This window comes from Pinus tabuliformis, chromosome 2_1, assembly GCF_031772625.1.
Source record: "Pinus tabuliformis cultivar Carrire ecotype Pingquan chromosome 2_1, CPIR1, whole genome shotgun sequence".
Classification (NCBI taxonomy): domain Eukaryota; kingdom Viridiplantae; phylum Streptophyta; class Pinopsida; order Pinales; family Pinaceae; genus Pinus; species Pinus tabuliformis.
The window spans coordinates 273,746,929-273,819,017 of record NC_142299.1 but is presented as its reverse complement, the minus strand read 5'-3'; the positions used below and the strand labels follow the sequence as shown (position 1 = coordinate 273,819,017).

General features: G+C 38.5%; 2 protein-coding genes and 2 long non-coding RNA genes across 5 annotated transcripts; 2 read left to right on the top strand and 2 right to left on the bottom strand.

Annotated features, from left to right (window-relative positions):
• Positions 1–36,293: 36,293 nt before the first annotated feature.
• Positions 36,294–37,515, bottom strand: LOC149199829 (uncharacterized). The gene has a single exon (XM_089399462.1). It carries the CDS (start codon positions 37,467–37,469, stop codon positions 36,768–36,770), a length of 702 nt encoding a protein of 233 aa, XP_089255588.1. The 5' UTR covers positions 37,470–37,515; the 3' UTR covers positions 36,294–36,767.
• A 431-nt stretch (positions 37,516–37,946) lies between these two features.
• Positions 37,947–41,521, top strand: LOC149199828 (uncharacterized). The gene is made up of 2 exons (XR_016253318.1): positions 37,947–38,316; positions 40,721–41,521. It is a non-coding gene; the product is annotated as an uncharacterized LOC149199828 (long non-coding RNA).
• Positions 41,522–46,717: 5,196 nt separating this feature from the next.
• Positions 46,718–49,533, bottom strand: LOC149199826 (uncharacterized). Its single transcript, XR_016253317.1, has 2 exons — positions 49,345–49,533; positions 46,718–47,404 (listed from the first exon to the last, which is right to left on the bottom strand). It is a non-coding gene; the product is annotated as an uncharacterized LOC149199826 (long non-coding RNA).
• On the top strand, positions 47,905–49,204 carry LOC149199827 (auxin-induced protein 22B-like). Of its 2 annotated transcripts, none has more exons than XM_089399461.1 (3): positions 47,905–48,407; positions 48,549–48,814; positions 48,963–49,204. In XM_089399461.1, exons 1-3 carry the CDS (start codon positions 47,920–47,922, stop codon positions 49,187–49,189), a joined length of 981 nt encoding a protein of 326 aa, XP_089255587.1. In that variant the 5' UTR covers positions 47,905–47,919; the 3' UTR covers positions 49,190–49,204. The 2 variants fall into 2 exon arrangements, with proteins under 2 accessions (XP_089255587.1, XP_089255586.1); XM_089399460.1 differs by having other exon boundaries at positions 48,951–49,204.
• Positions 49,534–72,089: the final 22,556 nt, after the last annotated feature.

Sequence of the window (72,089 nt, the reverse complement as noted above, 5' to 3'; positions counted from 1 at the left end):
ATAAACAAAACCTCAAAGAAACTTTTTATTAAAACCCACTGATCCGGATTTAAATAGGAACACAACAAATTACTGAGATAGCCATAAAGACAGATATGTAGCAGACATAATACTTCATTTCATTAATGTAAAATATTGAAATATGCTTACAAACAGAAGTGGAAATAAACCAGCTAGGGCGATGGTAGCTTATCTCTGAGAAGAGATGTGGCGGCTACATGCCTCTAAATTGTAAAGGCTACATTGTGGCGGACAACCTGTCCTTTTACAAAATGTGACTTGTTACTTATAGTATTTCTCAGTTACAATACCATGGGTCAATTCCATGGGTGAATGAATACCAAGGGTGGATTTTACAATACCACTCGCGGATGCCATTTACAATACCATGGGTAAATTCCATGGGTGAATGAATACCATGGGTGGATGAGTACCATGGGTTGATTCCATTTTCCATTCAGATCATTCCTCCCTCCTTAAGAAGCAATGGTCCCCATTGCGTAAAGTTCCCTCCTGCAAAGCCTCTGTTGAATATGAAGAGCCACTGAAGATAAGGGTTTTATGTGGTTAACCCAAAACCCTGATAAACGAAGATCCGAGGATAGAGATACCCTGTAATGCTTGTGACCAACTGTGATTCTGACAATGTGCGGCCTAGCAAATGGACTTCGATGACAAGGATTTTATGCGGTTGACCCATAACCATGATGTTGGTTGCTGATGAAGTAGCAGGTGCCTACATAGCCTGGGGTGGGAGGGCACGTCTCCAAATAACCCAAGCCGAATGCTGTTATGTTGAAACTAATGAATGTGAAGCAGGTGCCTACTAAAGTGGGGTGGGAGGGCACGTCTCCAATGGAAACCCACTCCGAATGTTGCTCCAAAGTTAAAATGGACATAACTCGGCCAATATAACTCATAATATTTATTATAACCTGTTTTTAAAAGCAGAAGGATCATTTTGCACCTTCCCATGAGTTGGAAATCCCTATTTGGACACTCTGAGATCTCAGATTCGTGCTGCAACAGTTCCGTCGTCACAAAAATTCTGATAAAATAGCTAATTTTAAATCAGCGATATCTCCCACATCCGAACTTCGATTCGACCCATTTGTTTTTTGAAATTGGGTGATTTTTCGAGATGAATCCATATCTGGTATTTGTTTTTGTAAATTTTGTACCAAATGTTACAGATCTAATCTGAAAATTCGCCTCCCAAAAAAAAATTCCTGCAAAAAAATTGAGAATGAAATATGCATGAAACCCTCTTTCCCTTGGAATCGTAACCTGCTCCGATACCACTGATCTGGATCTTGGGAGGAGGCCCCCAAGATCTAAAAGATTGAAATGGATCTTGGGAGGAGAGACCCCCAAGATCTGAAAACTTGCATTACCAGAAGAAAAAGAGGAGAATGCCCAATAAACAAAACCTCAAAGAAACTTTTTATTAAAAGCCACTGATTCGGATTTAAATAGAACACAACAAATTACTGAGATAACCATAAAGACAGATATGTAGCAGACATAATACTTCATTTCATTAATGTAAAATATTGAAATATGCTTACAAACAGAAGTGGAAATAAACCAGCTAGAGCGATGGTAGTGGTGAGCTCCAGTATTGTAGCAATAATGCTACAACTCCTGGGGCTTCCAGTCTCTTAATTTTATCAACCCGGTAGTTCGTACAAACTTGGAAGCGGCGGTGCTGTATGCACAAGTACTAGCTCTTGTCGCAGCTGTCACTTGGTCAGCTGGCACAAGTCCGCTAGGGCTCAAGCCAACTTCTATAGGCTCACAGAAGAAGCTTTATCAATGATGGACGAAAGCTAGCTCAGAGGAGACTAATCTACTTGACAAAAATGAACTGAAAGCAAATCAAAGCATGTAAACCTAGGAAACCCTAATTTGACTAGTCTAACTTCTATAATGCAAAGAATGTGAATGAAACTTCTACCAATGCTGCTACTACCTCTAATAAGTGAAAATGCATGGATCTAAACTACTTGCATCATAAAAGACATGTTTTTGTACTTTTTCATTAAGTGGATGGAATGCTTGTGATTTTGTGCTTATTAGGATTTGGTTGTGCAGATGGGATGGAGAAGGAAGGAAAACGTGGGACAGGTTGGGGAGGCTAGGAGAGGTCCCTAGGGGTCCTTAGCATCCATCCACAGAGGTTCCTCACATTCAGAAGCTCAGCAACCGAGTGAGTGGCCTCCTACAGGATGTCTGCAGGGGTTTCTACAGGATAGTCCTGTAGGTCTTCTACAGGAAGGCTGTGCAATTCTACAGGATGATTGGCCGTGGAGGTTTTGGGAGATGATGGAGTGTTGGAATGGTATGGGAGGATAGGTGAGGTGGAGATGGGACTAGTGATGGCTCAGAGACAGCAAAGTTGGATGGAGAACGTGTGCATGGAGTGATTTGTTGAATGGAAGAGTGGTATCAACGAAAGGCTAGATAGATGGAGCTATATGAGTAATGGAGGAACCAGAAGTTGAATGAGCGCAACAGAGGTCAAGAAAGTGACTTGAGAGGTGGTTGACAAGCAGAGGAAGGTAATGGAGTGATATGGAGCGGTGTAGATGAAACAAATAGTTTATGAGTGTCACCAAAACGAGAATGCTTCAACCTGAGCTACCTGTGACATAAAATCAATGAACAGCAATATAAATTGTGAAGGAAACTCATGCATGGCAGTGGAATGAAGAAGTAATGCTAAATATAAAAGTGCATGAATGGATCTAAGTAATGCCTCAGCCTACTTCCAAACAACTACAACAATTCTAGCTAATAAAACCAATCTGTTTAACTTCTACAGGAAATCTAAATCAGTAGCTATACTCAAATGCATGTAAAGGAAAATGGAACGAAATGCTAAAGGAACAATATTGATACAAAGGAAGGAGGCCTGAGCTCTCAGGTTGGGCCCAACCCCGAGAGCTTTAGGCTCCTTTAAAAACTTAGAATCTGATCCAAAATTGCTTTCTTTTATTCATAACCAAAAATCTAATGTCATGCCAAAACTGGCTTACAAAGAGCAAAAACCAAATTGACTAACTAGCTGCTACGAAATGACTAACCACTAGCTACCAAAAATGATTATCAACTAGCTAACCAAAAATGACTAACCACTAGCTAACCAAAATGAGGCCCCAAGCCTTCTTATTTATACAATTTGAGGACCCAACAGTCCTCCTAAAAGTTAGGGACTTGGCTGCCCAAGACTTGGAGTTAACAGCAGTCCAACTTGACTTGCTTGGCTGCCCTTGTGCTCATTAATTTGGTGGCCTTTGAACTCCGAGCTGATGGTGGAGAATTCGAGGTAAGGGCCCATAAATGAGGGGGACACCTTCCTACAAATCCTCTAGCTTGTTTTCCCACGAATTTGGCTGCCAAGTGCTCATTAAGACCTTCAAATTTGTCTCCAAGTTGACCAACAAGGCTACACAAAGCACCCATTAGACTTGTTGGCATAATGACTAACCAAATTCACTCTATTAACATAAAAATAATCAAAAACATGCAATAAACAAATAAGAATGGTGGACTAAGCCAAATTAGGAGGTTGAATGAGCCCAAATAATTGTACATTTTTGGGGCTCATCATCACCCCCCTACTGAAGGTGTTGCTCATCCTCTGAGCAACCAATCTCTCTCCTTGTCTTTGCTGGCCCTGATGGCCTCCTTGTCATGCCAAGCTTCTGAAGTGATGTCCTCTTCTCTGTCATGAACCCATGCTTCTTTGCTTCTTCCCACTACTTGCTCCTTTTCCTAAAGAATTCTCAGCTTGGGTATGATTGTGCAAGTATATTCAATCTGATGGCGGAAATGGTGGTGAAGGGAGATGAAACCAGTGGAGGATAGAAGAAAAGAGTGGTTGCATGCCTCCTCAACAGACTTCAAGCTTCGAATCCCTCTCCAAAATTGATTCTGGCCTGCCAAAAGGCTTCTACAGGAAAGTCCTGTAGCTTCCTGTAGAAGGTTGAACCGTGACTAAATTGTGCTCGAACCTTGAAAGAAATGAGAGTTCATAGAGGGGATGGATGTGCTTGGGGTGGCCAACACAGGTGCTACCTCCTTAGCTAAAATCTCGGCCGATTTCTCCTTTTGCTGCCCTTTTTTCAAACTTTCCTGTAGAAACTGTTCGCTGGCTTCTACAGGAAAGTCCTGTAGTGGCTTTTTCTGTCTTCCTGTAGAAACAGTATTCACTGTTTTGGCCTGCTTGGCTGAGGGTGCCTTCTTCTGGTTTTCATCATCATTCATCACTGCTTCGTTGAGATCTTGATCTTGCCATGGATGTAGTTATGCCCATACTTCCAGCGCTGAGACTGAGGTTGTCCTTATTATTGCACCCTTATTACATCATCATAATATCAAAGATCCATCTGCTTGCTCTGCCATGCTTGGTTAAGTTGCATATTTAGACCTGCAACATCTTCCTGCACGACACAATCTTCTTTTTCCCTCTTGTTGGCTTATCCAACAGGCGCCCAACTTGAGAGGCACTAACTGATGATGAGAAGAAACACACAACTCTGCCTCTATTGTTTGACCTGGACCAAGACAGCGAATCTCTTGCATAAGATCACAGGCTGATCATGTATTCTGTTGTTGGTGCTTCAACTCGATCAGCTTTGACAACAATGTTAAAAATTGCATCTGCTTAACATTATAGAAAAAACGAACACAGACCATTATTGGTGAATAACATGACTGTTCATTAGAGAATGCATACATGACAGTCATACCGTCCCCATTTGTAATGAGCCTTCACTTAACCTGTGATTGATCAATTTCTTGGCCAGATCCACTTTCGGGGCCCTGCAAACTTCCTTCAGCTGTTAGAAGGACTGATATCTTTGGCCAAATTCTGATATTGCCATCCCGAGACAGGTTTTGGAAATAGCTGGAGGTCATTGTTGCTGTGTATATCTCCCTTGAAAATCAGCGTTCATCCAACTGTTTGTGCATATTCTTTATGGCTACCAAGTGCATGTGTATAACTAACGTAAATGGGAGACAAACTCCCACCCAAATCTTCAACTAACCTGTGATTTGACACGTCTGCAACCCACTGCCACTGCTGCCAATCAAATCTGTGTATAGCAGCCAGCGTAGAGGTTGATCTACTGTAAGTGTTTCTCTTGAAGATTAGCGTGCCATATTCTTACTGCCAGGTGTGCGTATGAGTGGAGATAAGGGGGAGTTTACTCCCATCAATCTGTTGTCGTAAACTGCCACCAAACCAAAGTTTTGATTGCTGGGATAGATCCTCATTTAAATGACCACTGCGTATTGTCTCTTGCTGGTCTGCGTGGACTGCTGTGGGAGTGAGGTGGCAAAGATGTGCTGGCCCATGCAATTGTGCATGAACTGCAGTTGTTCAATGTGTTCCATGCCTGTGATTTCATCCACCCGTTGCACCGGAGTTTAAACAACCAACACTGTCTGTTTTTTTCTTTCACGTGCATGGCTGACCCACGCATGCGTGACTTTTGCCTTGCTGAGTGCAATTGAACGTGGCATCAAGTGAACCTTCCTAAATTCATGGCTTAATCCCTCATTTCATTCATTCATGCAGTTTCCAAATTAATTTTATGCAATAGAAGAATGGGTTTGTCACATACCTCGAAGTTGAATGGCTGCCGTGAGCTGCTGTGGGCTGTCATTGCTGCATGCATTTGATTTTATGGTTGCATGATGGCTGGGCTGCTAATCCTTGATTTCTTTTTTCATGTGCAGGTGTCCTCTGGCCGGATCTGAGTGCATGCAATCAATTCCACGTTCAACTCTGCCCGTTCAAGCTGCTGCCATTGGATTTTCTCAAGACCAGAACTTCTTTTTGCCATTTCTCCCAAACGGTCGATCGGATTGAGCTGAAACTTGGTGGGCATGTTCCTACCATCATGATGCATCTCCCATAGCAAATTCGTGATCAATGGATGCACGGATTTCGAGAAAATTGGAAAATGGCTAAAGATTTCAGAGCTCGATTTCTCGGAAACCGTGCATCGGAATTGGCTAAAACTGCTTGGGTAGGCTACTATCACCCACATGCATCTCCCCATGAAACAGGTTTTGAAACGGATGCATGGTTATGGAGAAAATGCAAAAATGGCTGATGGTGATGGAGGCTGATTTCTTGGGAACCGTGCACCGGAATTGCATGAAACTGCTCAGGCATGTTGTCATCGACCTTGTACAATCCCCCATAAAATGGTTTGTCAAAAGGATGCATGGTTTTCAAGTTATGGCAAAAACAAATTTGGTTATATGGATTTTTGCCTCAAGGCTTTTTGCATGTGCTTGCATGGGATGACAAAATGAATTTTGGTTGTGATGCAGGTATGGAGATGATGGAGGAGGAGTTGGAAGATTGCAGGAGGACTTCTGAACCTTTGAGGAAGCTACCATGCTTGCAAAACCACTTTTTGAAATGCATGACTAGTTTCCCACAATTTCTACAGGAAGATCTTGTAGAAGCACAATGAGAGGCACAAGGAGGTGGAAGAAATGATGGATGAAGGCAAGGGATGGACACACAAGTGCTTGCAGGCCTAACCAATAGACTCCCACCATTAGATTCATTTTTTAGATTGAATTTGGCTCGTCCAAAGGTTCTACAGGATGTTTCCTGTAAAAATATAGAGCATCCTGTAGAAAACACAGTTTGGAGGAAAGAAGCATAATGACATGAAAAAAATGATGGAAAAGGGGTGAGGAGTGGAAACATAGATGAGTGTAGGCCTCATGGACATATTCCAAGCCTTCAGGTCCTCTTTGGAGATCAATTTGGCTTTTTTGTAAGCTTCCTGTAGAAGATACGAAACTTCCTGTAGAAGGCACAAAAACTCCTTTGTCTTTGATTTGAGTGCTCCTCCTATCATGAAACGTCCTCCTTTAACCTGCAATGTCATTGCTGCAACATGAAATGGAGATTAGATTTATTTTTCTTTTTCTTTTTCTCTTTTTTTTGAAAAACAACTAGGGCGCCTCATGGAGGTTTTCACCCTAATTGCCTGCCTTGGGCGCCTCCAAGGGAGGTTTTCACCCAAAGATCTTTTTCTCTTTTCCTTTTTTTTTTTTTCCAACCCATTGACCGCCTCATGGAGGTTTTCAATCAATGAGCCAACCTAAGGCGCCTCCAAGGAGGTTTTCACCTTAGATTTCTATTTTCCTTTTTTTCATTTTTTCTTTTTCTTTTTTTCTTTTTTTTTCTTTTTTCTACCCTACCCTACTTGAAAAACAAAATCATTTTCAAGTATAAGAATACTTCCAATGGAGCCATGTACACATCGAGATTAGAGACAAGATGATGTAAAGGCTCGGAATGCATGCTTTGACAACTATCCAACTTTCAGAGACAACATGATCTGACTTTGAAAGTACAAAACATAGCTGAGGAGGAGAGTACTGCTGCAACTTAGTGACCTTCTGAAACCATATCTCAATATGGCTTTGATATCCTTGGTCATCTTGCTGATTTGGATCATTCTTCATGTCACCTTCTATCATGACCTTCTGGTCTTCCTCTTTTTGTTGATCTTTCTCTTGAGTACATGGAAGATTTGATGGTAACCATGAGGAAGCTTTCTTGATCTCTGATTCTGATCTCTTCACTTCATTAAGTGCAGCCCATGGTTCTTTGATCTCCTCTTTTGAATCTTCTTTTGCTTTTGGTCCTTCAATGTTGTCAATAGAATCTCTCCTTTGCAACACTCTTCCTGAGCTTTGGTGAAGATCATTGGGCTCAAGAGGAGTCATTTGCACATGTTGTGCCTCAGATTTGCAATGGGGTTGAGCTGCTCCATTGCATGGTTTTGGAAATGGTGCCGCGGGTAGTTGAGTGGAGGTGTGAAATTGAGATGGAGGTGGATGGCATTGTGATTGGGTAGGCATTTTGGGTTGCCTTGGTGGAGGAGGAGGCGATGGTTGTGGATGAGCAGGTGGTGGAGGAAAATGAGCGGGATGAGAGTTATACTGGGGCCTCCACTCCTGATAAGGTGCATTCCACTTAGGCTGTGGCTGAGCATAAGAGTGAAACGAATGAGCAACTGGTTGGGCATAATATGGATCTGTGAAGGAACAAGGAGGATATGACCAAGGAGGAGGTGTAGACCAGGAAGGATGAGCAGGGGGATCCCAAGAAGGCATGAAAGTGGCTTGGTAAGGGTCATAATAGGTCTCGGGTATCCCTTGCAGTTCCTGCTGGTAGGGTATGGGTCCATGTGGCCTCCTTTGGTTCATATAACAGAGTGATTCAGTGGCTCCCTTGGCTCTTTGATATGCAGCTTTGATTCTGGGCAAGGAAGGGCACTGATCTGTAGGATGGTATTCTTCACATACAAAACACACTTCTAGGGAGTGCATTGGACATTCGTTCCTAGGATGCTTTTTAAGGCACCTAGGACAAAAAATGACCAAAGCCCTCTTGGCTTCTTCTTGCTTCTTTTGGATCCGCAAGGTATCCAGTTGCATGGCAAGAAACTGCCTCATGTCACTCTTGAAATCTTCGATCTGATTTGCAAATTCATCTTTGGATAAGGGACTGCTCCCAACATTTCTACTTGTAGCCATTTGCTTCAGAGGAATGTTTCTTCTTCTTCTCCCCTAGAGGTTCTTCAGATATGTCTTGATGTCCACCCAGGGGTTCTTTCATCACAACCATCGAAGAAGAACGTTGGCTGTGTGAAGCAGTGGGGGGGTTGTGCAATCATTTTTCTAACTTATCTCTACTCCTACAAAGCATGAAATGAAATGCTAATCTACGCTTGCAGAATTGAAATTGCGGAATTGAAAGGCTAATCTAGGAAAGCAGGAAATGCTAATCTATGAAAGCAGGAAAGGCTAATCTATGAAAGCAGGAAATACTAATCTATGAAAGCAAGAAATGCTAATCTACTTTTGCATAAATGAAATTGCATAAGGGAAATGAAATAAACTACTTAGCAGAAGGTTGTAAAGGAAAATAGAAGAATAGCAACAATCACCAATACTCTGCCGCTTCCCCGGCAACGGCGCCAAAAAGATGGTGAGCTCCAGTATTGTAGCAATAATGCTACAACTCCTGGGGCTTCCAGTCTCTTAATTTTATCAACCCGGTAGTTCGTACAAACTTGGAAGCGGCGGTGCTGTATGCACAAGTACTAGCTCTTGTCACAGCTGTCACTTGGTCAGCTGGCACAAGTCCGCTAGGGCTCAAGCCAACTTCTATAGGCTCACAGAAGAAGCTTTATCAATGATGGACGAAAGCTAGCTCAGAGGAGACTAATCTACTTGACAAAAATGAACTGAAAGCAAATCAAAGCATGTAAACCTAGGAAACCCTAATTTGACTAGTCTAACTTCTATAATGCAAAGAATGTGAATGAAACTTCTACCAATGCTGCTACTACCTCTAATAAGTGAAAATGCATGGATCTAAACTACTTGCATCATAAAAGACATGTTTTTGTACTTTTTCATTAAGTGGATGGAATGATTGTGATTTTGTGCTTATTAGGATTTGGTTGTGCAGATGGGATGGAGAAGGAAGGAAAACGTGGGACAGGTTGGGGAGGCTAGGAGAGGTCCCTAGGGGTCCTTAGCATCCATCCACAGATGTTCCTCACATTCAGAAGCTCAGCAACCGAGTGAGTGGCCTCCTACAGGATGTCTGCAGGGGTTTCTACAGGATAGTCCTATAGGTCTTCTACAGGAAGGCTGTGCAATTCTACAGGATGATTGGCCGTGGAGGTTTTGGGAGATGATGGAGTGTTGGAATGGTATGGGAGGATAGGTGAGGTGGAGATGGGACTAGTGATGGCTCAGAGACAGCAAAGTTGGATGGAGAACGTGTGCATGGAGTGATTTGTTGAATGGAAGAGTGGTATCAACGAAAGGCTAGATAGATGGAGCTATATGAGTAATGGAGGAACCAGAAGTTGAATGAGCGCAACAGAGGTCAAGAAAGTGACTTGAGAGGTGGTTGACAAGCAGAGGAAGGTAATGGAGTGATATGGAGCGGTGTAGATGAAACAAATAGTTTATGAGTGTCACCAAAACGAGAATGCTTCAACCTGAGCTACCTGTGACATAAAATCAATGAACAGCAATATAAATTGTGAAGGAAACTCATGCATGGCAGTGGAATGAAGAAGTAATGCTAAATATAAAAGTGCATGAATGGATCTAAGTAATGCCTCAGCCTACTTCCAAACAACTACAACAATTCTAGCTAATAAAACCAATCTGTTTAACTTCTACAGGAAATCTAAATCAGCAGCTATACTCAAATGCATGTAAAGGAAAATGGAACGAAATGCTAAAGGAACAATATTGATACAAAGGAAGGAGGCCTGAGCTCTCAGGTTGGGCCTAACCCCGAGAGCTTTAGGCTCCTTTAAAAACTTAGAATCTGATCCAAAACTGCTTGCTTTTATTCATAACCAAAAATCTAATGTCATGCCAAAACTGGCTTACAAAGAGCAAAAACCAAATTGACTAACTAGCTGCTACGAAATGACTAACTACTAGCTACCAAAAATGATTATCAACTAGCTAACCAAAAATGACTAACCACTAGCTAACCAAAATGAGGCCCCAAGCCTTCTTATTTATACAATTTGAGGACCCAACAGTCCTCCTAAAAGTTAGGGACTTGGCTGCCCAAGACTTGGAGTTAACAGCAGTCCAACTTGACTTGCTTGGCTGCCCTTGTGCTCATTAATTTGGTGGCCTTTGAACTCCGAGCTGATGGTGGAGAATTCGAGGTAAGGGCCCATAAATGAGGGGGACACCTTCCTACAAATCCTCTAGCTTGTTTTCCCACGAATTTGGCTGCCAAGTGCTCATTAAGACCTTCAAATTTGTCTCCAAGTTGACCAACAAGGCTACACAAAGCACCCATTAGACTTGTTGGCATAATGACTAACCAAATTCACTCTATTAACATAAAAATAATCAAAAACATGCAATAAACAAATGAGAATGGTGGACTAAGCCAAATTAGGAGGTTGAATGAGCCCAAATAATTGTACATTTTTGGGGCTCATCAGGTAGCTTATCTCTGAGAAGAGATGTGGCGAGAATGCCCAATAAACAAAATCTCAAAGAAACTTTTTATTAAAACCCACTGATCCGGATTTAAATAGGAACACAACAAATTACTGAGATAACCATAAAGACAGATATGTAGCGGACATAATACTTCATTTCATTAATGTAAAATATTGAAATATGCTTACAAACATAAGTGGAAATAAACCAGCTAGGGCGATGGTAGCTTATCTTTGAGAAGAGATGTGGCGAGAATGCCCAATAAACAAAACCTCAAAGAAACTTTTTATTAAAACCCACTGATCCGAATTTAAATAGGAACACAACAAATTATTGAGATAACCATAAAGACAGATATGTAGCGGACATAATACTTCATTTCATTAATGTAAAATATTGAAATATGCTTACAAACAGAAGTGAAAATAAACCAACTAGGGCGATGGTAGCTTATCTCTGAGAAGAGATGTGGCGGCTACATGCCTCGAATTGTAAAGGCTACATTGTGGCGGACAACCTGTCCTTTACAAAATGTGACTTGTTACTTATAGTATTTCTCAGTTACAATACCATGGGTCAATTCCATGGGTGAATGAATACCAAGGGTGGATTTTACAATACCACGGGCGGATGCCATTTACAATACCATGGGTAAATTCCATGGGTGAATGAATACCATGGGTGGATGAGTACCATGGGTTGATGCCATTTTCCATTTAGATCAGGCCAGCAAGGAGAGGGATGGTGATGATAAAGGAGGGCCTCGGGCTCTCCTGCCTTAATGAGGAGGGTCATCCCGAGGTAAGTCCGCTTAGGCAGTATTAATGCAGGTACAATAATGAAGATGGCATGGAGTCTAGCGAGGAATATTTGTTTTCGATATCAACATTAAGAGACCTGTGATCTATATGGTTAGTGTAAACTCCAGAAAATCCTTAAATGTATTTGGAATTTGACCTGGTGTCGAATCATTTAACCTTTACATTATTTCATTAACCAAATAACTTTCTTTATTAGTTTAAAAAAAATAAAATTGGGATACGATGTTACAATTAATTATATATATAGTTTTTTAAAACTCAGAGTAGGAATATTTTTTTGGCTACTGCAACAAATTAGCAAGCAATTTTCCCCGCAAGAACGTTCTCAATATCTTTATAATTGATGTTAAATAGTCATTTTAAAATATAAATATTTTGTTATATAAAAAAGAGAAATAGTTAAAATGATTAAAATATTTTTATATTATTTTTCAAAAACTAAACTAGTTGTTTTTAGTGTGATTTTCTAAAAGTTTTTTCAGTGGGTTTTTCTAGTCTAATTTCTCTAAAATCCAACACAATTTATTGAAATCACAAGTTTGATGGGTAACCCTTGAACAGTCCAAGTTCCCTAAGAGTTTTTAAAGGTGCTGAATCCATATATAGAGTCAAAAAACCAGTGTAAACAACAGAAATCAAGATCTCACCTCAAATTTTTCTGTCTACACCAGAAGTCCAAAAAGTTTTTAAGGGTGCTGAATCCATATATACAGTAAAAAAACTAATTTAAATAACGCAAATCAATATTTCACCTCAAAAAATTTTCTCTGATTCCAATACCGGAAATCTAAGAATTCACACTAAAAACAACTCCATTTAATATTAATTGAAAACAAACAAAAGAAACCATAAAAATATAGCGATTGTAAAATTCAACCAAACCAAATTTTAATTTGCTTTATATTAATAATTATATAGCATAAATTAATCGTAAAATTTAGATTATATATATTAAAAAATAATTTAAATTTTAATATAAAAATTATGTAATTATCAAAAATTTTAACATCATTTATCAAATTTCTTTCTATGGCAGCTCAGAAGATTTAATCTCTCTTTCTTTATAATTAAGAAGTTACAAAAATCTAAAATATATATATAATGGTCTATCAAAACTAGTGAGTGTGAAATGAATAACATATACCAGTATTAAACTATGCAGATGCTCTATTTGATTGGAGATGGTCACAAGCCACTTGCACATGAAATCCATTTCTTGCAACCTGATTACGTGAAATTGGGAAGAGTCAATAATAATGTCAATCAAAACAACGATAATTTTTTGATGCATGCATGATATGAGTTTTTTTTAACCCTCCTTTCCATAAACCAAGGCTCAAACATGATGATTTGAAGTTTGGATTTTGTACAACATATATGTTCTTATGAATTTTTTTTTTGTTTCTTTCCTTAAACCAGGTTGCAAATATGGAGATTTAAAAATTAAGTATATAAATTTTCATATTAATTACCGATTATACTATATTTTTCTTAATATTACATTTTAAATTAAATAAAAATTGAAATTCATCATCAATACAAATTTTCATATTAATTATCTATTATACCATATTTGTCTTAATATCATATTTTAAATTAAATTAAATAAAAATTAAAATTCATCATCAATAAAAAAAATATTTTTTTCAAATGTTATTTTTATTTTTTAAAATTCATTTGAAATTTTTTAAAATTTTTGAGTTTTAATAGACGTTCAAATGATTTCCAATAAATTTCTTACCATATATTCCACTCTGAAAATATAACAAGAAAGGCCACTAATTTCTTGTAGGTTTATTATCATCATTTCGGCCACGCACCGGTATAACCAAATTTGTCTTTTGATTATTATCAGTTTAAATTGTAAAAATAAATATTATATTTTTAAATATAATTGTAATATTATTTTTTAATATTTGTATGAGAATTTTAGTGTTTTATGGTAATTTTTTCAAAATATAATTATAGGTGTATATTTATATAATAATAATTTTATTCATTCGTATTTATATAATAATTTTTGTATCTAAAGTGATTTGATTTTTTTAATAGGAGTTAAATTTATTTAATTATTAATTATAATAAATTATAAAAATAATTTTATGTTGACTATATTATTATATTGTATTAGAGATTCTTAAATTTTATTGATTGTATTTTTAATTTAATTTAATTTTATTGTTTTTAAGTCAAAATATTTAACATGACATTACAATATCTCTATAATAAATGTTTAACAAGGCATTACAATATCTCTAAACATTCGACTAGAGAACCCCTCTCCACTCAACAATCTCATATATATATGATTGGTAAATAAATTAAAAGTCTTGTCACAGTATTTAAGATTTAATCCTCCTGTATTAAAATTACTTATTGTTTTCTCATTTCAATATTTACTTATTGTTTTTTCATTTCAATATTTGATGTGTGATTTTTGGATATTTTGTTTTTAATATATAGCTACATCTTTCATATAAATTAAATGGTTAGTAAATACCAATAACTATTAATCTATGATAAGCATCAAAACACTTACTCTATAACACATGTCGCATTGTTTGATTAAAAAAATCATAAAATTTGATTAAACTATAAATTTAAATTAAATTATTATTAATTATTAATTATAAAAAGATTTAATATATGACTTAAACCATACACATTTTAAAAAGCATATAACAATATTTTAACTATAAACTTTATCATAAAAATTCTTATTATAGCTTATAATACCATACCACATCTAATATAACACATGTTGATATGACAATTTTTTTAATTAATTTATTTAAGATAAATTAATTAAAAAATAACAAACTTCTTTTAAAAAAATACATTTTATCTAATTTAATAGATTTATACATAAAAACAAATTTTAAATAAAAAATAAATAATTAGGCCAAAAGTTATTGAACATAATTGCAAAATCCATAATGTACTTCAACCATGACATTCTAATTTACAACCCAGCATGAAACGCAAACAACGAAAAGTCAACCATTGACTTTGTCGCTGGTGTCCAATAACTGAGATTTACAATATTGTTAACTTGGAAATAATATGATTGACCATTATTGCTTTGCGGTCGATGCAAAAGTCTTAATAGTAGCCATTTGAAATTCAATTCAACGAGCTTCTTCGCCATTTTTTATATGATTAGCCATTACGGCTTTGCAGTGGAAGCCGAAGTCTTAGAAGTGCCGTTGGAAATTCAATTCAACGAATTCACTGTGTTACATGCATATTTCTTTATCTTCCAGACATGAGAGCCCGCTAGATTGACTGGAGTTCAGCACTGTTGACAGATCAAATCTAATTGAATTCCATTACTTCAGCAGAAATGACTATCATGACTGATGGCAAAAACGAAAACTGTGCAAGGAAGCACTAGATAATATTGCACCAGAATTCTTGGCCAAGCTATGGCAGAATAAATGAAAGGTGTGCCAGAAAAAAGGAGCACAACACATTGAACTGATCAAGAGCACGAATTGTTCATCTGTTCCAATCTCTTAATTTTCATGAATTTTCTATGGCCGACCATCTTGTCATTTTCCCTGATGCTCTCAAGTCTAGGTCTCCAACACTGGGCTTTGTAATTGACCAACTGTGCATAGACTTCCGCAATTCGGGAGTACTCAAGAGTCAAGAGTCTATTATCCTCATCTCCGGAATCCCCGCTCTCAGAACACTCACGTTCATCAGTGTCATGCCATCCGTCTTCCAAAAGCTTTGAAATAAACTCCGGGCAGACTCTTATCCGTAGTTCTCTGCCAACGTCGCTTTTCTGTATCTCAAACGGTTGACACAAAGCAGAAGCGCGTTCGATACTGCGAAGCGGAGCTGATAGGCGAACTGTGGAAGTAAGTGGAGATTTTGTGGGCGGGGGCAGGGATATTAAGGAAGCGAGCGATAGGAGAGACAAGGGAGAGTGAAAGAAGTGTTGGGGTAGAAGGAAGTACTTGTTGCCCAACTTCAGTTGGTCACTTGGAGATAGAGTGGACGTCTTATGGCCGATGTAGAATGAATCGGAGTGACAGACTAAATGTTGAGGGAATTCTTGAATGATCTCGGCGGCGCAGAGTGGTTTGTGAAGGATCTGAATGGTTCCGGCAAGGAGAACCAACTGAATGGTTTCTTTGTGATTGCCCACTATGAGACAGCAGACATGGTTGCCCATATTTTATTTGGTTTCTTATGAGCAAGCGAAACATGAATATGCAGCAAGGGCAGAACGCAGAAGTTTGTTACATAAATTGTAAAACCAGTATTCATTAACTAGAAAAGAGAGACGTGGAGGACTATCGAAGATCAAGTCAACAAGCCGCCCATTCTCGCTATTCTTTTCATCAGATCCATGATTACTTCCACACGTTTGACAGCTGGGAATTAATGGAGGAACGAGTATTTATAGAAAAGAAAAGAGAGACGCGGAGTAGTGAAGATCGAGTCAACCAGCCGCCCATTCTTGGTATTCTCTTCCGTCGACACTTTTGACAGTTGGGAATCAATGGAGGCATGAAAAAGCCAGTTGGGCATCAATTCAGTTGTCAGTTTACACAAAATATTGCAAATTTCATCGTCGGTCTTACGTCCGTACACATGGAGGATGAGGAAAACATCAAGGTGCACCGGCGGTGGCCCCAGTTGAGTTTATAATTCCCCAGCTCTCTGTGAACATCATGGGTGCACGGTCGGGGTCCCTGCTTGAGTTTATAATTTTCAGCTCTCTTGGGGGGGGCTTTTACCAATTGCTTGCTTTGAAACTTATTGACTATGACAGCCTCAAGGCGAGTCCAGGAGACACCGGAAGTTCAACGAAGCGTGGTGCCCGACTGGCCGTCCAAAACGTCGAATCTAATTCGTATAGACTATTCAAACTTAATGTCTGGACTCTGAAATACGTTGAAACATCTACTCAAGTGAGTCCCTATCAAATTGAAACTTTTACCGTGGACTTCTTAATTTTTAACTCAAAACAAATAAATTAACAAATATAAACAAATCTCTGACTTAAATTGGTTTTCTCTAAACAATAAACTCAATTTAAACTCAAAATGGTTTCACTGAAATTTAATGCACTGCGGATGGGAAAGCTACATTTTGTGCACAGGCTACTAAAAAACACATTTGATTGATCAAAATTCAGAGCGTTAATTACTATTTGCACATTTGTCTCGTCAAAATTCATAGAATTAATTATATATGTAGTTTTTTTAGAGTAGGAATATTTATTTGGCTACTGTAACAAATTAGCAAGCAATTTTCCCTGCAAGAACGTTCTCAATATCTTTATAATTTATCTTAAATACTCATTTTAAAATATAAATATTTTGTTATATATAATAAAATGATTAAAATATTTTTATATTATTTTTCAAAAATTAAACTAGTTGCTTTTAGTGTGATTTTTTGGAAATTTTTTTGATGGGTTTTCTAGTCCAATTTCTCTAAAATCTGACAAGACTTCATTGAAATTAAGTTTGATGGGTAACAGTGCACAATCCAAGTGCCTTGAGAGTTTTTAAGGGTGTTGAATCCAATGTTGTTAAAAGCGCGATCGGGATTAAATCGGCGCCGGGAATAAAGCGGGAAAAAAGCGTTTGGCACAAAAATATTCTTTTTTTTTTCATTTTTTTTCAATTTTTTTAATATCTAAACCATCTACAACATAAAATAAATACATTGACACATAAATATGATAAAAAAACTAATATATAAGATGTTTAATATCATTTCTAGCGCTAAAATCACACATAACATTGAATCATGTCCTGAATAGTAAGTCCTGAGTCCCAACTCAGCCTCAAAATATCAACAAAAAATATGATAATGTATCTCATCATGTCATAATGTCATATACAATAAAATGAAAGTCTAATCCTATTGATTTCCTCTGCCCCTCTTGCGAGAAAATGGCACAGCTTTCTCTTTCCCTCTAGATGTAGAAGCTGGTGCCTGTGCTGGTGGAAATGGCAGTGGAGTCTGACGTGCTCTAGAAGCTGAAGAACTAGTAGTAGCAGCTACAGGACGCTGAGGTGGACGGAGACCACGTCCTCTACTGGTGGTAGTGGTAGCCCGGGTAGGCGGTGCCACCTCCTCCTCCTGCTCCTCCTCCTCCACCTGCTCCTCCTCCTGCTCCTGCTCCCCCTCCTCCTCCCCCTCATCTTGCACTAACCAATCATCAGTGGGATCCATGAGAGGCCTCTCGGTCTCAACCCTCCATTCAGCAGTGGTGTCAATCCCATCCAATGAGATGGCTTCCGTATCAGGTGTCCTCTCTAGTTGCCTCACCCACAATCGAAGATTGTAGTAGACATAGACCATGTCATTAAGTCTATGGGACTCCAACCTGTACAAAATTCATGAAATAATAATTAATAATTAATATTATAAAAAAAATATTGTTTAAAACTTTAATGAATTCAAAAATTTATTTGGAAATTTGCAATATTTTAAATGTTTAAGTGTTAACCTATTGCGCTTCTTGTTGTGTATTTTTTCAAATACACTCCAATTGCGCTCACATCCCGAGGAGCTGCATGTTTGGCTGAGGATGCGTACGGCAAGCTTTTGCAAAAGGGGTACTCTGCCACCATACATCTTCCACCATGCGTCTACAACAAAATTACAAATAAAATTTTAAATAAACATAAGAAAAAAATGGAATTTGAAGAGACAATGAAATTTGAAACAAAGTTACAAAGTACAAACTAAAAAGTACCTGGCATTTTAATCGTCCTATTAGTGACAGCCATCTCAAAGCCAAATGTGCCACCTGACATCTTATATGTCTCAGTTTGTCTAGAGATCTCTATACGTTGTTCTGGAGATCTCACCATCTTCTGGACACAGGTTAATAATCCTTCCACGACCTCAGCATCAAAACCAAACCCACATGCATAAGAAAATGCAGGGTTCAGGAAAAGCCCAGCAACATGAATGGGACGATGGAGTGTGTTGTTCCATCGCTCATCAATCACTTCCCATAGGAGTTGTCTCTGAAACCCATCATCTCCCTTATCATCATAGTAGGACCGAATGGCTTCTTTGGCCCTGTCCATGGCTTCATACAAATAGCCCATTGCGGGCTTCTCACCATCAACCAACCGAAGAACCTTTACCAAAGGTTCAGTAACGGCGCACACCTCCTGCACTCCCGCCCAGAAGTCTTCCTGGTATGAAACTAGTCTGCACACGGCCTCTCCTTCTGGTTTGCGGCTCATTGACGAAGCACGCCACTCCTCTGAAAAAAACATTCTCTTCAAATCCCACATAGTATTCAAGAGGGATTGAAGAGATATGAAATTCGTCGCAAACCGTGTAATGGCGGGGCGCACCAACTCTTTGTTGTTGGTGCATCTTCTCATCAAGCTAAGCACAGATGTGTGATTGTAAATAAATTTTGCGATGCTTTTTGATGAGTCAACAATCTCTTTGACAAAGGGAATTTTCCCTATGTCCTCTAACATCAAATCAATACAATGGGCAGCACAAGGTGTCCAAAATAAAGTAGGATGCCTGTCCATAAGCATTCTACCAGCAGCAACATAATTTGCAGCATTGTCCATTATGACTTGGACAACATTTTCTGCACCCACCTCCAAAATAAACACATCCAGCAAATCACATAAAGTTCTTGCATCTTTGATTTGATGAGTTGCATCAATAGATTTGATAAACATAGTCCCCTTGGGACAACTAACCAAGAAGTTTATAAGGGTTCTCCCCTTTTGGTCAGTCCAACCATCTAACATAACAGTGCATCCTGTTTGTGCCCATGATGCCCTAAAATCCTCCAATCTTTGGGTGCAGTCACGCTTTTCCTCTTGAAGAATCCGGCCTCTGAAATCATGAAGAGAAGGGATTTTGTACCCCGGGCCAACACTGGCAATAGCATCAACAGCAGGTTGGAAAAATGGATTATTCCTTACAATGCTGAAAGGAATATCACTCCAGAGGAGAAATTTTGCCATCAACCTATCAGCTTGTTCTTTTTCAGTTCTTTTTAGCATTGAACCAATAGTTGGTTGTGAACCAGGTGTGGTTCGAGGAACAAAAAATGATGATGCAGCTACCGGATTGACTGACGCTGCAGTAGAACCAGTGCCACTTGGCCCACTTCCTTCAGCTGACCTTTTTAGTTGCCTTTTGAATTCTTCTTTGGCCTCTCTAGTGTGCTCTAATTCTCCCAATGCTCTTATGGCTCTTTGGATAATTTCAGGATTTGTATTTGTACAGGGCCCCACATCACGTCCAGGGATTTGTGCAAGGTGAAACTTCAACCTGTACACCCCCCCCGAATATCTCCTTTCCACACAACTTGCAATTCAAGTTTTGTCTATCATTCGGAGCTTTAGGTTCACCATATTCCCAGAAAGGATCCAATTTCCTTGGCATGTTTGTTTTTGAATTTTGAATTTGCAAACCTATGGAAAAACAAGGATTAGAAAATAGGAATTTAGGATTACAAATTACAATTTAGCATTTACAAAATTACAAGTTACAAATTTACAAAATCCCAATTTCCAAACCCAAGTTACCAAACCAAATGCCAATGGAAAATGCCAAAAAACAATGAAAATTCAAAAAACATAAACAATGTTTAAAAAAAATGAGAAAATAAAAATAAAAAATTGGTTCTCATAGTCATAACAAATTACCCATCCCAAATCAATGAAAAATTACAAAAAATTCTTTAAAAACAATGAAAAACAAAGTTTTTAAAGAAGCAAAACAAAAAAAAATTAATTTACATACCGTTTTTATGGACAAATTGGTGATCTTGTCTTGGATTTCTCCTAAAAACACTTGGATTCGCTCCCAAACTCGACGGAAACCCTTCAGCTCCTCTCCCTCAGCTCTTCTCCTCCTCCTCCGCGTGGCGACAGCATAATGACATAAAAAAAATTCGTTTTTGCCTATTAAAAGTCCGTTGCCCACGCATCTGACGATTTTTTCGAAAAAAATCGCTATAAAAAAAATACCGCGATTTTTTGGGATAAAAATCGCAATTTAAGCGGATTGGTGATAAAATCGCGATTTTAACAACACTGGTTGAATCCATATATACATTCAAAAAACCAGTGTAAATAACACAAATGAAGATTTCACCTCAGTCAAAAAACCAGTGTAAATAACACAAATGAAGATTTCACCTCAAATTTTTCTGTCTGATTCCTCTATGGGAAGTGCAAATTTTTTTAAGGGTGTTGAATCCATATATACAATCAAAAAACCAGTTTAAATAACATAAATCAAGATTTCACCTATTTTTTTGTGTGAATCCAAAAAATCACACTAAAAACAACTCCATTTAATATTATTTGAAAATGAACCTAAAAAAAACCATAAAAAAAGTGCAATTGTAAAATTCAACCAAACCATTTTTTTTATTTTGTTTTATATTAATAATTATATAGCATAAATTAATTATAAAATATAAATTATATATTAAAAAATAATTTAAATTTTTATATGAGAAATATGTTTTAATCATAAATTTTAAGATCATTTATCAAATTTCTTTCCATTTTAAAGTCTCTCCTTTATACGTGAAGAGTTACAATAATCTAGGATATATAATATATTGACAAAATCATAGTTTACCAAAACGTGGTGAGTGTGAAATGAATACCATATATATATATAAATGATGCATCATGTTTTATTTGATTGGAAATGGTCACAAGCCACTGGCACATTAAATGCTATAGATCCATTTCTTGCAACCTGATGACGGGAAATTGGGCAGAGTCAATAATAATGTCAATATGATATTACGAGTTTTTTGTTTTACCCTCTCCATAAACCAAGGCTCAAACATGATGATTTGAACCTTGGATTTTGTGAAACATGTATGTTCTTATGAGAATTTTTTTTTATCTTCCTTTTCTCAAACCAAGTGGAAAATATAAAGATTTAAAAATTAAGTATATAAATTTTTATAAATTTCACATGGATTATATATATATGTATATATATATTATATATTATATTTTAAAGTAGATAAAAATTAAAATTCATCATCAATAAAAAAAATCTTTTTAAAATGTAATTTTTATTTTTTAAAATTTATTTTAATATAAATTTATTTGAAAATTTTATAATTTATCGAGTTTTAATAGACTTCAAAATGATTTCCGATAAATTTCTTACCATATATTCTACTCTGGAAGATATAACAAGAAAAGGCCACTAATTTCCTGTAGGTGTATTATCATTATCTCTCACACATGGGTATAACCAAATTTGTCTTTTGATTATTATTAGTTTAAATTGTAAAAATAAATATTATATTTTTAAATATAATTGTAATATTATTTTTGAATATTTGTATGAGAATTTTACTGTTTTATTGTAATCTTTTCAAAATATAATTATAGGTGTATATTTATATAATAATAATTTTATTTATTCATATTCATATTTATATTTATATAATAATCATTGTAATATAATTATAGGTGTATATTTATATAATAATAATTTTATTTATTCATATTCATATTTATATTTATATAATAATCATTGTATGTAAAGTGATTTGATTTTTTTATGTGGAGTTAAATTCATTTATTTATTAATTATAATAAATTATAAATATAATTTTATTTTTACTATATTGTATTAGAGAATTTTATATTTTATTTTATTTTATTTTTAATTTAATTTAATTTTTATTTAATTTTATTATTTTTAAGTTAAAATATTTAACATGATATTACAACATCTCTACAATAAATGTTTAATAGGGCATTACACTAGAAATTGTCCCAAAAGTACAAATAGAGGCCTATAGGATTATTAAATTGGAATTGTTGAATTTTTTTAGAAGAGTTAATTGGTTTGTGGAAAACCTTGTCTTCTTGGACTGGATCATTGTGCAATTACTTTTATTTAGATGCTTTGTTTGTATCTATATTACAAGGAACACATTGAATGTCTTATTTCATTTTAAAGTTAAATACCCAAAATCAAGAGGTTAAGTTAATTACCCAAAATCAAGAAACCTCTATAGATGGCCAAGCATATACGAAGAATACATCTCATTCATATGCAATACCAAATCCATCTTTTCTTTTCTCTGAGTAAAATTTCAAAAGCATGAACACATGCCATTTCATATGCACAATAAACCCAACTTCTGAAATTTCAATGCTTGGATGCATCCCATTCATATGCTACAGTAAACCCATATTTTCCTTAAATTTCAATCCATAAACACATCCATTCATGAGCCATAACAAAACCACAAAAAACAAAACCCCCTGACCCGTTAATACATTATCTACTCAGAGAGAGGTAAGACGAAAGGACATCACTGTCTATGGATCCTCCATGTCTCTGAAGGAGATGAGGAGTGTTCTGTGACCCATTAATGCATTGTCTTCTGAGGTAAGACTAAAGAAAATCACTAGCTACGGATGTTTAATGTCTCCATAAGGCCTTGATAAATCTTCGTTTATTTTCTAAATACAATAATTTGATTGCATTTTAACACTATAAATACTAAAAGTGAGCCCATAAAGAGAAGATAATCAAGAAGGAAAGGCTTCAATCACAGATTGGAAATCAGGAATGGTGATTTCGAAAAGCCGATAGGATTATTAAATTAGAATAAACAAAAACGAGAAATTAGCATGATGATTTGATGTTTGAAATGTCAAACAAGGCCGCACAGCCTTGTGATTTAAATATGACTTTTTTTTTTCAAGTTTGGTTGAAGATTGACTACCAATGTAACCCCAAGATCCCTGGCATATTTGATTTTCACCATCCTTTTAAATTGCAAATTAATAATTCGTATTAATAATTTGTTGCCTTGCTAGTATTCTTCTCTCTTCCATATCCCATGCCCATCTGATTACAACACCAATTAATAATATGTTTTAAAAGAATAATGTGTTTGCTATTTTGAATTAATTATTTGTGGTTCTACAGCATAGACATTGCCAATCTGCAAGTTTTTTGCAGATTAAAGAGGAAATTGTCACAGATTTGTGAAGTTCAATTTCTGATTTCGAGTATCTTCTTTCAAATCTGAAATTTAGGCTTGTTTGTGCAGGGATATAAGTTTTAATGCAGATTGCAGCAAGTTTCTATTGTACATTTGAAGTGTCTTATTGATGATTTTAATGGATTTTTGCTTTAAATAGGGTTGCCCCCTTGGAACTATCACGCACTAGTTCCAAAGAGAGAAGAGTGGTGTTGGTGGCAGTGACAACATTGCTTGTTGTCCACTTGGGGCCCTTCAAAAGAAGGGACCACTTTGGGTGCTGACAAATCCCACATATATTTCACTGTTATGGCAACCTGTGATCATAGTCTACTTCCAGGATGTATAACATTACACATTCTGCTGCTTAAATCAATAAACTGTATAAGATTAGTGGAACTAGTCTGAAGAAAGAAACCTTCCACTCACTTTAATCAATAAAATCAATATGAAAATGAATGAAACAGGTTGCCTTTTATGCCAAAAGTAAATACATGATATAAATACTTCAATATTTTTCAAGCGTTTCCTAGATTCTATTCAGAGCTAGCAAACACAAGCACAATGATGTTGCTACGTTCATTGCTTGGATACAACCTAACAGGCCAAAATATTCAGCACAATGATAACACCCTCAACAATCAGAAGCAAACCTCAATCATCATGTAATTAACATTCAAAAGATAAGAAGGTTATGGTAAAACTAACAACAACAACAGGTTATTTACATAAATACTAGTAACAAACATTTTACAAAGTTCCAAACACAGGCAATAAACCAATCAACAAGAACGTTACTCCATAATTAAATTTTATAGTGCAATGTGTGATGGCCAACCCACATGAAACTGAGTTCAAAATTTCATTCTACATATACAGTCAAATTACTTAATCCTTTATTGCTTGCTGAAAATATTTTGTTGCAAGGAACTTTCACATGTTAGCTCAATCTTAACATTACTTTATATTCTTTTGGGTCATGGAACAATATTATTTCCCATCAAGCCTAAAACAACATGATATCCTTGTCAAATTGCATTCTACATTTTTCAAACAACAACAAAAAATATGATTGCCACTATGGCAATAAAAATGCTTAAAACATAAAATGAAGTTTGTAAAGTAAACACAAGATTTGAGATCTTAAGTCATTGCTAGAATTAAGACGACATATAATTCACAATATTAAAACAATCAAAATGCATCCACCTCAAATACAAATAAAACATCACCTTTGCAAAAGAATACCACCAGTAAACAATCCAGGCAGGATTGCTTAAATGTTTAAAAATGTATTAATTTGTGTATTAAAGGATTAAAAGCAAATCACAATTACCAATATGATTATAACAATTAGAGGAAAAATTATTAAATCCCAGCAATGAATAACTATTATCTCTTACCACATTTAGGCTTTTCAGTTGTATTAAATACTATGGAAACATATTAATTAATTTAACAGTTTCCACTGTGTGATGGTATATGAACAACAAGATAATTCCATCATAGAATATAAGACATAGAATCTTCCAAACAAATTTAAAAAGGTAGGTAATACCATTTATGAACCAATTGATAACTTGTGTTTTTAACAATTACCTTAACCAGTGGTCTATCAATGGTCACAATTACAAAATATTCAAGTCAGTATCATCCCCTTTGTTAAGATCACTTTCTTTCTCAGATAGTACTCCCTTTGTGAGGATACATTCTCCATCTTCATTCTAAACCATTACTAATTTTCTGTAAGTAAGATAGGTATCAGATTCAGTTGCAAATCAAAAACTTTCTGGGTAGATTACATGATGCTCACAATTTTAGGAGTATGGGAATAAAATATATATAGAGCTGATGGATGAAAGATAGATTTTCGAATGATAGGGCTTGGAATAAGTGAGAAGGAATCCTTCCAAGGGCTTCATCGTGATGATGGGAAGATGGTTTATAAACATAAATTTCCCTTTTCTTGACATAACATCTGTAAAGGATGTGTCAGGAAACTTCTCCCTCATTCCCCTATATCAATATAGTTGCAAGCAGCGAGATATTCAACAGACAGTTACACTTCATGTTCCGCCTTTGCTGCTTAACAACAGAATAACTCTTGGTGAGACCATTTCATTAATTTATCTTAATACCATGGGGATATTTGAATAATAAATTAGGGAATTTGGAGATATTGTTTAACAAGTTTTGGAATCCAATTTAATACAAAATTTAAATAGCAAACTCGAACTAGTTTTGTAATTGGAAGCAAGAATTTTCAGAAGATGTAGCAGAAATTCATTGCAATTGTTGATAGTAACTTAATAGCAATATTTACATTTAAGCAAATAACGAGAATATATTGTGTGGACTAAAAAGCAGGAAGGAAATCTGGTTACACATATATTATCATGGAAATCTCAAGTTGTTTAAGTGTTCATGTATGAGTTTACCATGCCCTGTTCTTAATAAATTGAATTGGATATTCACACTTTCTGTGTCATGAGGCATTAAAAGAACCCATAAAATCGACCTGAGTAAATGCGAGATATATGAAACTGCAATTACCACAAGGTTCTCTTGCGCAGGACTAATGGAAGAAACAAAAATATGGAGCAGCTTTCATAGACAACTGCAGAGTCCAAACCTAAACAATTATGCAAACAATATAATCTATAATTACTATTATCACTTACTTTATCAAGCTTCTCGAAGGTGTCTGCACGACGTGGAATCCACCCTTTGATAGCTTCTCCAGCAACAGCGGAAAGCCAGGCGGGCCATCCCGCAGCAACTTTCTCTCCATGTACGTGCTTGGGAGGATTTCTCAGCCTGGGATTAGGCTTCTCCCTCTGCCTCTCCCGTGCCGGCTCTACCAGATCTGCAGCATATTAGCATTGTGTTTACTCCTCACCTTGGCTACCTCTTTCCCCTCTCCAACTCCATTAGAGACTTGAATATTCTCGAGCTTCTGGACAGAATCATTCGACCTTCTTCCAGATGTAATCTGAACAGGCCTTTCCTTAGGGCTTGCAGGATCTTATGCTGGGGCTGGAGCCGGCTGCTTGGCAAAATATACACCCCATCCCTAATTCACCGCAGCTCACAAGACCTGTTCACAGCTATCCATAGCTCAATTCGAACAACATAGTATAGAATACGGAATCCAATCCACTATTTCAAACCCTAATCGACAAAACCTCGAAGTCTAGAGCCCGATTCCCTATTATTTACACTAAGGCAACTCACATGAATTTTTCACTGGTATCCCCGACTCAATTTGCAGAAATTAATAAAGAAACGAAATCTGATCCATTGCTTCAAACCCTAATACACCAAGCTTCAAATTCTAGAGCTCGATGCACTGTTCTTTACACAACGACAGCTCATGAGACCTGTTCACCGCTATCCACAGCTCAATACGCAGAACATCATAAATAATAGACAATCTGATCCACTGCCGTGAACCCTAATCCACAATACCTCAAACTCTAGAGCCCGAGTCAATGCTCATTTTCAAAATAGAACCACGCGAAACTTATCCACAGCTATCCACAGCTCAATTTGCAGAAATTCATATAAAAAACATAATTCGATCCACTGTTGTAAATGTCGAGTGACAAAACCTCGAAATTTAAAGCTCGGTTTGATTTTCTTTGCATTTAAACGCGATCTATCATTCTACACTTATGTATTGGGAAAATCATTGCCACTTCTTCCGCACTGAACACAAGTTACAAATATTATAAGGCCTCGCAGTTTCCCTATAAATCTCGATTTCTTGGCACTGTAAGCACACAATTTTGGTCCCGACAACTTTCATTCTATTATAGAGACGACGAATAATCAGAAGACAAAAAAAAACAAAATTTACCTGGATTCGTAGTGCGGGATTCGAACCTGCGACCTCAACTCAACTCGGGACGGATGAGCTTGCGATTTTCTCGGGCATAAAACTGTTGAAAAAATTGGGTTCCATGCAAAGCCATTATCTACCACGCTGCTTTTGCCTGTACAAATTTATTAGTAAAACCCAAAGATATTGAAAACCAAAAGCATACTTTTTTTTTTTTTCTCAGCAACACTAACTAATTTATATTAATATATACAGGTGAACTTTACATCCAAAAAGACTGTCTGCCCAGGGCCAACTGTGGCTCCTTGGGTGACTCTATCATTCTCAAACTTCCGCCTCGCAGGGCGATATATCTAGACTAGATCAGTGTTCATGACTCGGTGATATTTCAATGTTGCAACAAAACGGCCCACGCAGGGGCTTCCCACAAAAGTCACATAGCCCAGAAAGACTGTATACGCCAAGAACATAACACAGAACAGACAAGAAACAAGCATAGACATAAGACGTATACTAGACTTATGACGCCAAACCCAGCAAGACTGTAGTAGCCGTTACCATGACTCAGAACAGGAAGGAAACAAACCAAAACATAAGACGAAAACCTGAGATCAACCAAGACCCCGTACCCGGCCTGAGCGAAGGAAGCCAATGCGAGGGAGAGCCACTGTGCGTTAGTCCTTTGGTTTTTCTTCCAGAATTCTACTCCATCATTGTCCCTCTGGGATGCCATCCCACATCGCCATGGGATCCTGCGTGGGGGCTGGCCTCTCTTGTTCTCGAGCTCGGAAGGGGGCTTGCTGAGGTTCCATGTCTGCATTATCCTCTGTATTCGATGGCTCCCCCATTGGGCGCTTCCCCTTGATGCTCTCGGAATGATCCTCAGCAGGTACCCGTGGCGGTCCGTCCTCATTCTCCTCAGGAATTTTGGTGAAAAGCACTGAGATGTGTGCATTGATTCCTGCATTGTCCCTGGAGCTACCCAGTGTGAAAATGACTGAGCCAAACGCTGGGAGCATGGGTGCTCCATCATTAGAGCTACCAGCTTCCAGAAACTGACTAGAAGGAATTGGGGTGGCTCCTGCCCGTCTATAACAGTAGCAGCAGCAGCGGTGATGGTGGACATCCGCTGTAGGGGGACGAGAGGATTCTCCACGCCCCGAGCCTCTTCTGCAAGGCATCCTTTCTCGCAGCCGCACCATGGAATCCTCAAATTCCTTATCCTGTTCCAAAGCAGAGGAGGGCGTGCTGTTGTTACGTTCCCTTCCTGAAGCTTGCTGTCCCCAAATTGAGTCGAAGCTGAGCTCAATTGAGCATAGACAAAGACCAGTAAAAACAAATATGGAGCGGACCGCGTCCAAGCTCTCATCAACCAAATCACAGCATCTACGCTCAGAGTTCTGAGTATCCTTCTCGTGATACTGAACTCCGCTCTCCAACATTCCATCATACTTAACCCCATTATCATTCCCTCGGAACTTGCCCGCATTGAATGCGCTCTGCAGGTTTGTCATTGCCACCAGCTCCCTCATTAAGACTGCCCTTATGCCTCACCCGACCTGCAGTCTCGGCGGCGAGAGGCATTGAAGGTCCCTGACCCTCACGTGGCAGTCCGTGCTGGGCATGTGGCTCACCACTAACTAACTTAATGACACCCGCATCCGGGGCGACAACTTCTTCTTGGATCAGGCTTTGACATTCCTGGAACTGTTTCCTGTTAGGAATGATATCTGTGCCTCCAAATAGAAGGGGATGTTCAGTCTCTGCTCCAATGTTGGCTAGAAGGTCCGCAATTTTGTTGCCTTCCCTTTTAGTGTGTATGAAGGAGATGGCTCTGAAATTGCTGAGCTTTTGTGCTATGTCACTTAACCTTGCTTCTAGCCTCCAATTGGGAGCCACTTTCCTAGCAAGCGATCCATTCTGAATGCGGGTGGCCATGTTGATGAGAATCTGGGAGTCACCTTCTACTATCAGGGGTTGAAGGTTGAGATTCCAAGCTTGCAAAAGGCCCTGCCACAGCCCTTCCAACTCTGCTGAGTTGTTGGTATCCCACCCTATGTTCCCAAAATAAATCCGTATAGGAATGCCTTCATAGTCCCTCAGAATGCCTCCGTATCCGGCAGCTCCTGGATTGCCTTTGGAAGCCCCATCGAAATTCAGCTTGTATGAATTTTTGGGAGGGGCTTTCCAATAGCAGATGTTCTTGCAATTGTTATTAGAAGTACTGATCTTGAGAGAATCTTGAGGTAACTGCAGCTGCCAATTAACTAGAATGTTATGCTCATTATCAGTAGATGGGAGATCTTCCTTGGTCCATACCTGAAGCGCCATCGTCTCTTGAATATTCCTATGAATCCTGCTCCAGGTTTCTTCTAAAGGAGATCGCTTGTTTTTGAAAATGCGCTGATTTCGTTCCTTCCAGACATTCCAGAGGACGATCCCCGGAATGATACTCCATAAATGGTTGAGGACCTTGCTTTTGTAGGGATGCTTTGGCCATTGTCTTAAGGAATTGATGATATCGCCCTCCCCTCTACATCTTTTTTGGCATCTGAAACTGACCTTATCCCAGAGTTGATTGGCCAGAGGACAGGTATCCAGGAGATGATGTAGAGTTTCTTCATTTTGAGAGCAATTAAGACAGATCGAGGGACCATGAAAGTTCCGCTTTCTAAGCTTATCCCAAGTTAGTATTTTTTTGTGTCCGACCAACCAGAGGAAATAGGAGATTTTTGGCCAGGGTCCAAGCTCCCATATCTTGCTCCAAACAGGGTTTGGAGGAGAAGGGAAGTTGCATATTAACTTGTAAGCTTCTGAGGTAGTGTAGGATCCCTTGGGTAGGTATCCCCATCTGAGAATGTCCCCACCATTGTCCTGCCTAATACTTCTTTTCCTTAGCTCGATCCCTAGCTCTTCTTCCTTCCAAGCATCTGTACTATTGAGTATTTGGTTGCTCTGTTTCCATTTCCTGAAGCCATACTCCGTCTCCGGCATCCAGAATTGGTGAACTTTTTCCTGCTGCTGGTCCTGCCTATCTGGAATTAAGGAAGGGTGAAGAATATTTTTGAGTTTAGGCATTTGATTCCAGGCATCAGTCCAAAATCTTGCAGTGCATCCATTCCTTATTTCCCAGAAGCTATGCTTTTGAATTATCTGATAGTGTTGCTTGGCTGCGTTCCATATTGTGGATCCTTTTTCAGTAGGAATGAATCTAATGAGTTCTTCTTGAGGTCGATTTCCCGCATACTTGGCTGTCCAGATTTTTCCCCATGGCTTATCCGGGTTGGTGATCCATTGCCACCAGATCTTGGCATTCATGATGGAGTTGCTGTGTTCAGGATCCCTTAGCCCAATGCCTCCCTTGTCTTTGGGCATGCATACATTGGTCCACTTCACCAGGGCCCATTTGCGATTGGTGGCAGAGCTGCTCCACAGAAAATTGCGCTGAAGGTTTCTTATACTCTTTAAAACCCACTTTGGCGCAGCTAGAATAGAAAATAAGTACAAAGGCATTGCCTGCAAAACCGATTTGATGAGGACGATTCGACTGGCTAAGTTAAGAGATCTGTAGGTCCAGAGATTGAGACGGTTTTCAAGTTTCTCAAGAAGGGAGCGCCACGCGGGTTGCTTGATGCCTGAGGCTGTGAGGGGAGCGCCCAGGTATTTGGAAGGAAGGGAAGCCCAAAATACGAGAGACAGTGGATTTAACTGAGGGCGGAGTATGGAAAAAGAAGACCTGAGATTTAGAACAATTGATGTGCATGCCTGAGGCTTCCGAAAAGTCCTGGAGGAGGGATTTCAGACAGCGGGCTTCTTGAGCTGAGGGATAACCAAAAAGCATAGTATCATCTACGAACTGCTGGTGGGAGGTGGCAGGGGAGTTGTGAACGGAGATGCCTTTGATCTGATGCGAATGGAGGGCTTGCTTGATGAGCCGCCCCAACCCTTCAGCCATAAGGACGAAGAGAAAGGGGGAGAGGGGGTCCCCTTGCCGGATACCCCTGGAGGGATTGAAGGGACGGGAGGGAATGCCATTAACAAGAATTGAGAAATGAGTGGAAGTAATCAGGCTCATGATCCAACGGATCCAAGAAGAACAGAAACCAAAAGCTGTTAGCATATGATGAATGTAATTCCAGCTTAGTTTGTCAAAAGCCTTGGAGAGTTCTAATTTGAGAAGCATACCTGCCTGCTTTGAGTGCTTGAGGGAGTGAATGATTTCGTGAGAGAGTAGGATGCCATCCATTATATGTCGACCTTCCACGTACCCTGACTGTTCCGGAGAGATGAGCCCAGGCAGGAGAGGTTTGAGACGATTAGCTATGACTTTTGATATAACTTTATAGATGACATTGCATAATGCAATAGGCCTGAACTTGTCAGGGGTGATGGAGTCCTCCTCTTTGGGGATGAGAGTAATAAAGGTGGCGTTGAGAGAGGGAAGAAGCCAGTGCATTGCCCTGGATTCTTCAACTATCTGCCAGACTTCCTCCTTTAGCATGTCCCAGAAAGAGTGAAAGAAAGTGGTGGTAAATCCATCTGGCCCCGGGGCTTTACCTTCTTTGAGCTGCGTCATTGCTTCATCCACTTCCTGGGGACGAATAGGGCGCATTAAGAGATCATTTTGTTCCTCCGTTATGATTTTTGGAATATTGCTGGTGATTTTGCGGATGGCCTGTCGTCGATCTTCTCTCTGCTCTTGATGAATCTGTTGGAAATGGTTGAGGAGTTCCTCTTCAATTTCCTCATGAGTCTCCACCTTTGCCCCTGTTTGGTTTTGGATGAAGGGTATATTGTTGTGCATTCTTCGTTGAACTGTAGTTCTGTGGAAGAATTTTGTATTACGCTCACCCTCCTTCAGCCATCTGACCCTAGACTTTTGCCTCCAGTAGATTTCCTCCTGCTTCCTCCTATTCTCCAGCTGACTATGGATGAGGCGCTCCTGCTCCAGGGTGGCTTCCGTGTGCCCCTCCGAGATGATCTTTTGATGAAGAATCTCCAGGTCCTGAGTTAGCTTTTGCTACTCCTTGAAGATATTTCCAAAAGTTTCCCTGTTCCATCTTTTTAGGTGACATTTGAGAAATCTTAGCTTTTGCTGGAATTTATACATTTTTGCTCCTTCTGGGGGAATGAACGAGGCCCAGGTAGTCTTGACAAACTCCTTGAAAGTGGGATGCGTGAGCCAAAATCCTTCAAATCTGAAGGGTCTTTTGATTAAGTTACCTGGTCTTTGCCATTGTAGAGCTATTGGCCAGTGATCCGAGCCAGTGTGAGCAAGAATGGCTGCTGAGATGTCTCCTCCTAAGTGGATCGCGTTGTCAGAGATGAGGAAGCGATCCAATTTGGAGGCGATTTGGTGTTTACCAGCTCTGCGATTACTCCATGTAAAGGTGCCATTACAGAACGGCATGTCTATAAGAGATGTTGCTTGGATGAAATCCTTGAAGCGATTGACTTCAGGCTCCATTCTACTTCTTCCTCCTAGCTTCTCTTCAGTCTTAGTTATCATGTTGAAATCCCCCGCAACGATCCAGAGAGGGTACCTTCTGCTGTTGCTAAGAGCTTCAATCGTGTCAAGGAGCGCTACCTTACTTCCAGTGTCTTGTGGAAAGTAAACATTTGAAAGGTTGCCGTAAATATTGGTGCCCAAGATGTGAAAGGTCGCCTGTATAAGGTGGTGCGCTGCATGAAAATCTGAAAGGGATACCGCTTGGGTATTCCATGCTATTGCCAACCCTCCTGAAGCTCCGGAAGCGTCTACTGCAACCGAACTACATCCGGGCCAGGCTTTTGAGAGAATGCTGCCTAGCGTAGTGCTATTACACTTAGTTTCTTGGAGAAAGCACATTTGTGGCTTTTCCTTTTTTATCATGTTTTTTAACATCCTGAGTTTTCCGGGGCTGTTTAGCCCTCTTATATTCCAAGATACCAGCTTCATGATTAACCGTTGACAGAGGGCTTGTAGTACTTTGTCAACTTAGCATATCTGCCTGAATCTACCAGGATTTTCCCAATCTCTATTGTTCTTTGCAGATCTGTCTTTCTTCCTCTTTTTTTTGTGTCTTTTGGGCGCAGACTTCCATCCCATTGGCTACTTGGTTGTATCCCAAGTTGGTTCTGATGATAAGCTCGCGAAATGATCTCTTCGAGCTTATCGAGTTGGAGCTCTGGAATAGTATCATATGCTTTCTTTTTACATGCCAGCTCCAATTCCAAGATGTCTAAACCAGTCAGATTAATACTCTCTGGCTCTTCTTCCATGATTTGCACTTGATCGCTGTCTTCAGTGTCGGTCTCTGGATTCTGGGGGAGGTCTGATTTTCCCTCAACTTCCATGTCTTTGAGGGTCTCTGCAGCATCTTTCTGATCCCTTTTAAGAATGGTGGGGATGATGATGGGGGACGGAGATTTGGGAGGAGGGTTAGATGCAGGGGGAGGAGAAGAGGAAGATGGGTGATCAGGGTTGGCTTCAGCATGGGGTGGGAGATCCTCAGAGGCTTGGCCAAGAATATCAAAGCTGTTCTTGGTTACTGGGCCATGAGACTTGTTGGGCTGGGGTTTAAACCCATTTTGGGGTTTTTTGTGAGAACGCTTCCTGCTAGGAACTTTAGTGAAGCCGTCCTGAGCAGGGGTATCAGAAGGGTCAGGTAAGCTGGTTTGGACATTTTGAGGACAGTCCCTAAAGAGATGACCTAGGGCATGGCACTTTCTGCAACGAAAAGGGACATGTTCATAGTCAAGAGGCTGGATCCATTCCTCATCTCGGTGGGCAAGAGTTACTGACTCTGGAAGAGCTTCATTGAGGCGAATGAATACACATATTCGGGCATAGGAAATATACTTACGGGATTTGGTTTCTTCAGCCGTTCTGATGTATTCTCCCACCCCATTTCCGATCCGTTTAAGAATGTCCTCCTCCCAGTATTCATCCGGGAGAGAGTATAGCCTGATCCAGACTGGCGCCCATGTTAAATCTTCCTTGTCTGGATTAAATCTGGGGATCCAATCTCGCAGATATAATCCAGCCGAATTAAAAAAGTAAGGCCCTCCTACTAGTATTCTGTATTTATCCTCCAAGCAATAAAAGATTGCTGTGAAGAAACCTTTCGGCCCTAGCTGCAGCGTGACATCCCCTTTTGGTTTCCATTTCGCCGCTATCCAACCATTTAGGGCTTTTTCAGTAGGCCAGAACCCTATGAACTTCCCAATAAGGGCATGATCTCGCATGAACTCTATCCTTCTGTCAATCTTGTCTCCTGGCAGCTCGATTCGTGGCCTTTCCTTGGCTACTGGTCTGCAGGTGGTTGAAGTTATCTTCGGACCTTCTTCAGGCCTTTCTGTACCCTCTTGGGGACTGCTGTCTCCTTCCTTACGTCCGCCATTTCCTTTGCTGTCGTTCTGGGGTTTTTTCCCCTGTTTAAGATCTCTCTGTCCACTGAACCAAAAATGACGTTTTGCGCAGGATCTTGCTGCGTCGGGGAGGGCTCTGACGCCCCCCCAGAGGTTGCGCCATATTGAGGCCCTGATGCGCTGCGGTTCTGGTACTCTGCAGCAGCCTTCTCACTGCTGAAAAGTTCTTGCCTGGTATGCTGTCGGCGTCGTTGATGGGTCGCTCAGAACCCTAGCAGAGCGATCGCAGAGCCCAACAGAAATATTTTTAAAACCAAAAGCATACTTGCTTCTATCCATAATTTTTTTTGAGAATTTCATTCCAATGGATCAAGAATTTCATTTCTATTGATTCTTCTGCTCAACATAACAACAACAAAATAAAATCGCCAGGATAAACCATGCAAACACTCTTTTAGAAAAAACATAAATTAAATTCAAAACAGAGAAAAACACAACGAAAATAAAACACTGTAAAATCCAAAATGCATGGCCATGCAACAAAGAAAATAAACTTGAACAAGAAACGGGGCAAGCCAATGCAATGCAGAGTATTGGAGAAAATGATGAGATGAAAGTGAGAACGCGCTTTGTGAGATGCTTAATACTAATTAGTGCTTGCCAAAAGCCAGGGAATAAGAAGAAGAAGAACAACCAGCAGGGGAAAAGCAGTAAAATTATCCTCAATGACATAAAAGAATGGGAAAAAGCAGTAAGGCAACTCAATCGATATTTAGAAAAAGCAGTCACACTTCAGATCAACAGTTGAAAGTGTCTGATCCAATGGAGCAGGGTAAAAGCGTTGACGATTGTTGATGCATAGGAAGGCCTATCGGCCTAAATATCTCTAAACACTCGCCCATATATTAAAATTACTCACTGCTTTCTCACTTCAATATTTACCATATGATTTTTGGATATTTTGTTTTTAATATATAAATAGCTCTTTCATATAAATTAAATAGTTGATAGATACTAATAACTATCAATCTATAATAAACATCAAAACACTTACTCCATAACACGTCATATTATTGGATTAAAAAATCATAAAAATTAATTAAACTATAAATTTAAATTAAATTATTATTAGTTATAAAAAGTTTAATATATAACTTTAACACACATTTTAAAAAATATATAACAATATTTTCACCATAGAAATTTAATGAACTTTATCATAAAAATTCTTGTAATGATTTAAATACCATACCAATTACAATATAACACATGTTGATATTGCTTTGCGGTCGATGAAAAAGTCTTAATAGTAGCCGTTTGAAATTCAATTGAACGAGCTTCTTCGCCATTTTTTTATATGATTAGCCATAATGGCTTTGCAATGGAAGCCGAAGTCTTAGAAGTGCCGTTGGAAATTCAATTCAACGAGCCCTTAGCCATTTTTTATATGCGCATGAATTCATGTGTTACATGCATATTTCTTTATCTTCCAGACATGAGAGCCCGCTAGATTGACTGGAGTTCAGCACCGTTGACAGATCAAATCTACTTGAATTCCATTACTTCAGCAGAAATAACTGTCATGGCTGGTGGCAAAAACAAAAACTGTGCAAGGAAGCACTAGATAATATTGCACCAGAATTCTTGGCCAAGCTATGGCAGAATTAATGAAAGGTGTGCCAGAAAAAAAGAGCACAACACATTGAACTGATCAAGAGCACGAATTGTTCATCTGTTCCAATCTTTTAATTTTCATGAATCTCCTATGGCCGACCATCTTGTCAATTTCCCTGATGCTCTCAAGCCTAGGTCTCCAACACTGGGCTTTGCAATTGACCAACTGTGCATAGACTTTCCGCAAATCGGGAGTATTCAAGAGTCTATTCTCATCATCTGCGGAATCCCCGCCTACTGAACACCCACGTTCATCAGCGTCATGCCATCCGTCTTCCAAAAGCTTTGAAATAAACTCCGGGCACACTCTGATCCGAAGTCCTCTGCCAGCGTCGCTTTTCTGTATCTCAAACGGTTGACACAAAGCAGAAGCGCGTTCGATACTGCGAAGCGGAGCTGATAGGCGAACTGTGGAAGTAAGTGGAGATTTTGCGGGCGTGGGCGGAGGCGGCGATATTAAGGAAGCCAAAGATACAAGAGACAAGGGAGAGTGAAAGAAGTGTTCGGGTAGAAGGAAGTACTTGTTGCCCAACTTCAGTTTGTCACTCGGAGATAAAGTGGGCGTCTTATGCCCGATGTAGAATGAATCGGAGTGACAGACTAAATGTTGAGGGGATTCTTGAATGATCTGGGCGGCGCAGAGTGGTTTATGAAGGATCTGAACGGGGCCGGCAAGGGGAACCAACTGAATTGTTTCCTTGTGATTGCCCACCGTGAGACAGCAGACATGGTTGCCCATATTTTATTTGGTTTCTTATGAGCAAGCGGAACATGAATATGCCGCAAGGGCAGAACGCAGAAGTGGTGTGTTACATAAATTGTAAAACCAGTATTTATAGACTAGAAAAGAGAGACGCGGAGGACTATATAAGATCGAGTCAACCAGCCGCCCATTATCGGTATTCTCCTCATCAGATCCATGATTACATCCACACGTTTTACAGTTGGGAATTAATGGAGGCATGAAAAAGCCAGTTGGGCATCAACCGCCTTTTGAGTTTACTAAAAATAAAGCAAATTTCATCGTAGGTCTTACGTCAGTGCAAATGGAGGATGAGGAAAACATCGGGTGCACTGGCGTTGGCGGGCCTAGTTGAGTTTATAATTCGCAGCTCTTTGGGGAAATCACGGGCCCCTGGTTGACTATGTAATTTGCAACTCTCTGGGAGAACTTTTATCGATTCCTCACTTTGATGCATATTGACCATGATGGCAAGGGCTAACCAGCCATATATTGTGCCATTAATGCCTTTGCCAGCTATGTATGGGCAGCACGTCAGGCAGGATGGCATAGGATGCATACATGACTCCGGCCGGCGACCTCGCGTTTCCGGTGACATACCCGGGACCCACCAACGAGGGCCCGCCCGCCCCGTCCCTCCGTTCCCGCTATCCACGTCAGCGCACGGGATCTATGTTCAAATGAAACTCTTCCCTCGCGCCCATTTCATTAAAATTGATTTTCGAACGCCGATGGCTCTGCAACCTGCTCTGCGCATCCGTTGCTAACAACCGCTGCTAACAACCGCTGCATCCTGCTTCGCATGTCCTCTGCTACGTGCTCTACGACTGCTCTGCGATCACAGGTATTTCTCTGACTACATTTGACAAGTCTGCTATTTGTCTGCTGCGAAATCTGGCACATGAACTCTCTCAGAGAAAAGGAACATTGGGTTCATCTTCTTTCTTAGGGTTACTGTGAGATAAACTTGCTAGGGTTCCCCTCTTGATTCTAGCAGCATTAGGCAGTTGGATCACTGGGTCCTGTTTGCTTAGACGAAAAATTCTCACCTAGACGACGAGCATCTGAACTCTTCATTACTCGCAATCTCTTCACAGACTTCACAAACATGCTGAAAAAAATAAAAGCATTTTTCCATTCAGAAATCTGCCTGTAACGAAATTCTGGATTGTCAACTTGAAAGTGAGGATAAGCATCTACTTAATAGATAAAATTTTGGTTTCACATAAACTTATGTGAATGATCAGTAGCCCCTTGTGCAGATTCTGGAACCGGCATACCAGATAAGAATGTTACCCTTGAAACTGCCATAAGGGATTTCTCAGGCAAATTGGAAGGATCTATTTGTGAGGAAAACGAGGCAGAGATTTTCCAAAGCTTCACTTCCCATACCTGCCATTGTAAATTTAGAATTCAGTTCTTTGACAGTAATAGCTCAGTTCTTTGACAATACTACTATTAGCCCTTAATGATACTTGCATCCGCAATGGAGGAGGAAAAAGATATTGGTTATTGAATTAACCATAAACAACAAATCATGACAGATAAAAAGAGATCATCTAAACTATAGATGATTTAAAATGGTTAGTTTAGTTGAGGATACTGGACTTTCCAACAGAAAATAAGCTTTACAAATATTTATATAGGACAAGGATGTGACTTTTCATCTCTACTATTCATCTTGCAGGCAGTCTTGCTGATGATATCAAAGGATTTGCAGAATTTTGCAATGGCACTAATCCTTTGACATGAGGAACTGTACCCTTGATTTGACAGGAAATATTTGAAGCTTTGCTGATTGAGAGCTTCAAAGTCTATTCATGGTTCCTCCAATACGAAGAACCACCCGTAGGCGTAAAAAATGGAGTGCAGCGTGAAATCAACATGATCAAAATCCCTGGAAACAAGCTACAATCTCAGTAAACAGTTTAATACAGGAACTCCAGAAATATCATAAAACAAACAACTATATTGAAGGGAAAATCATATGCAATTACAGATGTAAAGAAGTTTTTCTTGATAACCTTTTTTACTTCTACTATGAAATATGTTTTGTCAACTTCATCTAGTGCCCTAAGCTCATTTGGAGTTTTATCATTTAAATATTTTATCATTTATTTTGTTGTTAGGACTTTGTTTTCCAACTCATTATTAATTATTTTGATGACTGTATATGACTTTCCTAGTAGATATTTTTGTTCTTCCACAATGCAAATATATTTCAAAACTGAGTGCATCACCTGTATGATTTCTTCCAAAACTTTCCACTTTGCTTCCAACAGGGAGAAGTTTCTTTCAATTTGGCCTTCAATTTATTGATTTCTTCTTGAGAGACTTATTTTTCATGTATCAGTTTTTTGTTTCTTTCATTTTATGAATTGAGATGCCTTTCTTTGATATTAAATTGTACTTTTGCCTCTACTAGAGTGCCCATGTTTCCTCAATTCTATTTCAAATAATCTAAGATCTGATAATGCTTTGGACATTTGTTCTACAAGATCCTAAGTATATATGGCATTTGAAGTGGAAGCAACACAGACATGAGCCTTCTGAGATAGTTCTAAATGCTAAATCTTCTCTTGCAGATATTCAATTTCATTGTTTCTTCGTATAAACTCTTCTAGCAGTTGCGCCTTTTCTTTTTCTACTTGTAAAAGTTTTGTTGTTTGTACATGTTCAATTCCTAGGATTTTCAACTTTTTCCTCAAGGACTGCATTTTTGTTTATGTGTTTTGAAGGAGAATATTGATAGCCTTTATGTTAATTGGATTCACTCCCATATTCATTGTTAACTTCTTATATTCTTGTAATTGCATATGATAAAACAAACTTCAAGTTAAACTGATATATGGATAACCACAATTACATACACAGTAAAAGCTGAACAGTAAAAGTGCATCAGTATGCTTATAAATTTCTATATACAAACTGTATGCTCTTTTCTATTACACTGCAATAAATTAGAGGTTTCCATTAACATTTTTTAATAATAATAAGTTCTGGCTACTTAATGCGGATCATTCACAAGGCTGTGTAAGCATTCTTGAATTATGAGACTAGTAACAGAAAAAGGAAAAATGGTTACTTCAACTTAAACTGATATATGGATAACCACAATTACATACACAATATGGTTATAAATTTTGAGCTGACAAAGAGTATATATATATAATTGGCTCGTTTTGTTATATAAGGCCATGGTGGGTATGCGATTGCATAACAACGTGTTTTTTTCTTTTTTGTTACAGCTGAAGCTCCTCCTGGTGCTTTGTTATTGCGTGAGGAGATCAAGGATCAACAGACCTTGGCTCAATCTACAGTTGCAACAGTTGCTCAATCTACAGGACTAGTATCTCTGTCTCAATCTACTGGGTTACATGTTCCTCTATCTATGAGTTCACAGTCAGCCAACAATATAAATTTTCAAACGCCTTTGCAAGGAGTCAAACAGAGTGAGTTGAAATCAGCTTCATCAATTGCTAAATCCAGTGAAGTCAATCTGGCAGGTGCAAAATTTACCTCAAATGTATCCCAGTCAAAATTGCTTGAGATTGTCTCCAGAAGTAACCGACTTATGCAATGGGCATCTGCCAAACCAGCTGAACATGTGCAACCTGTTTCAAGTGTCTAGACGACAACTTCTGGCAGCACTGGTTTTGATAGAAGGTTGGATGGTAATTCCAATTGTGTGGCCAGGGAACCATATGGTGATACAAAACTATCAGGCATTTCTAGTAGTGTTCCTCAATTTATTCAACAACAGGCACCCATGGACATGCCTCTGTATATGCGTTCACAGCTGAGCTGGATGCATCCTCAGAATCTGTCATCTCATGCCACTTCTCAGGGAGGTGTAAACTCGATGTTAGAATTGCCGAATTCAACCACACAGAGTCCTTTTAATTGCAGGCAGATACCAATGGGAGCTGATACATCCCAATCTCAAAAACAACTATGGAAGTCTTTACCTTCAAAACAGCCTTCTCAACAGACATCTGAATTTTCAAATTCGATTCCACCAGATTTGAATGTAGAAAAACAGTCTCCAAGGTCTCCAGTTAGGCAGTCTTCTGGAATGCTGGTTGATTCACAGCCTGATTTGGCCCTCCAGCTTTGATTTATTGAGCATTTAAAAGGTTGACAGGGAACATAATTATGTGTGAATCTCTTGGGACAGTTTTGAATAACTTGAACTTCTTAGTGGTTGGTGAAATTTGTTGGCTAGTTAGGGCATTGAAACTGGTTTCCTTCTATTTGTATGTTTAACTATGCTTGTGGTTCCTTTGCAGGCACAAACCAACTTGGTCTTTGTAATATCAAAAGCTCTGCATTTTTGCGACCATTGAAATAGTTCTGTTAATATTATTAAGGGAAAAATTCGTGAACTCTTAATTATTTCAAATTCTGAGTTTTTCTTGTTTTCATTAATTATACACAATTCCCACTTGTTCCTGAACTTTGGCTGCTGATGACCTGTGATTCTCCAAGCAAGTTTCTAGGAGTACTGCACTGTTTCTAGTCTATTCTGTCAGCATTGTCGTCAAATCTATATCAAACCTCTTTTTCCATCCATATTTTCAGGCCTTAAAAGAAGTGTGGATTGATAGCACACCATAATTCAGGTGGAGATTGAGAGGCACAGAAATGTCTAAAATATAGCATTTGAAGCTGTCAAGGCAGACAATATATTACAAAACCTAATAAACTCTGGAATTGTTGATAAGGAAGTAATTTTGTAATTATTGAGGAAGATAATGCTTCCTTGACAGTACCCTCATGCTATGAAACTCTCGGTAGGCACAACCATCAGCAATATAAACTACAATCCAGCACTGTAAAATGATTGGCATCATTAATCTCTTGGTTGACTAGAAAGTCTATGCATCTCTGCATATGATGTTGCAGGAAACAACTTAACGATACCAGTGTCATATTGGTGTGATAAGAACTAGTGTATTATGGCAACTCTGACATTCTATTGGAAGTCTGAATCACTGTAACAGAATTTTTGCAAGGTTCCAGAATGACCAAAGAAATTGTGCTTCCCAATGCTATATGAAATGAGGACAGTGGGATCTTTGAAACATTCAGAGGCATACAAAGTGAACGGGCTTCCCATTGTTGTGCATCAATGGACATGATTATCACAGCTCGTTTAACCATTTATGTCATATTGGTTCTTCCAGAGACCCTGAAAACCCTTGGGACATGGTCGAATATAAAATTGTCATAGATCCAAAAAGAACCATGATTAAAGTTCTGAATTTCAGTTGAACTGACACACAGTAAATGGCTGATTTACGTTGATGAAAAACTCACCTGTTCTTGAATCATTTCAATTTTCACTATATGTGACATTTGGTTATTCCCTGGGTACTAATATTTCTCGTTGTATGGAGGGAATATAAATCCCATCTAATTAAAATAACTGAATGGAACGCAAAAGGAAGAAGCATCAGTCAGTTTCTCAAAACAAATTGTTGGAAGCACATTGGAGGAGATTTCAAGAGGGTGTGCTCCATTAAAGAAAACTGTTGAATGGAACATCAGTTTGAGATGACGGTATACACATTAAATCAGAGATCAGTTTCAATGGTAGACATGAACAGCACCAATCTGTTGTCAATTTTCGGTAACACTGGTTTTCCTCTCAATTGAGTGGCCAGTTTCTGCAAATTAATAATCACTTAATTTACAGATTTAATTGAAATGATGATTTTTCAAAAGTGAGTACAATTTCTAGGTGAGGCCTAAGATCAAATCTAGGGATTGCCATTATAATGCCAAGGGTATATTCAATAGCCAAATATACCAGGAATTTTTGATTTAGCAAGATTTGAGACTCCACGACAGTGGGGGAGCCTACTCTTTGAGCCTTATCACAAGGAGCTAAAGATGCCCCTGTGTGATTTGAAACCGGGTGGAGAGGATAACATCCCATTGTGCCAACCACTGAAAAGAGGATTTGAAATTTTGAAACTGGATAAAGGGGATAATATATCCCATTGTGTCAACCACTAGATCGTCCCATCAAGAAAAAACAAGCTCGTCCCATGAAGAGAAAACAAATCCAAATTTTTAAGCATGTTTTGAAGACATAAATTTTTAAGCATGTTTTGAAGACATAAAAGGTTCATGGTAACTGATTTGGTTTGGCAGGATATGATAAAAGAGGCATGCAATTGAAGAGATTAAAAACTCAACAGCAGGCATTAAGTTTTATTTTGTGAAACAATACTTTATCTTTTAGTTAACGAGAGAGCAAAAGAATAAGAAAGGTCATTTGGGTTGTTATCCTGCCCCTGAAGATAAGTGAGAGATCAGAATGTGAGGGCAGGTGACTGAGACTCCTGGTTAAGATATTCTAGCCAAAAGCAAAAGGAAAAATTCTCGAGAGAATTCACACTAACAGTAATGTAAGTTATTATCACCAATCAGAATCATAATGTTCATATTGTTGCAGGATAAACTTAATTGGAATTAATTTTGAATAAAAACCACCAAAAGCACAGACAACCCAGATAATGTATAATTGCCCCTTTACTATACTTGTATGGTAAAATTGTGCAGTGCATATATTACTACAACAGGGGCAGTAAACTGTCCCTTCCCGAGTGGTAGAGGTCCACTTATCATCAAAGATATGAAATGTAAATGTTTCTCCAAGTACTGATCTGTTATAGATGCCAGGATCACCACCAGCAATGCTCTGATTATATTGCTGTGTATGCTCGGATTAGTTTTCAAAATTTACTTTGGAAAGTGGCATTGATTATTGTTCTTTTGTTGAGCCTGAGATTAAATAACCAAGGGCATGGTTTTTGATTTTTTACTGCTAAGAATTGTTATATGTAACCCTTCATTTTCATATTATGGATTACTTTATCTTGTTTTATGTAGATTTATTTTTTTGATATCAGTCTACTTTGCAATTAAAATACAGCTATTAGCCTATTGCTGGGCAAATGACTTTACATGTTAGCCAGTTCAGACTTTCATTTCATGGGTGTATCTCTGTTTCTGATTTTGCTTAGTGTTTGCATTCTAATCTGGCATATACAACTTTGTACAAATCAAGTTTGCATTATTAATCATCATGTTATTATGAGTACTGAATACAGAGAGTTCAAGAAATATCTCCCTCTGCAATATTGATGTCTCTGTTATTTATTTGTTCATGCTTATTATAGCAATTTGCTTTTGTATTCATGGTGATAGGAATGCGTATACTTCAACTAAATTACCGATTGTGATATGTGTAGAAGATCGTTTATATAGAGATAATTACATATATTAGCTAAAATTGTTCAGTGCACATAACATATGCCTTTATTGTCGTTATTGGATTTACACATGTTCCACTACAACAGGCCGTGTACATTTGTATGTTTTTAAACAAAAGTTTGCTTTAGCTTGAAATACAGAGGAAAAATAGTTTTGTTCGTATCACTTACCTATCAAAGCATGTAACTAAACAAGATTAATACCAACAGAATTAAGGAGAAAACTTCTAGCTACTTGGGCAATGCCATCCAGCACATCAATAATATTATTGCAAGAGCTTCTGATTGATGATGCAAAAGAAGTGAGGAAGCTAAAAATTAAAGCCCAGCTAAAGCAGCTCAGCCTCAAAAAGAACCCAAACCCCATTATGTCATTCTTTGTCATTCTCAGCCTTTGGTGGCATGAATGGCTAATAATCCAATCTACATAGCAAGGACTGAACAATCTTAGTTTTTTCAAACAGTTGAAAGATAACAAACCCCCCAGATATTTTACCCAAGATAGATTGTTGTGCAACTAATTGATAAATCAATGGTTTAGGAATTTTTTTTGATGATGCTGCTCAGGGACAACCTCAATTCAGTGGAGCTGGTGGAATAATTTTCTTTAAGAGGTGCTTATTTTTTCAGTCTAAAGCCGGTCTAGAGAAAGAACTAACCATTAACAAATTTCAGAGTTTAATTAACAAATTTTCAAAGCTCGTGACCTTAAAGTTGACTCTCATTCTTGCTGATGGAAAAATGTGTAAACAACATCCAAATTTATGTGATTCATAAATGGTAATAAACTAGATGAAGAGTGCATGCACTATGGAAAGACAAATGTTAAGATCGATTTTGAGGAAGTCTAGTTCATCACAAAACAATTTTACCATCTTTTTTCAACATGTGTAACAGGAAAAGGATTGAGATGACAGAGGGTCTTTCCAAAACTATTAAAGATCCATTTTAAGTCGAGTTCATCACAACCAATCTCTTTTCAACATGAGTACAGGGAAAGGATTGAGATGGCAGATGGTTTTTCCATAACTACTTTCTGGTTGATTCCTGGTCGTTGGCACATTATTCAAGAGGAACGTGGTCTCTCAGTTGACTATTTTCATCCTTTTTTTCCTTTAAGTCGTCTGCTCTGCTCTATGTATGAAATGTATTCTTGCAGAAATTTATTCTAACGAAGTTGTGGATCATTAATGCTATTCCATGATAATGTGAGCATCCATGCACTGAGAGTGTAGCGTAATTATGCATGGAGGTTGATTAACCTACAAGAAATAAGAGGTCTAACATGAATGTTACTAAAGTTCAGTTGTGACGGTTGTCTCACCCAAATGTCGAAGAATGGTTATCATCAGACGACCAGAGGTTTGCAAACATGCTTGAACCTGGCTATAAAACAGTTGTCCTTAAAGAAACAAAAAGAGAATTAATACTTACATGTTCCAAGTGATCAGCATTCTAAGTTTATATGTAGGTGTTAAGGATTCCAACTTCGTGTCAAGCAACAAGTTGAAGGAAATAAATATGTGGTGAGTGCATATAGTATGGAAAGCAAGGAAAAGAAAGGATTTATTACCTAGAATTGCTTGTGTGTTGCAAACCCTACTCAACAAAAATGCTTCAAATGAAGGAAATCAGATTGCTTGTGCAGATAGTTGTGTTGTTTTATGGAGCAGCTGCAAGTATGTGGATGGAATTAACAGGTGTAGATAACAAGGTAACTATGAGCCTTTGGTACCCTCCAAGTATTAATAGGCAATCATGAATGATGCTTGAAGAAGATTGTGCATACATATTATTAAGCTGAGGAGTTATAATTCCATGTCCAATAGTAGTCTAGTCAAGTTTGAAAAATATTAAATGGACATAATTAAAACCAATCAAACATTCACATATTCATATGCACTGAAAGCAATGATCCACACATTTGCCAACTTGTGGATGGCCTTTAGAATCACCAGTAGGTTAAGAATAATTAGTTCACCTCAAATATAATGTACATAATTGGACACATGAATTCAGTTATAACATGATTGGACATCCAAGGTGAATGATATTACAAAACCAAAAAAAAGTACATCCACGAGTACTTTACTGAAAGAACCACGGTATGAGAATCCCAATAAAAATGACAACCATGGTGTATACACATAGTCGAGACCTATATTGATGCTGATCAATGTTTGCCAGTGGAATGAACGATGATCCTGAATCATCTCTGGCACCTACATCTACACTTGAGATTGCTCCAACCATTAGATGAGTAGAGATTTTATGGATCTCCGCAACGTGTTTTATCGAAAAAGAATTAAATCGAGCACTCCAGATTTTTGCCTCTCTGTAGAGGGGCCTCAAATTGTCTGCGCGAACATTGTAGATGCCTTCCATGTGATTACAGATTAATTCTGAGTTTGTCAGCACTGTTATGTTATTCACCCCATTGTGTTTTGCCTCTTTTAAACCTGCAACAAGTGTAATGTAGTATTCTTCGTTATTGGTTGTCTTTCCCTGCACTTCCCATATTCTATAAATCACATGATTTTTTGCCCCATTGTGAAGGACAATTTTTAAAGATGCTGGACCAGGATTGGGGCGGCATGATACTTCAATGCATAGTGTCCACTTTTCCACCATTCCGTGGGCTTAGAAGCACTGCATAGTGACAACAACAAAATAGATTCATGTTAGAATACTTTAACATGACAAAATATCCTGATTGAAATTGATTATTGTTATGCTACCTCAAGTCTGAATGCACATCCTTGAAACATAACAGAAAATACCATATCAGTGATAAGACTTAGAGGATGCACATCCTCAGCATCAGCAAGTGTCAGAGGATGAGTCCTCTACCACAATTTGGCTTGACAGCTCTTCAGGTTAATTTTGTTTGGTTTATCCTTCGGTAGATTAACTAATTTTTGCATGAAATGTGATGCAGTCTAAAGAGTGTTTGTCTCCCTGACTTTGGATGTTAGCCATGGTTTTGGATTCTCCTTAACTCATCAGTTAGCTCTGGTATTCTTCCTGATCCAAGAGATCTGCTGTTGAATAATTTCAGGTAGTATCTGCTCATAGGATTGCACTCATCATGAACAATCCTGATTAAATGTCATTTACTACTGTTTGATTTATCATTTATACTTGAAATTAACATCGACTATCACATGCTGGAACCAACAGCTTCAACCAGGGCAGCCACAACAAGAATTAGGAGTCATGGATTTTCTACTAAGTTTGCTTCAGGAGCAAAGCGAGGTTTCTCTGATGCTCTGGGAGTGAATTTGATGCGTGATTTTGGGTTTGGATTACCAGAGTCGGACTCAAAGTTGTTGAATCAGTTACAGCCAAGGAATTTCATATTTCCTTGGGCTGTTCCGCAGCAGTATGGCCTTGCAAACGCTTGGCTCACTTGGGAGCAGAAAAGCAAGCAGAATTTGCAACACTATTCCAAGGCTTTAGCGCCCAGCGGGATTCCAGATGATAAAACGAACAATCGATTTGGGGAGGGTGCTATATCCACCCAAAATACCCAATCTGTAGTTAAAGCTTCTCAGGAGAGCCAGAGACCGCCGGCGCCTGTTGCTGCCTCTGAAAAGATACAAACCCCAGCTGAGACTGATCGTGCTCCGAACCAAAGTGTAACCCCTTCCAGGTCTGTACAACTTATTGTTTTTATTTTCTTAAATTTTTGGTCTTTAATTTATCTTTCCTTCAATTTCTTTGTGTTTTTTCTTTTGAGATTTTGGGTAGAATGCATTTTTCATGAGTGCGTTTAATTTTTTGGCTGTTACAGAGCACCGCCGGTGGTAGGATGGCCTCCTATCTGGAGCTTCAGAAAGAATTTGGCTGCGCAACCCAAAGTAGCCGCGGCCCCCTCTTGTAATCGTCCTCCACCTCCACCTCCAGCAGCAGATCCAGGGGAAAAGAAAATCAACACCATGTTCGTCAAAGTAAATGTGGATGGCGTGCCTATAGGCCGCAAAATTGACTTGAAGGCCTATGACAGTTACGAAAAGCTCACTGCTGCTCTGGATGAAATGTTCCGAGTCGCCATAAATGGTTTGTTTCCTAATCTCTCAATCTTGCACAGAAATTATGATAGAAGTATTCTGAATCTTTCGCTTGAAATAAACATACAAGTTTTCTGAATCTTTCGCTTGAAATAGACATAGAAGTATTCTGAATATTTCGCTAGTTCTATTTGCAGCTCAAACATCGGATGCAAATCCTTTACCTGAAAATAATAATAACCAGGCGAGTCTCTTGTTTTATCATCGTTACAGGCAGATTTCTGAATGGAAAAATGCTTTTATTTTTTTCAGCATGTTTGTGAAGTCTGTGAAGAGATTGCGAGTAATGAAGAGTTCAGATGCTCGTCGTCTAGGTGAGAATTTTTCGTCTAAGCAAACAGGACCCAGTGATCCAACTGCCTAATGCTGCTGGAATCAAGAGGGGAACCCTAGCAAGTTTATCTCACAGTAACCCTAAGAAAGAAGATGAACCCAATGTTCCTTTTCTCTGAGAGAGTTCATGTGCCAGATTTCGCAGCAGACAAATAGCAGACTTGTCAAATGTAGTCAGAGAAATACCTGTGATCGCAGAGCAGTCGTAGAGCACGTAGCAGAGGACATGCGAAGCAGGATGCAGCGGTTGTTAGCAACGGATGCGCAGAGCAGGTTGCAGAGCCATCGGCGTTCGAAAATCAATTTTAATGAAATGGGCGCGAGGGAAGAGTTTCATTTGAACATAGATCCCGTGCGCTGACGTGGATAGCGGGAACGGAGGGACGGGGCGGGCGGGCCCTCGTTGGTGGGTCCCGGGTATGTCACCGCCAACGCGAGGTCACCGGCCGGAGTCATGTATGCATCCTATGCCATCCTGCCTGACGTGCTGCCCATACATAGCTGGCAAAGGCATTAATGGCACAATATATGGCTGGTTAGCCCTTGCCGACCATGATTGCCTTGAGCAAGTCCAAGAGACATCCGACGTTCAACGAAGGGTGGGTGCCCGCTGGGCAATCCAAAACTTTGGATCTAATTCTTATTAACTCTTCAAACTTACTGTATGAAATACGTTTTTATTAAATAGAAGTATCTAATCAAGTTAGTTGAAGTAGATGGCCATTAAAACAAACAAGTGAAAGGGTATTCAAACTTATTATTTAAAATATAATTAAATAGAAGCATATAATCAAGTTAGTTGAAGTAGATGTCATGTTAGCCATTAAAACAGAAAAGTGAAAAGGTAACCAAGCTACTTATAGTTACATTTTATGAGTGTTAAATCTATTAATTTTTTAACATTTCAAATCTTTTTTTTGAAATATGATTCTGTATTTTATTCACACGTGCAAAGAATATTGGTAAGGTTTTGAAATATGATTCTGTATTTTATTCACAGGTGCAAAGAATATTGGTAAGGTAAAATCCCCAATATTATTAGGTCGATTAAGGAGAGTTGGCATAACTTGGCTTTCCCAAACAATAGATTCAATTTGAACTCAAAGTAGTTCGGTTTCACATTGTACATAGGAAAGCTATCTTTTTGCACAGGCCACTGTAAAATAACACATTTGAAATATTAAAATTCATAATATTTATTAAAAAAAATAATTGATTTTATTTTGTTAGTGTAACAAATTAGTACGCAAACTTACCAGAACATTTTCAATATTTTTAGAGTTTATGTTAATTAATCAATTTAAAGAGTAATTATTTTCATTGATAAAAATGAAAAGATTTAAAGTGATTAAAATATTATTATATATTTTTAAAAATAAAAAATTAAAGTGATTAAAATATTATTATATATTTTTAGTAAATATTTAACAAATATTATTTGAAAATGAGTAAAAGATTACAATTATAAAATTTAAATAAAAATAAATAGTTTTTTAATAATTTTTAATAAGTAGTTGGATTTATTTTAATTCTGAATTTACCAAAAGTTAAATTTCTTCACTTCAAAAAAGTGCTTGCACCTCAAAAGATTTTATTGTTCCAGTGGCTTGATAGATCTTAAGGTAACATGGATATCCATTTCTTCTTACATAAGATATCATCAGCAAAACCATGAGTTGTAATGATCCAAAAGCCACAAATAATAAACTAACTATTTGAACTCGATTTTATTTTAGTTATTACTTAATTATATTTCAAATAATATAAATATATTACTTACATATTTTAAAATCAAATTAATATTTTTATTTTTTTTTTAAATTTTCCTTGAGAACAGGTGGAATATCCACTTGAAATGTTGGACACAATTAGATAACATCTTCCACACAGTTTCATAAAAAATATTCTCTTAATATAAATAATTGTGAAATATACACTTTTTAGTTAAATTTTTATTAATCAAATAGAAATGACATATCTTTAATAAAAAATCACAGAGAAACATTAATATTCTATCCCAACATCCCTGGTAAATGAATAATAATATATTTTAAATACCTGTTTCCTGCCGGGTCTAAAATCCTTATATCTAGTTGTATCATTGAAAATACTTCTTTGTTTCAAAACAAGTTTGAAAATCCGTCTAAAAACAAGTTTGAAAAATGTTTCTTTGTTTAAAGACAAGTTTGAAAAATGCTTACTTGCACTGCGGTAATGTATTCAGAAGCTTAATGTATTCTGAGTGTGTGCAGAATGTGAAATGACCCTCTAGCACAACAATCTAAATGCGAAATGTTGTTTTGATTACTGTTTCATATCCCGCCTTATCGTTCGAAGGTATGAGTGATTTAATTTAAAACCAGTGCACCTGGGCCCTTGTTGAAATGTAATTTCAACTGTAGCGACAATTGAACAGGGACCACGTACATTTCAGGAAAACCGCCAGTCTTCCATCGCACCGCTTTTCACCGAGCAGTGGTATTTTCCGGAGGGCAGCGATAACAATCAACAACAGACATGTGGATAGAAGTTTTGTCAAAGCAGTTTTCCCCAGAGCATAAAGATCGACATAAAATTCCACGCGATATTGCCAACAGCCGTTCGATTAACTTGAGGCAGATCAACGGTTATGGCAGCGACAACATGTTTTTTTTGGAGGACCTCCGTATGGCTGACAATGGCCGTATGACTGAATACAGATGCAGGGCTGATTGAAAGCATTGGATGGACGAAGAAGCAAAGTCCACGTGAAGCATTTAATGAAACTTACCGTGTTTGGTAAAAGTTGGTAAAGGGTTTAATTTTATTGCTCACGGGACAAGTAATATGTATTGATATGTTTTTTGTTGTTGTTTTGTTGACTCTGTAATGAAAAAGAGGGAACAAGGGCAGCGTAGAATTACAATGTTCCTTTTGTTGAATATGTATTGTAATATGCAGCACATAGCAGTGCGATAGCAAGTTGAAGAAACTTTTTTTTACACAGCAGTGTGAATGAAAATGTAATACACAGCACGCAGCAGCGCGACTGTAAATTGTTTTTGTTCGTAGGTTAAAAATGGGAATACACAGCAGTGTAGAAGTGTGAATGCAAGGGTAATGCGCATTAGCGCAAATGTATTTCTTTTGTGGTTGTTCATTTGAGAAATGAGTGGGAGCACACAACAACATGAGTATAGTTTCTGTTGGTGAATATGAAAACGCGGCACACAACAGTGTGAATATGTTTTAGTTGTTGTTCGTTGAGAACTTGCAAGGGAGCACGCAGGGCGTATGTTTCTGTTGTTCATTAAACTGAACTGTAATGTGATGCACAACAACGCGAGGGTAATTTTGTTTTGTTGAGAGAACATGAAATATAATGCGCAGTAGCACGAGAGTAATGTAAGAAGTTGTTTTATGCACAACAATGCAGTGATAGAGAGGTGATGTGAGACGCAGCAGCGCACATGTATTGAAGGTTTTACACACAGCATTGTAATGTTTTTCCAAGAGAAGACAGAGTCTGTAATGCACAACAGTGCAGAGATATTACAGCCTGAGTGCCATTGTGAAGAGCAGCGCGAATGAAGAAATTTTTACACACAGCAGTGTAAAATTTCAAAACAGAGACAGAGTAAATTTGCAAGGAGACAGAGTAATTTTTTGTGGAACTGAAGCGTTCCTGTTGTAATCCCTCTGGAAGAGGAAGAATTTTTTTTTGTAACAGGCAGTCTATTAATGAATACAAAGTTCTTTTGTGTGTGTTGTTAAAACTCTGTGCTCTGGAAACAAATTTTTGATCCTGTGGTAAAAACAGAGTATTACTCTCTGTTCAAGTTATTTTGTTTTGGAATTAAACAAAAAATTCCGAACATGGTATCGGAGCTTGTCCAGGCTCTTTGAAGGTGTCAAAGAAGCTGAAGGAAGGATTTCTTGCTGCAACAACTTCTCCAACAGAGTGAAGACTCAGTCAAGAAAGAATCCCATGTATTTTTCAAGTTAACTTTTGTGTTATTGTTGAGGATAGTCAGTCATTTTAGATACACAGTCAAGTATCTTGAAGCACAGTTAAGAGTGCAAGAACACAAATGGCGAGGTCAAGGAAGAAAGTCTCCAATCCTCCTAAGGATGTGTCTCCCTCTACTACTAAAATAGAAGACAATCAATTTGATGAGGCTCCAAGGCTCAATGGGAACTTTAATATATGGGAAGTAGGAATGAGGACTTTATTACAGTCTCAAGGGATTGAAATTTGGGAATCAGTGATTGATGATAGCAAGATGGATAAAGAATACGAGGAGTACAATGCAAAAGCAGCAAAGACAATCTTGAATGGGCTACCTGATTCTATAAAGAAGAATCTAGGAAAACATTCATCAGCAAAGGATATATGGGACAAACTTCATGACCCTCACTGAAAAGGAGCACTGACCATGACCATCAATAAAAAAGGAGACCTTGAACCCATCATAGACGCTGAAAATGAGAATGATGACATCAATGTTGAAGCAGACCTAGAAGATGAAAAGAATGAAAAGGACTTTGTAGAAGAACTCCTCGCTCAAATTATGACAGCCATGGAAGAGATTAACAATTTGAAAAAGGAAAATGAGGCACTTAAGAAGATAGCTCCAGTTGGTAACCAAGATCAAACAAGGAAGAAAGTTGACCTCATCAAGCTTCAAGTACAAGAAAGGGATGAAGAGCTTGCCAAACTTAAGAAGGAATTTCATCAAAGCAAGAGGAAGCATCATGAAGAAGTCATATCCATGACAAATCAATTGAATAAAGCAAAGAAGTAGGGAAATACTTTGTCAAGTCAACTTGAACAAAGGCACAAGAGCGTGAACAAACTTGAAGAAGAGATTGGTCAGTTCAAGGTAGAGGTCTCCTCCCTTAAGTCTAACGGCCACAAGGAGCTGAGAAGAGAATGGAGAGTAGTCAAGCAAAGAATGAAGAAATCTTAAAACTGAAGTTAGATATCATCTCCCTTAAAATAGTAGCAGCTGAAGCTACTCGTAGCAAGGAAGAAACTGAGGAACAACTTGCAAAGAAGAATAATGAGTGTGAAAGATTGGAAGAAGAGATAGTCCTCCTCAGAAAAAAGGATAAAGGGATGAACAAAATCATGAAGAGCTCTCAAGCCTTGGATGACATGCTCAGCTATCACAGATTTCCATCTAATAAATCAGGACTCGGGTATGCAGGTGAAACTCCAAACAAGAATGAAAATGCTTTAAGAAAAAGAGATGTGAAGAAGCCAAAAAGAAATTGTGATGCTCCTAGTTCCAGCAAAGGCAAAGAGAAAAATCAAGGCTACAATACAAGAAATCCTATTCCAAGAAGAAATTTTGCTCCAAGTAGAAAACCAACTCCAAAAAGAAATGTAGATGATGTCAAAGAGGCAAGAGGCAATGGTTATAATCAAAGGATCTCAAGGCAGAAAGGCTTCAGAATTACATCAAGGAAACCTCCATCTCCCAGGTACCAAAGTTCATTTTTTGGTTATTGTTATTCTTGTTCAAACTTTGGTCATATGGCAAAAGACTGTAAAGCATCTCATAGAGATAGATGTTATAGTCTCCGACAACCTCCAAGAAACAATTTTACAGGAAGAAATCATGAAATCTTATTCATGAACAATGTAGAATGCTTTAAGTGTCATAACATTGGTCATATGGCACGCGATTGTAACTTAACATGGGCTCTTACACAAGCTAGAATCATGCAAAAGAAGAAAGTTATACAAGTATGGAGAAGGAAGGAAATACAGCCCGAAAGTCCCTTGAGCTCTCCAGCCAATCTAAGCTTTTTTTTAGAAGACTCTGCCAAAAGGAGACGATGCATACAGTTAGGGGGAGTCTGTAATTCTTTATCATTATCACTGAAGCTATTAGTGAATGGGTTCTTATGAAATCCTTGCTGAACTATATTAACAGTTGAAATTAAAGGGGAGTGTTGAAATGTAATTTCAACTGCAGCGACACTTGAACAGGGACCGCGCACATTTCAGGAAAACCACCAGTCTTCCATCGCACCGCTTTTCACCGAGCATTGGTATTTTCTGGAGGGGTAGCGATAACAATCAGCAACAGACACGTGAATAGCAGTTTTGTCAAAGCAGTTTTCCCCTGAGCATAAAGATCGGTAGAAAAGTCCACGCGATATTGCCAACAACCGTCCGATTAACTTGAGGCAGATCAACGGTTATGGCAGCGGCAACATGTTTTTTTTTGGAGGACCTCCGTATGGTTGACAATGGCTGTATGACTGAATACAGATGCAGGGCTGATTGAAAGCGTTGGATGGACGAAGAAGCAAAGTCCATGTGAAGCATTTAATGAAACTTACCGTGCTTGGTAGAAGTTGGTAAAGGGTTTAATTTTATTGCTCATGGGACAAGTAATATGTATTGATATGTTTTTTTTTGTTGTTTTGTCGACTCTGTAATGAAAAAGAGGGAACAGGGGCAGCGTAGAATTACAATGTTCCTTTTGTTGAAAATGTATTGTAATATGCAGCACATAGCAGTGCGATAGTAAGTTGAAGAAACTTTTTTTTACACAACAATGTGAATGAAAATGTAATACACAGCACGCAGCAGTGCGACTGTAAATTGTTTTTGTTCGTAGGTTAAAAATGGGAATATGCAGTAGCGTAGAAGTGTGAATGCAAGGGTAATGCACAACAGTGCAAATGTCTTTCTTTTGTGGTTGTTCATTTGAGAAATGAGTGGGAACACGCAACAGCGTGAGTATAGTTTCTGTTGGTGAATATGAAAACGCAACACATAGCAGTGTGAATATGTTTTAGTTGTTGTTCGTTGAGAACTTGCAAGGGAGCACGCAGTGCGTATGTTTTTGTTGTTCATTAAACTGAATTGTAATGTGATGCGCAGCAGCGCAAGGGTAATTTTGTTTTGTTGAGAGAACATGAAATGTAATGCGTAGTAGCGCGAGAGTAATGTAAGAAGTTGTTTTATGCACAACAGTGCAATGATAGAGAGGTGAAGTGAGACGTAGCAGCGCACATGTATTGAAGGTTTTACACACAACCGTGTAATGTGTAAAATTTGTACTCCGTCACTCTCAACCCATGAATCATAATAGAAATGGAGACCATGTGCATAAAGTTGTAGTGGGCTGATCTAAAACTGATAACAAGTGAACCTACTGAATGAGTTAAACAACTATGAAAGAAATAAGCCCATGGGCTTGGGAACCAAAACATGATGGGAGTCACCCTAAAGGTAATGTGTATGGAAACGAAACGAGTACCTGCATAAAGTTGTAGTGGGACAATGTGCATAAAATACAGGAACAATTACTAGAAATTAAATAATTACATGGCAAGAATTGAAATTAAATAAGTAGATAGCAAGAATTCGAATTGCATATTATAAATAATTACATGGCAAGAATTGAAATTAAATAAGTAGATAGCAAGACTTCGAATTGCATATTATATTATTTCTGTTTTATTTTCTATTAGGAAATATTTGCCTCCATTAAGTTCTATTAATCGCTCTCGCTCCTTTCTAATATTGATATTCCAAAAGAGACATTAGCAAGATTGGATATGTCAAAACCTTATTAATACATATGTCATATATTGGATATGTCAGTGTAGACTTTACATAAATTAATATTCTATATAGTTAATTAATTCTCATGTTTTTTAATTTTGTTAATTAATCCTATTAGGGATAAGATAATATACTGGTATATTTTTCAGAATGCATAAATGCATTTGGAAATTTTTAATTTTTTTTATATATCTTTTCCAGGAAGTAAAAGGCTGGAAAGGAATTTTTTTTTTTTTTTTTATATATCTCTGTAAAGAGGTTTTTATAGGATGAAATGGGAAAACGCAAGTAGGCCTAAGCCAACGACCACCAGAAATGAAATTAGCCCGTTGTGGCGGGCAATAGCCACCGTAATATACTTAACACTCTCAGCTAAATGCTATCCACTAACACTGAGCCCACGTCAAACCCTTATCAATTCAGTTCATTTAACCAGAAATAACTTTGAACTACTTTATGACCCATTAGATGAGTCTGTGATTGAACTTCTAATTATAAATGCAAATAATATCCAATTAAATTCCAATTATGAATGCACTTAATTTCTAATTATGAATGCAACACCTGCTACTTTACCTTTGTTTTAATTACTTAGTTTTTATATTTATATTAATATCTATTTTATATAAATTTGCATATGTTTTTATATTAGTTATTTATTTGTTAGAAAAATATAATTGAAAAACAAAAAAACGTTTGAGTGACATATTGCTTTGGATACAATTCACGTGCCCAAGTACCTTGAATTGATTGCTTTGGGATTGTTTTACAAAGGTTGTAACATGCTCAACTCTTGTCCTCTCTCGTGTATGTTTTAGGATTGTTTTTCAAAGGTTGTAATATGTTTAATTTTTGTTTTTTATTTTGTATGACAGCGTTGTTGATATATGAGGAAATTCCTAAGTTATTTAAGTTAATTAAATTTAATAAACTATTTACAAGTTGTTATAAGAAAATAATTACAATTTTAATTCTCAATTTAATTTAAGGACAAATTAAATTGGAATTTCTTGATTTTATTTTTAACATTTCTTGTTGCTATTTTCATCATATACGAGTGAAGAGAGTGAGTGTTCTTCCAATAATGAAGATGATAAATCAGATAAAGAATGTTAATTACTTATGGAATTTTAACAATGTCCCTATGAATCTGATAGTAATTATGAATTTAAGGATTCTGTAGAAGAAATTGATAGACTGAAGGTAATAAACAAGAATCAAGAAAAGAAAATCAGTATGTATAAAGAAAACAACCTAGTTGAAGAAATAACCCAATTAAAATTCTACCTAGAAGAGGCTAAACTGGTAGAAGAAGCTCTCAAGAAACAAGTCCAAGAAAAGGAAAAATACTGTGAAAATATAAAACTTGAAATTGTGGAAACTTTAGAGGAAATCATTAAGGTTCAACGTTCTCAACTAACCAAGACAGGTCTTGGATATAATCCAAATCCAAAGTGTGAAACATTAGATCCTATGAAATCTTTTGAAGCAGGTACAAAAAGCTACGCTAATGATGTAAGAGGAAGCAATCAGTGTAAACAAAAGAATGAAGGATCAAACTATACTCGGGAAAGGTGATGTTTCCATGAACAAAGTGCAAGCTTCTCAAGAAGCTACTATACTCTCAGGTATTCTTACTTCAATGTTCAATGTTTCACTTGTCATAACTTTGGTCACAAATAAATTCTTTATGTTTCTTATAAAACTATTATGAGTAGAGAAGCAAGAAATCAACATAATGCAAACAGGTCAAAGAAGTCTTCTCATAATGCTTTCTCCCTTCTCAGAATGAAGTTGAATGTTCTATTTGCAATAAATTTAGTCATGAAGAAATTGAATCCAGAAGCAATGATGAATCTATCTTATCAACATGAGCGGAAGTCAAAGCTTCCCAAGGTATGGAAAAAGAAAATTACTTCCTCTGAAAAATGTGGTCTAACCTTGTATGAAGAGAGAGATTAAGAGAATATATAGTAGATTGAAGGTGGCAACTATAAACATATGACATGTGGCAGAGATTATTTTTTTTCTTTTAATGAAATTAAGAAAGAAAAGAATTTGACTTTTGGTAATAATTCCCCTGCTACTATTAACGGAAAATGATCAATGGTATTGAAAAAAAGGTTAAATATGAGAACATATTACTTTTTGATGGGCTAAAGCATAACTTTTTTAGTGTTACTCAAAGAATTGTTTGGTAAAAAAATTGGATATATGTAAGACTATAATAAGGGAAACCAGAATTATAGGGAATGTTTATATCCTAGAAGATGGCAAAGAACACTGGTTTTTTAGAAAATCTAAAGAAATTTGGCTATGGCATAAAATATTGGGAAGCAAGAAGTGGGATAGTTCGTGACTTGCTAAACATCTCTCCACTTGAAAATCGTATATGCAAATCATGCCAATTTAGTAAGTAATAAAGATTTTAGTTCAAAGCTAAAGAATGCACTTTAGGTAAACCCCTTGAACTTGTCCATACAGATTTATGTGGACCTATGAGAAGGAAGTTTCCCCGTGGCGAACAATACTTCATGTTATTAATTGATGAATTTACAAAAATGTGTTGAGTCATTTTAGTAAAGTATAAAGATGAGAAATTTTAAAATTTTAAAATAGTTTTTTCTATGTAAAACTAATCTATTAATAAAAACATAATTTACAATGAGGCACCGGCCTCTACGGGACTTGGTCAACCATATGACCATTTTAAACAACAAGTCTTGAAATCTAGACTGCCCCAGATGGGGAAATCAGTCCGAGAACGAGATAAAATTCGATTCATTCTGCCCACGCAGGGGCGACAGTTCCAGAACTCAAAAATTACTGACAAAAAAGACCACTGTGAAAATACTGGAAAATTCAAAAAGGTCTGCCAAAATTGACCACTATAGAATTCAAAGACACTGACCAAAACTAACCACTGTAAAACTATAAAAACAAAACTCAGAACCCAAGCTGGACATGTGACCTGTAGCATGCAGCTGCAAGGTGTCTTAGGATGGTGGCTTTTCTTCCACGATCGGACACCAGCCATAATCTTCAGAGTCAGTTTCCGCTGCCTGCCTGCCACCTGCAGTGTCCTGAGGCTCATGGTCTTCCACCTGTATGCCTTTGTCTTTGTGGGTGGCGTTGCCTCTCAGAGTCTTCTGTCTACTGCTGGATGGATGGTCCATTTCTATCGGCGGGCGGCTGGAGCTTGGCTCCCCCTGGATAGTGATGAGCGAAGGAGGGGCCTGGTGCATCTCATGGCTGCGTTTTGGATCCCCGCTAGAGCTAGTGACTTCCCAGAAGTCCACCTAATGGCAGAAGTGTCCTCAGACACATAATTTTATTAATAAAAAAAAATTACATAATTGATTTTGCAGGAGTTTACATCCGAACCCTACAAACACTCTTGCAATGAGCTATTTATAAGCTCCATGTCCTAACTACCTCTAATTATGGATCACTTATTAAATAACAAGTGTCCATTTACAATAAATGCTATTCAAACCAACTAGCTAACTAATCTCCTAAAATAGAGCCTAAGATACGACACATTTGGAGAGTCATATCTAGTTACAACAATATGCTAATTCTAAAAGTCTCCATTAAATAATTAAACATTCTAGAATAATAATTATTAATTTAATATCTTAAATTAATAATTATTTTATTCTAATTTTATAACCTATGATAAAATTGTATTTTTGGATCATCTAACATTCCCCCCTATGATCCAAAGATACATTACAATAGATACCAAGTTCATCCCTGAACTTAGTAAATTTTATTCTGCCAAGCGGTTTCGTGAAAATGTCGGAGATCTGATCTTTGGAAGGACAATAAACTGGCTTGAGGACATCTTTGGCAATGAGAGATCTGATATGATGATACTTGGTGTCCACATGCTTTGTCTTTGAATGAAAAACTGGGTTCTTAGCAAGTTTGATGGCTGACTGGCTGTCAATGAATAACAATGTAGCTTCTGCCTGAGAAATGCCCAAGTCCTGCAAAATTCTACGCAACCAAACAATTTCACATGCTGCTTCCCATGCTGAAATGTACTCTGCTTCTGCTGAAGAAGTGACCACTGTAGCTTGTTTCTTACAACTCCAAGATACTGCTGCTGACCCCATATTCATTAAATAACCTGATGTTGATGCTCGATCATCAATACTCCCAGCAAAGTCGGCATCGGAATATCCACCAAGTACAAAATTTCTAGTCTTTGTGTAAAGAAGACCAAAATCTTTTGTTTCTTGGATATATCGAAGAACTCTTTTGGCTGCATTCCAGTGGCTGTCTCGTGGTTCCTGCATAAAACGTGAAAGAATACTAACTGCATAAGATAGATTAGGACGAGTATTTGTCAAATAAATCAAGCTGCCAATCAACTGTCTGTAAGTTGTACTGTCCACCTTTCCCCCCGTTCAAATTTTGAAAGTTTCAAGTTTTGCTCCATGGGGGTGAGAACGGGCTTGCAATATTGCATTCCAAAACGCTGAAGAACCTCTGCTGCATACTTACTTTGAGAAATGAAAATATGATGTGGACGTTGGAAGACTTCAACTCCAAGATAGTAGTGAAGTAATCCCAAATCTGTCATCTTAAAACCTGCATGTAACTCCTTTTTCACCTGTGCAATATGATCATCATGATTGCGAGTGATGATCAAATCATCTACATACATAAGAAGAATTACCAGATATTTTCCCTGTTGTCGCACATGCAAAGTATCATCAGATTCACTTCGTTGAAAACCAACTTTCTTAAGGTATTCATCCATCTTTGCATACCAAGCTCGGGGAGCTTGTTGTAATCCATATAAAGCCTTGATCAATTTGCAGACTTTATGTTCTTGTCCTTCAACTTCAAAACATTGTGGTTGGGTCATATACACTTCCTCCTGTAAATCCCCATTGAGAAAAGCACTTTTCACATCCATTTGATGAACTTTCCATCCTTTTTGAGCGGCCAATGCAAGTGTTAATCGGATGGTGTTCCATTTAGCTGTGGAGCAAAAGTTTCTTCATAATCAATGCCTTCCTGCTGTGAAAAACCTTTTGCAACAAGTCGTGCTTTATACTTTTCAAGTTCACCCTTCTGATTATACTTAATTCTGTAAACCCATTTACAGCCTATGGGTTTAACATTTGTTGGACAATCAACAAGTTTCCAAGTGTTGTTATCAATTACTGCTTGATATTCTTCAACCATAGCCTGTTTCCATTCTTTATGTTTTACTGCCTCTTTGTATGTGAAAGGTTCAGTAAAATCATTTGCTATCAAGGCAAAATTGCCTTAACTTCTATGTGCCCTTCTGGTGCCAGTTTTATTCTGTTCATCAGGCTTGACATCTTTCAAAAGTTGAACTGCCCATTTCGGAAGTTGGTGCTCACTTGTTTGTGCTTCTGTAAAGTCCCCATCATTGTAAAGAGGATTAATATAAACTGATGTTCGTCGTTCAGGTGAAGAATGTGGAGAATCATTGTTTAAAGAACTGCTGCTGGTTGGAGATGCGGATGAACTACTAGAAGATCCAGATGATGTTGTTGATGTAGATGGACTGGATGACTCATCTTCAGAGGAAGGAAAATCAAGTTCATACCAATTTGGTGAATTTGGTTGACTTTGCATTTTTCCATTTCTTTTACTTCCCTTAGTTTCTAATTTGTGAAGAAGATTTTCAATTTCTTCAGCACTCTTACTCTCTGTTTCATCAAAAATGACATCCCTGCTCACAATGAATTTTCCATTGGTCAAAAGACGATACCCTTTCTTCTCATCAGAATAGCCAATCATTGTGCATTTTAAACTTCTTGAGTCAACCTTAGTTCGTTTTTCTTTCGGAACTAAGGCATAACACACTGACCCAAAAACTCTAAGATGTTTAACTCGAGGTTTGAAACCAAACCAAGCTTCATAAGGTGTGATTTCGTCTAAAGAAGCAGTTGGAGATCTGTTTCTTAAGTAGACAACTGTATGTATTGCTTCCGCCCAATATGTTGGACTTAACCTCTTGAATGTTAACATGGATCTCGCCATTCCTAACAAAGTGCGATTCATTCTTTTGACTACTCCATTTTGCTGTGGAGTGTAAACATTAGTGAGATGTCGTCTTATGCCATTTTCACTGCAAATAAGTTTTGAATTCATTTGAAGTGAATTCTCCTCCATTATCCATCCTGAGAGTACCTATCTTTTCTTTGACTTCATTTTCAACAAGTTGGTGAAAACTTTTAAACTTATCAAATGCTTCTGACTTGTTCTTCAAGAAGTAAACCCAAGTCATTATGTTGAAATCATCAATGAATAGTAAGAAATATTTACAACCACCAAATGAAGTTTGTAGTGGACCACAAACATCACTGTGAACTAGTTGTAGCCGCCTGTTTGCACGCCATGAACTTGTTGGAAAACTTTCTCGATTTTGTTTGCCATAAATGCAAGCTTCACATTTTGCATTTTCCCTTTTGAATGTGGGAAGTCCTTTAACCATTCCTTGTTTCTGCAATTGAGAAAGACTCTCAAAATTCAAATGTCCATATCTTACATGCCATAGTCTTATAGGTGAAATACCTGTAGTCACTGCCCCTGCAAAATCAGAATGCCTTGGAATAACTGTCCCTTTCATCCATAATAGTTTTCCATCTTCATATCCTGTCATAACTGTTTTCAAGTTCTGTTTCACTGAATTAATCTTCACTAAACCATCTTCCATAATCACCTGATGTCCTGCTTGTCGAATCGTGACTAAAGAGAGCAAATTTTTCTTGAAACTGGGTACATACCATACATTGGAAATCATTTTTTCTCCAATACCAGGGAGAAAATTTTTTACTACTCCTTTTCCAGAAGGAGTATGTTTTGTATCATCAGCAAGAAGAATGGAATTAAGTTGGCAATCTTGAAAATTCCATAAAAAATCACGTCGACAAGTCATGTGCTGCGTTGCCCTAGAATCCAAGATCCAGGCATCTTCATAGTCACTTCTAAGATGGGATGAAATTTGTGATGCTGGTGAGGAAGTAAAAACATATTCTGAGTTATCTTCATCTTGATCATTTGCAAATTGTGCTGAATGCTGCTGAAACTTGGGAATTTTATTAAGTGATGTTCGACAATCTTCAGCATAATGGCCAACTTTGTTACATCTTCGACACACAATTTGACTTAAGTCTCTTCCTCTTCCTGAAGATTGTCCTCTGCCTCTGCTTTGACCTCTATTTTGAGATTGTCCTCTACCTTGATTATTATATCCTTGTCCCTGAAAATTGCCTCTCCCTTGGTTGTTTCCTCTACCTTGAAAATTATTTCTTCCTCCTCTGTTAAAATTGTTGCCTCTGCTTTGGCTTCGACCTCGATTATGTGCTGCTTGATTCTGATTCCCTCTGCCTCTTCCTCGAGAACTATCTGCTGATGACTTACTAGTGTTGGCTTCTGTGAGAAAAACATCTTCACCAACTTTCTTCTTCTTCCCAAAAGTTTTATCATGTTGACTCAACATTTCACAAAGCTCATCAAACTTTAGTTTTTCTAATTTCCCAGTTACTTGTAGAGTCTCTAAAAAATGCGTATAGGAAGAAGGAAGCCCAACAATTACAATTGTGACCATAAAGCTATCATCAATTGCGGGAAAACCAGCATTAATAATTTCTTGCCTGATATTCTTAAGTCTTGAGAGATATTCAAGAACATCACCGCCTTCAGTTAATTTTTGTTGCAACAATTTTAATTGTAGATCGACTTTCTTTGATTCAGGCTGAGTATCAAAGAGGTCTTTAAAAGTTTTCAAAGCAGTCCATGCATCTATAGCATTTTCTATATGGACATACATTTCATCATTCGCAGAAGATTTAATAAGAGCTAAGGCTTTAGCATTCTTGATTTCCCATTTTGCTAGTGCAACTGCATCTGTGGGTTTATTTGGTTTAACATCTCCATCACATATTCCCTGCCATAATTCATTGTAAATGAGTGTGCTTTCGATGAGATGATGCCATGTTTTATAAGATTTTGTGCCTTCTAGTTTGTCGGAATCAGAAAACAAATCAATCAACTTAGACATTTTAGCATTGCAGCATCGCACCAAGAATCAGAACAGAAATGATAAGATAGTCAACACAACATGCAAAAAACACGATCTATCGGGGCTTGGCCTTGACCCTCGAATAGTCGTCAAAACAAGAGAAAATTGACTGAGCTTTGCACTTGGCTCTAGTCAATATCTCAAATTTTTACAAGGCAACTTTCAGAATTTGACTTTTTACAATGGTGCTTTTGCACAATATGGTAAAAAAGAAATTACCCCCCCTCAAAGTAAAATTACTTTGAGTTACAATGTGATGATCCCAAGATCTTCATATAACCATGCATATAAGAATGCATACTCAGCAAATCCCCAAATTAAAAACCTCAATCACTGGCAAATTCAACTCTTTCCCTATTTCAACATGCGGAAGCTTTCCAATCATTATAATACCATCTCATATGATATCAATCTCAATCCACTCTCCTTCAAGCTGTTTCATAACTTTTGAAACCTTCAAATAATATTCAAATGATTTTGAAAAACCATATCAATGCCAACATTCACATGGGCTTATACCCATCATCCCAAAACCTGAATCTTTTGAGATCGGATTTCACAATCAAAGTCATCAAACAAATGCGCCCTCAACGTGCTTACTGTTATACACCTTGCAAATTTACCAGCGTCTTCAACGCTTCCATCCACAATATCAAATCTTATATGAGTTATGATTAGCTACAAAAAACCTTCGAACTTCAAAGCTTCCTTCAACGAATTTGCCAGACATATGTCTCTGCGTTCTCCAACATTTACTGTTCCACTTAATAAACACAATTACTTCAACATCAACAAAAATCTGTTCACAAGACTGACATCGCTCCAGAAATTTTGGCGCTCATTCAATCTACAGGTCGATATTAGAATTGAACCCCTCTGACAATTTCCTCTGTTCAATGCAGACTCTTGCTACGTGACATTCCAATCATAAGTCGAAATCTTCAATTCTGGATTGTTTAAACACACGAGTAGGCAGCATTGCTATCATTATGCATTTCTTTCAACATTCAAACTGTATTTAAATTACCTCTGTTCCCATTACATCTCGTTGGTCTTGAACCGAGTCTTCATTTTGTTAAAAAATCTTTGTCGCCTTCAATTGTTTATTATGCGCCCTTTATACAGCAAATGGATTCTCCAACCAATCGATACCATCCTGTAGCTACAACACACTAAACTAAGAGCGATTACGCATCCCACAATCGACATTCAATAATCTGTGTCTTTGAGATCTTATATCAGTTCTATGTGAATTTTAACAACAACGTTTTTAAAACCGCACCATTAACAACAGTTTAATTAGTTTTCACCATCATGTATATGTCTTCATGAGTTCGACTTTCCAATCTGACATGCCGGAATCTGTTAGGGTCCCACCCTAACCCCCTTATTTATGTCATGGGATCACGTCATAGTCAAGAGTCAATAAAGCCCATATTAATATTTGTAAGTGGTTAACCCGCAATTGATGACGGGACCATAGTTAGTTGCAAATGGGCGGTAGTATTAGATAGATGGTAAATGGGCGGTAGTATTAGATAGACGGTATTAATAAAACCCACGATATTGGCCCGTGGTATTGCATGTATGAGTCATATATAAAGGATAGAGACTCCCTGCGAGGAGTATCGTGTCTTGTTTTGTAATCGAGCTCTGCTCTATTGGAGGTTGCCCCCTCGAAGAGGCCTGTGAACATTTCTCTCTGAGTAATAAAATCATTGCTATTCTATGTTCTGGGTATATTTTCTTCACATATTCTGTGTTCTGGGTATCTTTTCTTCGGATATTCTCTGTTCGGTATTACTTTGCAGGTTAAGAAGCATAACAAGTGGTATCAGAGCACTTTCCAGGGCTCGGTGGGATCTCCAAATTTTAGCAATTTTTTTTTTTTTGGCTAGAGACGTGTTCCGGCGTCTTTAAACCACGGGATTTGTCGTTAAGCGCATAAACCTGCGGATTTGGGGAGGCATGCATGCAGGAAATACAAGAGGTGGTCACGTCTGTTGGACTCCCTTGTAACCCCTGTGGGTACCCCTTCGAGTAGTAGCGCATTAGACAGAACCGCGCACGGACTGTCTTCCACGCACCCTCTGGGTATATAGGAAGCCCCATAGCTACCTTGAAGCCTCGCCATAGATAAACCTTCGGCCGTCTTGTGGCTACAGTACACCGAGAACAGCACTCGGAGAGATTACTCGCCCGTACGATAGGGTAGTCGGGTTGTACAGCTAAGGGTACGGTCGATCCTCCTTAGTTAGAGCCCTGAAACATTGGGCCGAGTACTACTGTCAGACCCTTATGTATATTGCGATCTGTAGCACTTGACACTCCTCAAGACCATAGTTCCCTTTCTATCGGGGGATGACACATCATCTATTCCAGATTAGCGAGTGCAGCAGCAGCAGACATCAGTCCCGCAGCTCTATCAGATCAGCAGTAGCAGTGTTCCAGGATTCAGATCTCTCAGATCCACCAGATCGGAGTAGTTGTGAAGGGTTCCTGTGCCTGGCTATAATTTTCGCAGGACTTTTGGTGGCATTGACATTTTGAGGATTTGGCGACTGCAGTATTGATAAAGAAGGAGTAAAACTCCGTTTGGAGTTTTCCATAAAAAAAAAAAAAAAAAAGTCTGAGATCTTCCGAAGCGCTTATTTGTGATCTAGACCATCAGCATCAGGACAACGAGCTGAGCACGGTGGTACCATTCAATTTCTTCACAAAAAAAATTTTGCGGTCCCAATTTTTCATCAAGTTGGTGTATGGTAGAAACTAGAGCTCAAGCAATGGCCAATGAAAGACTAGACAAACTTGAAACAGATATGAACGAGCTCAAAAATACGCTTGACGGACTATCTAGCATGGTACGGCAAGCACTCGATAAGGGCAAGGAGCCAGCTCTCGAGGACCACTATAATGACCATGTACACCATGAGGGTGAGTCTAGCCACTCTCCTCACGTCTGGCACACCCATCCACCACCCAACAGAGATCTCCCACCCAGTCAGCGACCTCCCAAGTTGGATATGCAGAAATTTGACGGTTCTAACCCGTCCGCATGGCTAGCACAAATGGAACAGTATTTCAAATTAAATCGTCTCCAAGATGATTGGACTAAGATTGGAGTGGCGACCATGTACTTGGACAGTGAACGATGGCAATGGGCGGAATGGCATCAGCGTCGCAATGCACCTTTTTCGAGTTGGGCCCAATTTGCCAAAGCTCTTCGAGATCGCTTTGAATAGGGAGACTCCTTTTTGGGCCGTCTCACTAAGCTCCGACAGACGGGTACAGTGGATGAATATATCACCGCTTTTGAAGCCTTAGCCTTCCGCACTCAGCATCTCTCAGATGAGTTCTACACGGAATGTTTTATCAGTGGTCTTAAAGAAGCCATCAAAGCTCAAGTTCTACTCCACCACCCTCCCACATGGATGGAGGCTTGCCAGGTAGCCCGTAAGGTGGAACGTGCCATAACAGCCCAATACAGCCGCCCCAATTTCCCCACTAAAGGTCGTCCCCCACAAGCTCATACCACGACTCAGACACTTAAGGTCCAAAAGGTGTCACCTCAAGAAATGGCCGAGAGAAGGAAGCAAGGACTATGTTACTACTGTGATGAAAAATATTCCCCTGGTCATAAATGCAAGGAGCCCAAGTTTTTTCAAATAGATGCCACTGACTACAGCTCCACCGAGGAAGATCCACCTCTTGAGGAATAGGAGATGATCGAAGAAGACAACCAAAAGGAGATTGTATCTGACGACCCAGTTATTTCGCTCAATGCGTTGGTAGGAATCTCTTCCCCTCAAACTCTCAAAATCAGGGGTTTTCTTAAACATCACCCAGTAATAGTCTTGATTGATAGTGGAAGTACCCATAATTTCATCCATAAAAAAATCGCAGAAGCAGCGCATTGTTTTGTACGGGCAGTCTTTAACTTCCAGGTCCAAATTGCAGATGGGGGCACAATGAAATGTGAAGGCCGCTGTGAAAATGTCAAACTTCAAATGGGGGATTATCAGTTGAAAACCCACATGTTTGCCATACACATGGGGGGATGCGACATTGTCCTAGGTGCTGAATGGCTCCGCACCCTTGGGCCAATCACAATGGATTTCCAGGAGTTATATATGAGTTTTAAGCAGAACAACTCCACACATACCCTCCGTGGCCTCCAGGCGGGAGCACCCTCTGTCATCAGCTCGCATCGGATGGAAAAAATGTTAAAAAAGGGCCATCATGGAGTAGTAGCGCAATTTAATTCCATCCAGGTAGTCGAAACCAGACCTCTGCCAATTCATCCTGAGATGCAACAGATTTTAAATACCCATCAGACGGTCTTTGACAAGCCTCATGAGCTTCCACCCTCGCGAGGGGAACATGATCATAGCATCACCTTGGTTCCAGGGGCTCAACCCCTAAATGTGCGGCCATACAGATATCCGTTCACTCAAAAGAATGAAATAGAAAAAATCATCAAGGAATTGTTGGAAGCAGGTGTCATTCGTCCTAGCATTAGTCCTTATTCATCCCCAGTGGTCATGGTCCTCAAGAAAGATGGGGAGTGGCGGATGTGTCCCGACTTCAAGGCCCTCAACAAGTTGACAGTCAAAGATAAATTTCCCATTCCGGTGGTTGACGATTTGCTGGACGAACTCAATGGGGCTCAATTCTTCACCAAGTTGGATCTTCGCTCCGGCTACCACCAAATTCGCATGAAGGAAGTCGACATTCCCAAGACGGCTTTCAGAACTCATGAAGGCCATTATGAGTTCCTGTTCATGCCATTTGGTCTCTGTAATGCCCCTTCTACTTTTCAGAGTCTTATGAATCACATCCTCAAACCATATCTCAGAAAATTTGTCCTTGTCTTCTTCGATGACATTCTCATCTATAGTGGCACCTGGGCGGCACATCTTCAGCATGTAGATCTACTCTTGCAACTGCTCCGCAAGCATAAATTATTTGTCAAGATGTCTAAGTGTGCGTTTGGCATGGAAGAAGTTGAGTATTTGGGCCACATTGTGGGGCGTGAAGGTGTCAAGGTGGACCCCAAAAAGATCCTGGCAATGCAAGAATGGCCTCAAACTAAGACTTTGAAGAGCTTGAGAGGATTTTTGGGTCTCACAGGCTATTATCGTAAATTTGTCCGCAACTATGGCCGCATAGCAAAGCCCCTCACTCAACTCCTAAAGAAAAATTCCTTCTTCTGGACCGAGGAAGCACAACAGGCATTTACCGCGCTCAAAAACGCCATGTGTACCACTCCAGTCTTAGCCCTACCGGACTTCACCAAATCATTTGTCATTGAATGTGATGCGTCGGGAACAGGTATTGGAGCGGTCTTAATGCAGGAAGGGCGACCATTGGCCTTCACCAGCCAACAACTAAGTGGGAGGAATCTGGGCCAATCTACCTACGAGAAGGAAATGATGGCCATCTTACATGCAGTCGAGATCTTGCGACCTTACTTGTTGGGGCGACGTTTCTAAATCTGCACAGATCATCACAGTCTTAAATATTTTTTGGAGCAACGCCTATCTTCCCCACAACAAAACAAGTGGTTAGCCAAAATGCTGGGATATGATTATGAGATCATTTACAAGAAAGGGAAAGACAACCGTGTAGTAGATGCATTGTCGCGCCAATTTGAGGAGGAAAGTAATCTACTCACAATTTCCCTCCCCATTCCAGACTGGATTGAAGAGGCTCGCAGGGAATGGTTTTCACATCCAGGGCTCTCCCAACTCATTTCTCAATTGCAGGTAGATCCTAATTCCAGCAAGGGCTACTCGTGGCAGAATGATATTCTTCGCTACAAGGATAGAGTCGTAATATCACCAACATCCACCCTCAAAAGTCGCATTTTGGCAGAATTGCACTCATCTCCCATTGCAGGACATTCGGGCTTTCAGAAGACGTATGCTCGCACCAGAAGATCATTTTTTTGGACCGGTATGAAACAGGACATCCTTACTTTCGTAGCAGAATGTGACGTCTGTCAACGCCACAAAGGGGAAACCGTCAACACACCAGGCACATTACAACCATTGCCCATTCCGGCGTCAATTTGGACGGAGGTCTCCATGGATTTCATTACAGGTCTTCCAAAGTCTGGGAACAAGTCAGTCATCATGATGGTTGTGGACCGACTGTCGAAGTATGCTCATTTCTGCGCCCTACCCCAACCATTTACACCAACTTTGGTTGCCCAAACTTTCATGGATCAGATCTTCAAATTGCATGGCATGCCCACTTCTATTGTGTCCGACCGCGACCCAATCTTCACCAGTAATTTTTGGCAGGAGCTCTTCAGAATACAAGGCACTCAACTCAAACTTAGTACTTCATATCATCCACAAACAGATGGTCAAACCGAAGCCGTCAACAAATGTCTAGAAACCTACCTTAGGTGTTTCACTTCAGAAAAGCAACACCTTTGGGTACAGTGGTTACCTCTGGTGGAATGGTGGTATAACACCAACTATCATGCCACCACCAAAATGACTCCCTATGAAGCAGTCTATGGTCAACTTCCGCCTTCCCCTACTTCTTATCTCACGGGGTGCTCCAAAGTACAAGCCGTGGATCAACTCCTACAACACCGCGCAACCATGCTCGCCCATCTGCGTGAGAATCTTCATCAAGCTCAGAACCGTATGAAGCAACAGGTTGACCAACATCGCTCAGAGCGCCAATTTCAAGAAGGGGATCAGGTCTTTTTGAGGCTGCAACCATATAAGCAAACATCACTCAAAGACAAGGGTTGTCAAAAGCTCTCTCCAAAATTCTATGGACCATACCAAGTACTTCAGCGCATTGGAGAAGTGGATTACAAGATGGCTTTGCCACCTACAACAAAAATCCACCCAGTTTTCCATGTATCGTGCCTCAAGAAAGTGATTGGGAACAATTGCCGAGTTCAAACCAGTCTACCTGAATTGGACGAAGAAGGGTCAATCTGGCTTCAACCGGAACAGGTTCTAGATACACGAGACAAGCACCTACGCGGCCGCATGATTAAGGAGGTCCTTGTCAAATGGAAAGACACCTCTCCGGAAGATGCAACTTGGGAACCAACCACTATTCTTCAGCAGTTTCCGCAGCTTCAGCCTTGAGGACAAGGCTAGTCTTAAGGGGGAGGGCATGTTAGGGTCCCACCCTAACCCCCTTATTTATGTCATGGGATCACGTCATAGTCAAGAGTCAATAAAGCCCATATTAATATTTGTAAGTGGTTAACCCGCAATTAATGACGGGACCACAGTTAGTTGCAAATGGGCGGTAGTA

Coding starts and splice junctions, on each gene's coding strand:
- LOC149199829 (XM_089399462.1), bottom strand. CDS start 37,469: ATGGGCAACCATGTCTGCTGTCTCACGGTGGGCAATCACAAGGAAACA.
- LOC149199827 (XM_089399460.1), top strand. CDS start 47,920: ATGCTGGAACCAACAGCTTCAACCAGGGCAGCCACAACAAGAATTAGG. Junction 48,408..48,548: donor CAAAGTGTAACCCCTTCCAG/GTCTGTACAACT, acceptor TGGCTGTTACAG/AGCACCGCCGGTGGTAGGAT. Junction 48,815..48,950: donor GTTCCGAGTCGCCATAAATG/GTTTGTTTCCTA, acceptor ATATTTCGCTAG/TTCTATTTGCAGCTCAAACA.